The 70,416-nt window shown below is 50.8% G+C and overlaps 2 protein-coding genes across 3 annotated transcripts in view; both read right to left on the bottom strand.

Annotated features, from left to right (window-relative positions):
- The window catches only part of TESC (tescalcin), a 34,059-nt gene extending 21,780 nt beyond the window's left edge, over positions 1-12,279 (bottom strand). Inside the window, 3 exon segments of the mRNA XM_049788070.1 lie at positions 9,828-10,013; positions 11,442-11,522; positions 12,252-12,279. Of these exon segments, the coding sequence (XP_049644027.1) occupies positions 9,828-10,013; positions 11,442-11,522; positions 12,252-12,279 (295 nt within the window).
- Positions 12,280-31,887: 19,608 nt separating this feature from the next.
- FBXO21 (F-box protein 21) lies at positions 31,888-61,539 on the bottom strand. 2 transcript variants are annotated; one of them, XM_049788801.1, is made up of 12 exons: positions 61,292-61,539; positions 60,755-60,890; positions 57,736-57,830; positions 51,498-51,619; positions 48,736-48,882; positions 48,293-48,429; positions 47,155-47,291; positions 43,657-43,836; positions 41,529-41,661; positions 37,964-38,175; positions 35,943-36,100; positions 31,888-32,456 (listed from the first exon to the last, which is right to left on the bottom strand). In XM_049788801.1, exons 1-12 carry the CDS (start codon positions 61,525-61,527, stop codon positions 32,269-32,271), a joined length of 1,881 nt encoding a protein of 626 aa, XP_049644758.1. In that variant the 5' UTR covers positions 61,528-61,539; the 3' UTR covers positions 31,888-32,268. The 2 variants fall into 2 exon arrangements, with proteins under 2 accessions (XP_049644758.1, XP_049644759.1); XM_049788802.1 differs by having other exon boundaries at positions 37,964-38,154.
- Between the last annotated feature and the right edge of the window lie 8,877 nt (positions 61,540-70,416).

Genomic DNA, 70,416 nt, shown 5'->3' with positions numbered 1-70,416 from the left:
CAACGCAAACGCCGCTGTGCTATCTCTCCAGGCCCCCTGCAACTATTCCTAGTGTCACTAGACTTTGGTAACTTTCTTTTAGAAGATGGTAGGGAAGAGGGGACCTGGCAGCACTCAGGGATTACTCCTGGCTCTGCACTCAGGAATCATTGCTGGCATTGCTCTGGGAACCAAAAGAGATGCCAGGAATCGAACCCAGTTCAGCCGCATACAAGGAAGCACCCTCCCCACTGAGCTATCATTCTGGCCCTAAGCTGTGCTATCATTCTGGCCCTAGGCTAAGTCAATTTGTTTGATTGTTTTGGTTTTGGTGCCACACCTGGCATGCTCAGGTGTTACTCATGGCTCTACACTTAGAAATTGCTCCTGGCAGGTTCGGGGGACCTTCTGGGATGGGACCTTTTGAGATGCCGGGTATCAAACCCAGGCCTGTCCTGGGTCTGCATGCAAGGCAAACTGCTGTGCCATCACTCCGGTTCCTAGGTTTTCCATTCTAACAAGCTGCAGTATGGCCTTAGGCGAAGGAAGGCTCTCTAGCTCCAAAGAGTGTCACTTCACCCTTGGCACTTGGCCAGGTGGCAGGAGATGGGGGGGGGGCACTGTTTTGAGTGGGACCGGGATGTTCCTTCAGCAAGGATCCCGGGGTACCTCCGGCTCCCCAGCTGCTGCAAGACCTGAAAGGAGAGGCAGCCAGGGGCTGCCTGGGCTGCAGCCAAAGCAATGACTAATCTTGCAGACGGGAGGTGCCTGCCTCCTGCCTGCCTGCCCCCTTGCCCTGGACCTTACCAGCCTGGCCAGGATGGGGGGATGGGGCAGCAAGTGCCCACTGGGGTCTGTCTGCACTCAGAAATCACTCCTGGCAGGCTTGTGGGGAGAGGGGAGGGGAACCATATGGGATGCCCGGGGATTAAACCCAGGTCCATCCTGGGTTGGTTGTCTGCAAGGCAAATGCCCTACCACTGTGCTATCATTTCAGCCCCTGCCCAATTTATTTATTCATTATTTATTTAGGCTTTTGGGCCATACCTAGAGGCACTCAGGGGTTACTTCTGGCTCTGTGCTCAGAAATTGCTCCTGGCAGGTTCGGGGAGGGGGGGGGGAAACGACCAGATGGGATATCGGGGATTGATCGGGTTCAGCCACATACAAGGAAGCACCCTCCCCACTGTACTATCACTCTGGCCCTAAAATACACTTATAAATATAAAACTTATTTTATTTATAAAATAAATGCCGGTGATCGAACCTGGGCCCATCCCGAGTTGGCCGCATGCCAGGCTAACGCCCTGGCTCCATCTGGGTTTTGGAATTCACCCTGCATGCACCAGAATGCCCCTGGCTCTGGGGTGGAATAGTGGGAATAACTGGGGGTTGTTATCACAAACTTGTGTGCATGACGTGGGAGGGGACCCGCCCTGCCCCTCTCCCCCCCTGCTCTCTCCTAGACCTCAACCTTAACTGGCTTTCTGCAGCCACCCAGTTCCTCTGGGGGTTTTCTGAGCTCCCAAGGAGCGGCTGAATTCACCGCAGGGAGGGGAAGCTGGGAAAGGACTTTTGGGGGCCTAATTCTCTTCCCATGGGCAAGGGGACAACCTGGAAAGCTGTTGGGTGGCAGGGAAGGAGGGGGCGAGCTTTCCACTCACAAGTGTTTGCTCATCTCCTGGCAGCCTGGCTGTTCCCAACGCCCCCCGCATCCCCCACTTCACAGCCATAACAGAATGGCCACGTGCTGGCATTTATGTGGAACACAAGCAAATGCTTGGCATGTGCCCACCTCGGATTCACTGCCCACCCCACTGCCTCCCTCTTACAGTAATTTACCTTTTTTTTTTTTTTTTACATTTTTTAAATTTATTTAAAGGAAATATATCACATAATTGACACACTTGATCATAATACATTTGTTTCAGGAAGAACAAAGGCAAAGTTATTTTTTTTTTTTTTGGTTTTTCAGGCCACACCTGTTTGATGCTCAGGGGGTTCTGGCTAAGCGCTTAGAAATTGCCCCTGGCTTGGGGGGACCATATGGGACGCTGGGGGATCGAACCGCAGTCCTTCCTTGGCTAGTGCTTGCAAGGCACACACCTTACCTCTAACGCCACCTCGCCGGCCCCGAAAGGCAAAGTTATTTTTAAAAAATTTGAAAAATGAACGAGATGGAAGAGAAAGAAAAGGTTCAGTAGCAAGTATATTTTTGAAAATCATTGAATCACCAATTAACTCATTAAAGGCCTAGCAGAAGGTTCAATAAGCTTTTCTTCCATTTTTTTTTAAAGATAAGAGTTAAAGAAGTATAGCAAAAACAGTGTTACAGTGGCAATTGTTTGCATAGGCACAGCAAAATATGGGGGACATGGAAAGAAAAAGCCTTGCCCTAAACAGTAATTTATTTTTATTTTTTGTTTTTTTAGGCCACACTTAGTGGTGGTGTTCAGGTTTACTCCTGGTTCTGTGCTCAGAAGTTACTCCTGACAGGCTCAGGGGACCCTATGAGATGCCGAGGATCAAACCCAGGTCAGCTGCGTGCAAGGCAAATGCCCTTCCTGCTGTGCTATTGCTCTGCTCCTATTTTTATTTATTTTATTTTGTTTTTTGGACCACACCTGGTGACATTCATGGGTTACTCCTGGCCATGTGCTCAGAAAGCACTCCTGGCTTGGGGGACCATATGAGATTCCGGGGATCAAACCACGCTCGCTCTCCCTGTCCTCCTCACACCTGTTTTACATGAAGGAAGGAGCAGGAGGTGAAAACACAAAGGTCGCACACAGCTCAAGGAGGTTCCACGCCTCCAGAACCATCTGCCATGTTGACCGGAGGAGGTGCTGGGCCCATGACGGCTGGTGGCTTATGCAATGAAAGAAATGACATGACAGGCGCCTTGTCTCCATGCAAAGACGGAAGATGAACAGGAGGGGGGGAGGGAATGAGGCTAAGAATCAGGAGCACTGGAGCGTGGGTGGCAGCACAGAGGGACCCGGTGTTCAGCCCCCACCCTTCCGGGAGGGAGTTCAGGTTACTGCTGAAGGGAGCCGTCACAGGGTGCAGAGAGAGAAAGGATGGGGATGTTGGGGGGCTGCAGGGGGTATAAAGCGTGTGAGTAAAGGGCTCCAGTCCCTGCCAGCAGGTCCCACTGTAAATAGAGAGAACTGGGTCAAAGAAGAAGAATGTCATGGAGCTGGTGGGTGAGTCTCAGGGGCTGGGCCGCAGCTTCTGGGATACAGGTTTGGGCAGTTTTGGGGGTGTTACTGAGGATGGGCAGAGATGGGGGCAGACACTGGGATAATAAGCTTGCCTTCATAGGGGGCCTTTCTGCACCCCCATCCCGGGTTGCTGACGCTGGGTGTGTCTGCTATAAAGAGGGGGTTTCTCCTACTACTCCTCACCCAAGTGTGGATGCTGCATGCAGACAGTTGGGCAGGTGTACAGGTTCGAGCCCTGCCACTGCCTGGTTCTCAATGGCACCATGCCACCACCAGGAACTGTCCCCGAGTGCCACTGTCACAGGGTGTGGCCCCAAAGGAAAGACTTCAATAAAGAAAACACTGGAACACGATAAACAGACTTTCAGGTAGGGAGCGGGTCAGACACAGCAGAAGCCAGAGGTGGCGGTCACGGAAGGGGCTGGGGACACTCAGAATTGAGCCAGGCACAGGGGGGCTACAACCCTATATATAGGCACAGAGCCATGGAACTAGGTGTGCCTCGGTGGGTTTGGGGGTGTCCAGAAGGCACCTTTGGGACCCAGAGGGCGAGGCTGACTGCCTCTCCCACCCTCTCTACCTCCAGGGGGCTGAGCCCAGGCGGAAGGCTCACTTCTGACAACTGTCCCGTCCTCAAAGGTCACCCTGCTGGACCACAAAGGGCCTTTTGTCCCTGCTCTGAAGGTGGCCATGGCTACCTCCAGCGGAAATCCCCAGCTCGACCTTCTGGCTTCTTGAATTAGTAATAAGGTTTGAGTGGGTGGGCCCCCCCTCGTACCTCCTTCGGCTCACCTTGCCCGGACTCCAGGCCTTCCCAGAGCCCCAGGACTCTGACAGATGGGTGGGGGGGTGGTGGCATGCTGAGACCCACCAGGTGTCCTGTCTGTGAGGCAGGGCCAGGGGACAGCTGAAAGGAATTAAATTCTGAGAACTATTCACTGAGACACAATTTTGTGTGTGTGTGTGTGTGTGTGTGTGTGTGTGTGTGTGTGTGTGTGTGTGTGTGTGTGAGAGAGAGAGAGAGAGAGAGAGAGAGAGAGAGAGAGAGAGAGAGTGTACAGGATGGCAGGGAAAGAGGGAGATAGACACAGAAAGGACCTTGGGGCCGAGGTAACTGCACAGTGGGTAAGACACACTGAACCCAGGTTCGATTCCCCCAGCATCCCATATAGTTCCCTGAGCCCACCAGGAATGATTCCTAAGCACCACTGAGCATTGTGGGGTGTGGCACTTCGGGAGTGGTAGCACAGCTGTAGGGAACATTTGCCTTGCACACGGCTAACCCAGGATGGACGCTGGTTCGATCCCCGGTATCCCATATGGTCTCCGAGCCAGAAATGATTTCTGAGCGCAGAGCTAGGAGTAACCCCTGAGCATCACTGGGTGTGGCCAAAAAAAGTGGTACGTCCCAGAGAGTGATCTTTCCTCTGGGGAAAGGACTAACACCCCCCCCCAAGACCTCCGGCACCCCAAGGGTGAGGCCAAGCAGAGAGTAGGACCAGCCCAATTTCCACCTCCCAGGAGCCCTGACACAAAATAGGGCATTACTGAGCCTGCGTTTCCTCAAGTGTGTGCCTTAGTGCTCCCTGGAGGACTCCCAGAGAAAGGCGCAGGGCTCAGGCCGAGGCCAGGCCCCTCAGTATCCAGCGGCTATTTCTAGAACGAGGTCTGAACCCGCAATCTGGAAGATTGTTTTCTCTCCTTCTTCCTTCTGGCAGCTTCTTGGCATCTCTGCGCACACCCGGGGGAGCTGTGTGGAGTTGCAGAAAAAAATAGGCCCCTCCACCTTTCCCAGAATCCTCCATGGGCTGCTACTTACTCCCCACTCTTGGCTGCCATAAATGGGGACCCGGGAGGTGCAGAGGGCACTTTGGGGTGCTGGCTCCCTTTCTGCCCTGTAAGGTGGTCACACACCCACAGACCACCTGGGCTGCCAGCAAAGCTGGCCTTAAAGGCTGCTAGGACACGCGGGGCTTTGCAGCCAGTCAGGAGGTCAGCAAGTAGGTCTATGGGTGAACCAGAGCTCAGCCTGGCTATGGCAGGTCTGTTTGTGGCCCACAGCCTCCAGCAGGTCAAGGGTGGCAATCAGCGATGCCAGGCAGAAGGTGATGGGGTAAGCTGGGACCTGGAGCAGCCAGGGATTTTTTTTTTGGGGGGGGAAGCCCACAAAGAATAGAGATGGGGGCTCAGAATAATAGCACAGCAGGGAGTGTGTTTTCCTTGCACACGGCCGACCTGAGTTCGATCCCTGGCATCCCTTATGGTCCCCTGAGCCTGCCTGGAGTGATTTATGAGTAACTGAGTAATTTCTGAGTCAGGAGTGACTCCTGAGTACCACTAAGTAGGTGGGTCTGGCCCCAAAATCAAACAAAAGGATTTTTCAGCACACACACACACACACACACACACACACACACACACACACACACACACACACGTATTGAAAGTGTGGCCAATCCTACTTAAAGCTCATTTCCACTTAAGGCCTATAACTCACTGACTCCTTCCCACAAACCAGAAAGGAAGCGTGACTATCCTCACTTGACTGTCGAGGAAACCGAGGCACATTGAGCATAAGGAACTTTCCTGAGGTGATGCCCATGGCAAGAGTCCCTAAATCAGGCTCCCACCTTCTCCCAGAAGACCATCAGCACCACAATCCCTGCAATGTCCCCCTGACCCAGGTCCTTTACATGTGCTCTCTCCCCACTGCCCACCCAGCTCACCCCGCCTGTCTTCCCGTTGCTGACTCCTCCTTCTATGGAGGACTGACCCAGTTTGACCTCTTCAACCAGGTTTGATCCCTGGCATCCCATATGGTCCCTTGAGCCTGCCAGGAGCAATTTCCGAGTTGCAGAACCAGCAGTAACCCCTGAGCACTACTGGGTGTGGTCCAAAAAACAAAATTAATTAATTAAATTAAAAAAGTAAAAAATTAAAAATGGGCTCTGACCCTCCTCACCCTCACTCACCTGCCAGTTCCACTATAGCTCAAGGGGTTTTGAGCCCCAGGATCAGGACATGCACCTCTTAGTGGGCAGACGTGCCAACGCAACTAAAGAAGTGTTTGCAAGCACCCCAACTTCATGATGTGTGACCCCAAAAACACCCCTAAAAAGTGCAGACGTTCCAGCCAGTCTTGTGATCCGGTCATCACCACCAGAACTGGCACCACAGTGAGGAGAGGGCAGTGGGGTATAAAAATGTATATTAGGGGGCTAGAGTGATAGCAATATGGGGAGGTGCTTGCCTTGCACCACGGCCAACCTAGGTTGAATCCCTGGCATCCCATATGGTCCACCCCAACCCTGAGACAGGCCAGCCAGGAGTGATTCCTGAGCACGGAGCCAGGAGTAACCCCTGAGTGCTGCAAGGGGTGGCCTCCAAACAAAACAAAACAAAACAATTCCTGTTAACCTGCCCCTCCTTAGTGCATGTGTCCTCATTTTCTTTTCTTTTCTTTTTCTTTTTTTTTTCGGGCCACACCGGTTTGATGCTCAGGGGTTACTCCTGGCTAAGCGCTCAGCAATTGCCCCTGGCTTAGGGGGACCATATGGGACGCCGGGGGATTGAACCACGGTCTCGAGATCTTTCCTTGGCTAGCGCTAGCAAGGCAGACACCTTACCTCTAGCGCCACCTCGCCGGCCCCTTGTGTCCTCATTTTCAAGAGCTGTTTTTTTGGTTTTTGTTTTGTGTTGTTTTGTCTTGAGGCCACATCCAGTGGCATTCAGGGGTTCCGCCTGACTCTGCGCTCAGATATTGCTCCTGGCAGGCTCAAGGGACCATATGGGATGCGGGGGATCAAATCTGGCTCCATCCTAGGTCAGCCGCATGCAAGGCAAACACCCTACAGTTGTTCTATCACTCTGGCCCCACTAAGGCTGGTTTGTTCCTCCCATAATTCTCCCTGGCCTCAGCCTATCTGACCCCCTAAACCAGTCCTGGCCCCTCATGAATGGATGTCTGTATTCAGGGGTCCCTGCAGGCAGAACTTCACTATGCCTAGTTCAAATTCAGAGTGCTAGTGGCAGGCACTTGCCCTCACCCCTGATCTCTGAGCCCCTTCCCAGAAACCCCTTCTCTTTCCTTCTTGAATGCTGGGGTGTGAGACAAGAGGCCCCTTATATACCTGGGAATGCCGCAAGTCCTAAAAGAGGATTTGTTATGCCCAACGAGAGGCTGGACCTGGAAAAAAAAAAAACCCCAAACCCGAGTACCCTCTATCCCCTCACCATACATAACCAGATGGTAAGGACCCACCCACTGTCCTTTCCGAGTCCACACAGCCACAGAGACATCCAGCAAGTAGATGGCAGGCAGGGAACAGTAAAATTGGAGACAGGGAGCCAGCTCAAATGCTAGAGCACTTACCTAGTATTTATATGAGGCCCCAAGTTCAATTCCCCTTAGCCCCTAGCAGTGCTGGTCTGGCCCTGGTGGTGCCTGAACCCTGAAGATTCAGGCTGGCCCAGCACACCTCCCTCCAACAACATTATTATAAAAAACAATAATAAGGGGGGCTGGAGCGGTAACGCAGCGTGAGGGCATTTGCCTTGCATGCGGCTGACCCAGGATGGACCCATATTTGATCTCCGGCATCCCATATGGTTCCTCAAGCCAGGAGCGATTTCTCAGTGCAGAGTCAGGAGTAAACCCTGAGCATCACCGGGTGTGGCCCAAAAACCAAAAATAAATAAAAGGGGCCTGCTAAAATAGTAGGGGGTTTGTCTTGCATGGGGTTCAATTACCAGCATGACATCTGGTTTCACCAAACCTCAATAGGAGTGGTCCCTAAGTGCAGAGCCAGGAGAAAGGTTTGAGACCCCTGGGAGTAGCCACCAAACTATAATAGTAATAATTCATAATAATAATGATAAGAGAAGGGACCAAAGAAAGCAAGCGTACATTGCCATTTCCTCTCATTCTAGCCCAGGAAGCAAACTTCATAAATCTCTCTGAATGGGTTAAAACAGTCACACATGGCTCAGAGTGAGATATTTGAAAAATCTACAGTAAAAAGGTTGAGAGAAGCCAGCTAGTAGGACACGTGCCTTGCACACAACCAACTCAGGCTTGATCCCTGGCACCACATACGGCCCCCCACCCCGAACCCCACCAGGAGTTGATTCCTGAGCACAGTCCGGAGTCAGCCCCGAATATGCCGGGTGTGGTCTCCCCATCAAAGAAAAATCTTCTTTAAAAAGCTACTTTCAGGCGCCCGGAGAGATAGCACAGCGGCGTTTGCCTTGCAAGCAGCCGATCCAGGACCAAAGGTGGTTGGTTCGAATCCTGGTGTCCCATATGGGACTGTTCTTATTTCTCAATTTTCCCCGAGTCCTTGAGGGCCATTAAGCAATGACAGATAGATGATCATAACTTCCTCCCCCTCTTTCATGGAACTGGGGGTGGGGTCCCCACTGTATTTTGTGTCTCTAGCCAGAGATAGTCCTTACTGGAAAGAGAAACACATACGTGAAACTCTGCATCCCCTTTCTTTCTTTTTTTTTGGGGGGGGGGGCCACACCCGGCGGTGCTCAGGGGTCACTCCTGGCTGTCTGCTCAGAAACAGCTCCTGGCAGGCATGGGGGACCATATGGGACACCGGGATTCGAACCAACCACCTTAGGTCCTGGATCGGCAGTTTGCAAGGCAAATGCCGCTGTCTATCTCTCCGGGCCCGCACCCCCTTTCTTAAGGACTCCCTCAAATTTCCTTCCAATTCTGGAAATCTAGGATCAGAAGGGCCCCCTCTCCCTGGCAACCCCCATTTCCTGTGTGTATCATGAAGACAGACCTGGGATGCTAATACTGCACTAAATTCAATTCCCTCCCAAGAACCAGACCCAGCTCCTTCCTAGAAAGAACAGCTGTGCCCATCTTGCAGAGTTCCCCCTTGCCAGAGAGAAAAAAAATCAGAGAGGGACAGGGACCAGCCCAAGGTCACACAGCCGGACAGCGGTGCGGGGCAGCTGCCCACTAGGACCAGAAACTCTCTTTTTTGGGGGGTGGCTCAGTCCACACCTCTCCCCAGCACGTTTCCGCAGGCCAAACCTGGCCCCACCCCGGGTCAGGGCTGAGGGTCAGGTTCCCCTTTTTGCAGCCCAGAGAAGGCAAGGCGCCTTACTTCCCTGCCTGCATTGGCAGGACCAATGCAGGGTGCGCAGCCTCTGCAGAGTCCCGGGAAGGTCGTGGGGCACCGGCCAAGCGCTGTGCCCATGCCACCGGGCACCCCAGGGAACCCAGTCCGCCTGGACTCTCCTGCCTGCTGCCAACTCTCCTTGAAATCTCCAAACCGGGCAACACCGGTGCGCGCCCCTCTCCATCCCCCCAAGGCCAGGCACGGGTCTGGGGCGCACCTGGGTGGGTTCCCACACTTCCAAAGTTTGTGCCCAGACGGGGTGCGCGGATGGTGACTTCGGGGTGTGCGAGTACGGGGCTGCCCCTTTAGGGTGCTGAGTCCCAGGGCGCGCGTCCTCTGCGCAGTGTCCAGGGTGGGGAGGTGCGGGGCGCAGGTAACGGTTTTGGGGCGCGTCTCCAAACCTCGGGGCTTCCCCACAGTGGCCAGTAAGAACCCTTTTCTCAGGAGGAGGGGAAACTGAGGCCGGGGGTCCCCCAATACTCACAGCCCGTCTTGCCCACCAGCTCCCGCACCTCCTCGGACGCCGAGTGCGCTGCGCCCATGGTGTGCCAGGGCTGGGAGAGCGCGCGCGATCGGAGGGAACCCGGCCCCAGGGCCGTCCCGCTGGCTTTGGATGGGTCCAAACGGATCGGGGAGCCGGTTCCGCGTGGGGTTCTGGAGAGCCCGGCCTCTTAAAGTGGCAGCGGGCAGCGCCCTGCGGTCCTAGAGCGCGCCGGCTTAGAAAAAGGGGGGTTAGGAGAATAGGGGTGCCCCATCCCTGGGAAGGCTGGAAACTCGGGGAGGGGATGGGGACTCGAACCCCACCCCACTCCACCCCCCAAGACTCTACCCACTACTGCCACTCCGGGGCGCGGCTAGGTGGGACAGGCTTTGCAGGTTGGGTTTGGGAAGGAGGGAGGGAGAGAGAGAGAGAGAGAGAGAGACAGAGAGAGAGAGAGAGAGAGAGAGAGAGAGAGAGACAGAGAGAGAGAGACAGAGACAGAGACAGAGAGACAGAGACAGAGAGACAGAGACAGAGAGAGACAGAGACAGAGAGACAGACAGAGAGAGACAGAGAGAGAGACAGAGAGACAGAGACAGAGAGAGACAGACAGAGAGAGACAGAGAGAGAAAAACAGAGACAGAGAGACAGACAGAGAGACAGAGAGAGACAGAGACAGAGAGACAGAGACAGAGACAGAGGCAGAGACAGAGAGACAGAGAGACAGAGACAGAGAGAGAGACAGAGAGACAGAGACAAAGAGAGAGAAAGACAGACAGAGGCAGAGACAGACAGAGGGGCAGAGAGACAGACAGGTGCACCAGGCGGTGGAGTTTGGGTGCTGAAAAGGTGGGTCTCACTCCTCCCACCCCATCCCTGCCCTCCACCATCCCCAGAGGGAAACTCCCCCGGGATGAAGAGATGGCGAAGGGCAGAAGCCAGTGTTAATTGGCTCCACTGCAAAGGGAGCGCAGAATAGGAGCCAAAGCAAGCCAAGTCCCTCCCCCATCCCCAGAAAGAAAGCTGCACCCTTGTTCCGAGCATCCACCCCGAAGAAGGGCAAAGGGACACCCACCCACCCACCACCCACCCAGGGGTCGGTTCTCAAGTGAGGGAACTGGGTTACTCCAAGTGGAGGTGCAACCGGTGCTGGCATGGTGGGGGGAGGGTGCAGGGCTTCTCAAACTTTGGGGCTCCGCCTGCGCCTTCTGACTCAGACAAACTGGGGGTGAGATCGTGATGTGGGTGTGAGCTGGGAACCCCCCACACACACACAGCTCCTGGGAAGAGGGATGTGGGTTCCGTTGCCAGGCTGGGTGCCCCGGTGCCAGTCAGTGGGGCTTCAGAGGTGGTCGAGTCTGTTTCCCAGGGCAGGAAGGATTCTCAGGGTGTGGGGAGCTCCCTGATACCTTCAAGGTTCCCAGGCGAGAAGGGGTGGGGTGGGTGGGTAGGCAGGTAGAGAGAGTTGAGTGTGCTGATACAGGGAGGAGACAGAGTGACTCTGCTCACAGAGAAACCCCCCCCCCCATCCCACCAGCAGCTTCCCAAGCACTAGGAAAGGAGCACCCATACCCAGGACCCAGTTGAGGGGAGGAGCGGATTTTCACCCCAAATTGCCTCTCCCTGTAGCCTGCAATGCCTGGATGGGGTCCAGGGCAGCACAGGACACAGCTGCAGGCAGTAGTTTGAACCCCGAGACTTGAGGGGGTGGAGGATCACAGGGGCATGAGGGGGAGCCTGGGGTGGGGGAGATGAGGAGGAAGGAGCCCAGGAGCTGGGCAGCATTTCTGGGGCTGAGCATCCAAGCTCGGCTGGCCAGGAGGAATTTAGGGTGAAACGGTTCCCTAACTTTTGAGATCCCGAAGGGGTGGGGGCAGAGCACCCCCCAGGGAATCCCTCACCTCTGCTGGCAAACCTTTGATCCTGGCGGAAAACCCATCCACCTGCGGTTTGGGAAAGGACTCATTTGAAGAGATCAACTAACATGACAGGGCTTTCTGCTGAGGAGATGCTTTTTGTCCTTCCAACTGACTCGAAGCACCCCTGGGAGGCCTTCCTGGCTCTCAGATCCAGGGAAGAGCTGAGGGTGGGTGGGTGGGTAGGTGGGGGGCAACTGGGCAGTTGGTCTGGGCAGAGCCTGTCTACACTACACAACCCCTTCATCTCGGCCCTCTGACCTTAGCTACTCTGTGTCCCACCACCACCCGGTGCCTCTCTCTGCACCCCCAGAAGAGCCTCCATCAGCTCTGCAGGTGGCTCAGACTCCAGGAGGGAGCTGGGTGGAAAAGGGGACAAAGATGCCAGGGAGAGCTGATCTCAGACTTGGGGGACAGTAGGCACTCTTGGGGCAGCACAGCCAGGGCGTGTTTTGTGTTCATGTCGCCTGTACTCAGGTCACCAAGAATAGGACACTATCCCTGGGCTCACAGCTCATGCCCAGCCCTGACACCTCCATGATGGTGAGACACATACATACAGGCTGTTGCTCTGGCGGAGCCAAACAATGGCCAACAAGGGCCGGCCTGGACTCCCGCAGGGATCTGGAAGGTTCCAACAACAATGGCCCCCTGAGTCACTGCTGTCCCTTAACTGGGCTGTCAGGACTCTGATGACACCCTCCTGGGATTCTCCAAAGGCAAACCAGGGTGGACAGACTGTTGTGGGGGTGCTATGCCTGCAGTCCTTCCCCGCCCCAACTTGGGCTCTGTCCCCTCGTCCAAGGCCCTCACAGGGTCAAGGCTTTCCGAAACCAATCCCACCATGCTCAGGCTTTGCTGGGCTTTGCCAGCCATAGCCCGCTGATTTGCTCTTAGGTGGGGAGCCCTCCAGAAGGGCCCCCCAAGAAGTGAGCTCTCCCCTCTCACTTCCCTCCCAAGGGGAAGCACTTAGTCACCAGGCAACGGGTCTCTCCTCCCAGGGGGCTGATTAGCAGCCCAAGGAGATGCCAAGAAGCTGCTGGAGGAAGCTGAAGGTTTTCTTGGACCCCTCCCCCTTTTCCTGAGCCAGATGGCCAAGACAGGACCCTCCTGTGCCTTGGTTTCCCTGTCTGCTTGTGAGGGCTCCATGCAGATTCAGACAGGCAGCATTTTGCTTTTCCAGTAGGGGCCCAGACAGTGCTAGGGAGCTAAGACAGAGTCCCCCCCCTCTTGCTAAGCACGGGCTCTACCACTCAAGTCTTCTCCACCTGCTTAAGAGCTTTTCACAGCAGTGCTCCAGGCTGTCAGTGCTCCCTAGATATAGAGAACAGGGTCTGCAAAAGGGGAGGGAGGATCGTCAGTATCTGCCACTTTCGGGTGCACACAGACCAGAGAAGTACTACAGTATAGATAGTACAGCTCTTGCATATGGCGGACCCACCTTTGACCCCTGGCACCCCCATACTCTCCCCACAGCCTGCCAGGACTGATCCCTAAGTGCAGAGTTAGGAGTAAGCCCTGAGCACAGCTGGGTGTGGCCTCAAATAAACATAACAAAAAAGGCTGAAGAAATAGGAAGGGCGCTTGCCTCACACACAGTTGACCTGGGTTCCATCCCAGCCATCCCATATGATCCCTCAAGCATTGCCAGGAGTAATTTTTTTTTTTTGTTTTGTTTTCGGGTCACACCCAGAAGTGCTCAGGGGGTACTCCCAACTCTGCACTCAGGAATCACTCCTGGCAGGCTCTGGGGGAACTTATAAGATGGAACTTGGGTTGGCTGCATGCAAGGCAAGATGCCTTCCCCATTATGCTACAGCTCCGGTCTTCCAAGAGCAATTTCTGAGCACAGAGCCCGGAGTCACCCCCGAGCACAGCTTGGGAATGGCCCTCAAGAAACAAAAACAAACAAGCCAGTACTCCAGACCAGCTACTCCCGTCTTTTGCCGCACACTGACAAATCCCTGTCTTAATGCCACAGTTAGAAACAGCAGCAAACTATGGTTTTCAGTCTATCTAACCCTGCGGACTTGAACCTGATCCAAGGTGAAATTCAAGCTAAAGAGAACTGAGCACCAGGCTTGCAGAAGTCTGCATGGCTAATTCTCACCTTGCAAGCCTGTCAGAGGGCAGCCAGGAAAAGAACCCCGGGGACCCCAAATGGGGTATAGACCCAGTGTTAGTGTCCAGAGAGGAATGACGATAACTGAGATTCTCATTGTACCCCAGATCCATTTTCTTTATGGGAAAGCCAGGACTAGTAGCAGGGTCAAAAGAACCCACAGCTCTGTAGACACCAAGTTTTGGGGCTTCCTGCGTCTTGCCCATGCGCTGGGAGAAATACAGATTCTTTTCCTTCATGGGGATGGCTGAGTGGTAGCACAGTGGAGTGTACAGTTGCCTTGCATGTGGCTGACCCAAACAGGAGGGTCCCCAAACCTAAGTGCAGAGCCAGGAGTAACTCCTGAGCATCACCAGGTGTGATCCCTCCCCCACAAAACAAAACAAAAAGAAATACAGGAAGGAGGCTTGATTGATAGCATAGTAGAAAGGGGGTTTGCCTTACACATGGCAGACCTGGCTGGGTTTAATCTCCAGCATCCCCTATGGTCTCCTGAGCACTGCCAGGAATGACCCCTTGAGCACAAAGCCAGGAGTAATCCCTGAGCACTGCAGAGGGTGACCCAAAAAACAAACAAAAAGAAATGCGTGCAAATCCCAAATATTTCCCTTTCACCTCTGACCACACCAAAATCGTTTCCAAAAGAATAAGGGGAGTGAGCCCTGGTGACATCTCTTCACAGGGGGACCCCACAGGCAACTGTACCCCTGTTTCTGCAGGATCCTGCCATGCTTCTTGAAGGCTCATTCTGGCTCCTACAGCTTGGTTTAAGGCCAAAGAAACCGGAGAAGCGCACCCCATTTTCTGGGGTAGCGGATATGTTCCCTTGGCTTCTCTGAGACAGTCCCTATCACCCTTACCTTGCATCACTTCCTTGATAGGTCCCAGTCTGTTTTAGGAGCATAGAGGCCTGTCTCTGCAGCATCTATGAGGATGTGGCATCCGTGGGGGGGGGGGTGCATCCTCCTTCCCCCAGGCTGAACCCTCTTCCTGTTGGTTCTGTCCCCCAGTCCTGTTATCTCCAGTGAGACAGGCCTGAGACTAGAGTCACTTTAGCCTCAGCAGACTTCCCCTTGACTCCTGAGAGAGAGCCTGTAAGGTGTCAGTGAACTAGAAAACTGGACTAGCCTCTTGTTTATCTGGGTTGAGGGATTTGGAGAGTACCTGATTTCCCCCAGATCCTTATAAGTCCTCATGAAGTATGTTCCTCTAACCTTCCGGACTGTACACATTCCATGCCACAACCTTCCCTCCATCCATCTCCATTGGCCTGAGCCTCCTCTTTGGGGGCTCCAGCCTGAGCACAGAGGGAGGCCGCCTACTTAAAATAGATGGAGAGAGGGGGGCCTCTTTTCGGGGACAACAGCATGTTTTTCTATTATTTATATATTATAAATAGTGACCTATTACTGGAAATTGCAGGGGGTTGATGGAAGCTTCCAGCTCTGTATTGTTGTCCAAGAAGCCAGCGCACCAGAGGAGCAGAAAACGTGGCAGGGGCCCAAAATCTATTTTAACTTCACCATCACTGAGCCCTGGGTAAACTTGGCAGAAGGTGGGGGAGGAGGCAGAGAGGGTTTGAGGGGTCGAAGGTGGTGGGGGGGGGGTCGCTGGGTACATGAGCTGGAAGCTCGGAGGAAGAATACCCAAAATGGGGCCAGAGCAATAGGTCAGCAGTAGGGCATTTGCCTTGCAAGAGGCCGGGGGACCCAGGAAGGACCCAAGTTCAATCCCTGGCATCTCATAAGGTCCCCTGAGCCTGCCAGGAGTAATTTCTGAGCACAAAGCCAGAAGTAACCCCTGAATACTGCTGAGTGTGGTCCAAAAACTAAGGGAGGAAAAAAAAAAAAACCAAAGGGGCCATTGTAGGGGATTTACCTTGCACATGGCTGACCCTGGTTTGTTCCTGGCATCCATGTGTTTCCCCCCCCCCCCCAACCTGCCAGAAGTAATTTCCGAGCACAGAGCCGGGAATAACTCCTGAGTACCATTAGATGTGATCCAGAATAAAAAGAAAAAAGAACCTCAGAGAAGTTGGGTCTGCCTGGGTGAGATGGAGTGGGGGGAATGTAGGGAGCCCAGGTATCCTCAGAGGGAAGTGAGGGGTCCCAGGCGTGCTGGACCTATCACTGGGGCTTCTTGAATTCTACATCTCTCAGAGGCTGACCTCAGCATTCTGGGCTGTGCTGGAATGAGAAGGAGTGGCTCCTGCCTGTGTGGAGAATGGAGGGATGTGCTATATTAGGGTGTAACCATTCCTCAAAAAAGGCACAACTGGAGACATAGTGCAGGTTTGCCTTGCACGGAGCTAACCCAGGACGGACAGCGGTTCAATCCCCAGTGTCGCCCCCCAAGCCTGCCAGGAGTGATTTCTGAGCACATGGCCAGGAGTAACCCCTGAGCATCACTAGGTGTGGCCCAAAAACCAAAAGAGAGAGAGAAAGAGAGAGAAAAAGAAAGAAAGAAAGAGAGAGAGAGAAAGAGAGAGAAAGAGAAAGAAAGAAAGAAAGAAAGAAAGAAGGAAAGAAAGAAAGAAAGAAAGAAAGAAAGAAAGAAAGAAAGAAAGAAAGAAAGAAGGAAAGAAAGAGAAAGAAAGAGAGAGAGGAAGAGAGAGAGGAAGAAAGAGAGAAGAGGGGCTGGAGAGATAGCATGGAGGTAAGGCGTTTGCCTTTCATGCAGAAGGTCATCAGTTCGAATCCCGGCGTCCCATATGGTCCCCTGTGCCTGCCAGGAGCAATTTCTGAGCCTGGAGCCAGGAATAACCCCTGAGCACTGCCAGGTGTGACCCAAAAAAAAAACCAAAAAAAAGAAAAAAAAAAGAAAGAAAGAGAGAAGAAAGAAAGAAAGAAAGAAAGAAAGAAAGAAAGAAAGAAAGAAAGAAAGAAAGAAAGAAAGAAAGAAAGAAAGAAAGAAAGAGAGAAAGAAAGAGAGAAAGAAAGAGAAAGAAAGAGAGAAAGAAAGAGAGAGAAAGAAACAACTGACCCCTATGGGAGCCCCAGGACCGCGAAGTGTCCCCTGAGCACAGAGCCTGAAATCAGGCCTGAGCACAAAGTGAGGAAGAAGTCTCTGAAAACTGCTGGGTGTGGCCTCCCAAAAGAACCTGAACCTGAGCCACAGCAAACGTTGGCCTTGCTAGACCCCTGACACCTCACAGTGTCTTCCTCACCCAAGCTGGACTGGGAGAATATTCTTCCCTCTCACCAAGAGCCGTGGGGCTTGGGGGCAGACATAGCAGGGACACCCCCTTCTCTCACTGTCTTCGCCTTCCCAGTCCTCTGCCCTGAGCCCTCATTCCTGCTAAAACAGCAAGTCCCAGCAAGGCCCGGCTGAGTGCCTGGGAGGCAGGTGATAGATAAGTATATGCTGGGTGCGGTGGGTAATTTGGGGCTGCCTGGGAAGGGCAGACAGCAGCGCCCACCACCTGGGCAGCTGGAGCAGACAGTGGCCTGCAGTCAGACAGTGAAATGGAGCTGTGGGGAGGCCCTGGACAGGCTGAGTCGGGAGCAGTTGCTTGGCTGCTGGGGCCTTTTCCTGGTCATTTATCACTGAGATATGCCCTTAAGAACGTGGTTCTCAAATAGTGGGGCACGCCTCCTGGGGGGCTTGAGGCTCCGTAAAGGGGGGCGCGTTTGACCTCAGCAAACACTGTCCTAACAAGCTAAGCCCCATGTTTATGTCTCTGTATGTCTCTGGAGCTGAAAGCTGCTGTGTCCTGCTTCAAACCCCGCTTCAAAAAGCCATGCATTGAAAAACGTGCTCATTGTAGTCGTTAATCCAGACATTACCTCTGATTAAAAAATCAGCTCAAATTATTTGATATATTTTTGTTTTGCAGGTTAAAGTTTTTTTTAAATAAAGATACTATTTACAGTCATGCGTGGGGGGCGTGAAAAATATTTTATTCTTCCTGGGGGGGGCATGACAGAAAATAATTGAGAAACACTGCCTTAAGGGGACAGGAAGAGGTGCCTGGGGGGTAAAGGTGGGGTCCCAGCTGCTCTTTCAGGACCCAGAGCAGAGGAGGAAAAGCCAGTTCCCTCTATTAACACAGACATGCACATCTCCAGGTTTCGAGGGGAACAGAGGGAGAGGGAAATGATTTGGGGGCTGCAGGAGGAGGCAGTGAAAAGGCAAGCCAGGGGCCCTTTGGTTTCGTTTGGGGGTCACACCCAGCAGTACTCGGGGACCATGGGGTGCTGAGGATGGAACCCAGCCTGGAAGCAGCCTGATGCATATTTTCTCTCTCTCACCTGGTGTCCCAAAGGAATGCTCTCTGACCATGCACCCTTTGGGTGGAAGCCAAGTTGGGGGGCTCAAAGCAGGGTGGAAACTGACCAGTTCAACTTATTTTTCTTCACAGGGATGAGGAAGGTCAGACAGGAAAGCGAGTGGTTAACCCCAGAACAGGTTTGCAAACAAGGTGGGTTTCACCTCAGAAAAGTCATGGGTGCTTTTCAGGGATCCCTCCAAGTTAAGGGCCCCCTTACTGAGGTGATAAGTCTGGGGGTTCCTCTGCAAGATGTGAGATGAAGTGGAGGAAAGCAGTGCCCCCCACCATGGGACTGTGCTCAGAGGACCATCAGGATCACCCCAGCAGACAGGGACAGAGGCTTATGGTCCAGCCCCCATGCCATAGGGCAAAGAAAGGTTCTGGGCAGTGAGAGGGTGCAGACATTGGGGGTGTTATGGGGCCTGTGGTGGGGAGAGCAGTGGGAACTGGGAGCATACATGCTGCAGAGGGCCTGGGAACAGGGGTGCCAGGAGGCATTTTCCCAGAGAACCTCAGTGACCAGGGGAGCCTCAAGGCAGAATGTGATGGCAGGAGGAAGAAGGCCTGGGGCCACCCTCAAATTCATGGGGGACTTTGTGTGCTCAGATAAAGATCAGTTAGATCTTCTGGTGATGAGTGTGGAGACCTGGGGGCTGAAGGGGTTACAGTCCCGAGAGCCACTTGTGTGGAAAGTTTATTTCCTGTTCCGGGAGACACAGCAGCAGCTTTGCTGCTTTGTTGGTGACATTCAGAAGGCAGGAACAGAATGTTCTGGAGATGTCTACTCACCTACTGAGCGACAGCAGTTCAGCCCAAGAGGAGTTCGGGGTGCTCTGGTTGTTGAGGACCAGGGGACCCTGCCCAGGCATTAGGGGCTCTTCTGAAGCAGAGGCTGAAGCTTTCAGTCAAGGCTCAGACCGCGCCCCCCACCCCTGCCCCTGGCTGTCAGCCAGCATGGGGGTTCTTAGTGGGACTGGTCAGAGGGTATAGGGGCTTTCACCCCCCATATCAGGTCTGTACCCCTTTTTATTTTTTTTATTTTTTTTTTGGGCCACACCCGTTTGACGCTCAGGGGTTACTCCTGGCTATGTGCTCAGAAATCGCCCCTGGCTTGGGGGGACCATATGGGACGCCGGGGGATCGAACCGCGGTCCTTCCTTGGCTAGCGCTTGCAAGGCAGACACCTTACCTTCAGCGCCACCTACCCGGCCCCGTGTACCCCTTTTTAAATTACCCCACCCCTGAGGAGCTCTTGGGACAGTGGCCCCAGAGAGGGTAGTCCAGACAGAACTGGGTGAGAAGGTGACTTTGGGCAGGTCACATATCTTTCCTGGCTTTATTTTAGTATGTGCTTATAAACAAGAAAATCTCCTGGGTTTGGCTTTTAAAACACGGGTTTGAGGAGAGGGTTGGAGTGATAGTACAGCTGGTAAGGTACTTGCCTTGCAGGAGACCTGTGTGGGTTCGATCCCCAGCGCCCCATATGGTCAATCCTCAGGAGTCCCCAAGGAGTGAGCACAGAGTCAGGAGTAAGTCCTGAACAAAACAGATTTATCCTGGGCCAGAGTAATAGCACAGGGGTAGGGCATTTGCCTTGCATGCAGCCAACCCAGAACAGACCCCGGCTCTATTTCCGGCATCCCATATGGTCCCTGGAGCCTGCCAGGAGTGATTTTGAGGGCAGAGCCAGGAGTAACCCCTGAGCACAGCCGGGTGTGACCCAAAAACCAAAAAAAAAAAAGGGGGCTGGAGCAATGGCACGTCCAAGGGGATGGAGCTACAATGCTCAGAGGTGCAAAAGAACCCTAGATCCATAGGCCTGGGTTCAAGCCCAGTCTGTTGGATGTTCCCCAGAGTCAGGAAGGTGAGGGGAGCAGAATGCAGGGGCCTCTTCCTTCTCCCTGCTGGCAGAATTGGTCCCATCCCAGGGTCCTGAAGCAGCTCACCATCGGTGGTTCCTGCCCCTTTCCAGCACTTTTGTCAAGACCTGGGGGTTCAGCCCACTCTCCCCAGAGGCCCGAGCACTGGCAGCTGTTGCTAAGCTGGAGAAAACCCACATTGCCCCCAAAAGGCACAGAGGGGGCTGTACAGCTCCCAAGGCCGCAGAAAACAGCTCCGGCAGGCCCCGCCGCTATTCTTAGTCCCTCCCGGGAACACACCCCCGCCTGTTGGAGCCTCCAGACTTCAGGGGCTTTTATAAATAACCTAGCAAAGGTGGGGAGCGCTGCACACCCGCGTACCTCGAGGGCAGATGTTCAGAGTCTGTGCCATGGGTGCCACGGGTGCAAACTTCTGAAAACGTGCGCTATGCGCCCTGGTGAATGCGTCTCAGCTGAGCGCTGAGGTTTCTGGGGAGGCTGAGCACCGGGCAGGGGTTTAAATCCCAGCCCAACCCACCAGCTCCTCAGTGCCTCCTGGCATTGCAGCTTGCAACTTTGCGCAGCTAGGACGGTGGCACCAACCGAGCCATGTTGGGTGCATGAAGCCCTTGGGGACTGCAGATGGGAGGAAGAGGTGGAGGGGGTGGGAAGAGGAAGCTTGCTCGGTTGCTGAAGCTTTGCTGCTCCCTGAGGCTCCCTGGGGAAGTGGGGGACAGATGATCTGAAGCCTGAGCTGGGAAGTCTGTGTGGGCCAGCGCCTCCTGCTGGGAATTCCACCCTCTGGGGCCAGCTGTGTCTCACCCCTTCTTGAGACCTTGGGCAACTGCCACCTTAACTCCCCTTCTCCTTGAGTCTCAGTTTCCTGTAGATATAAAATGGGGTCAGTACAGTGGTGAATGCCTTTGCACCCCTCCAACCCCTTTGGAGAGCATTACCCCATCACCCCATCACTCCTAGTCGCCGATATTCCACCCCCTGGACAGCCTGGGGAGTGCAGGGATGGGCAGATGAGGAAGCTATCCTGGCAGGGCAGGGTGAAGCCAGCAGTGTGGATGCCACAAACCAAATCTATCAATACTATAACACTGGACCTCATATTCCCATAAATTGAGAAGTTACAAGTTATTGGTTAAAGCAGCTAGGCTATAGTATTTTTTCTTTTCCTTCCTTCCTTCCTTCCTTCCTTCCTTCCTTCCTTCCTTCCTTCCTTCCTTCCTTCCTTCCTTCCTTCCTTCCTTCCTTCCTTCCTTCCTTCCTTCCTTCCTTCCTCTTTCTTTCTTTCTTTTTGGTTTTTGGGTTACACTTGGCTGCACTCAGGGGTTACTCCTGGTTCCATGCTCAGAAATAGCTCCTGGCAGGCTTGGGGGACCATATGGGATGCCGGGATTAGACCAATGACCTTCTGCATGAAAGGCAAACGCTTTACCTCCAGGTTATCTCTCCAGTATTTTTTTTTCCTAATAGCCTAACTACTTTATTGAGGTAGCCACCAGGATTTTGCTACATTTTTGTCTTTTTAATAAAATATGGTCTTACTTAGCAGGGCTCAGTGTAGCCTCAGAAGCTACCAAATCTACACCCATACTGGGTTGAGAAGGGACAACATACAGTGACAGTTGAGCCAGGTTCCTTCCCTGACATCTCCCATGATTCCCCCCTTTTCTTTTCCCTTCACCAGGAATGATCCCTGAGCCAGGAGTAAGCCCTGAGCATCACCAGATGTGAGCTTACCACCCCAAAAAATAAAACTCACAAAGAAAATAGGCTCATTTAAACAGCATCCATCCAGCCCTAGTGACAGAAGTGCTTAGTTTATGGGGGCAGAGATGGGGACAAGCCATGGGTGTTGAGGACTACTCTGGGAGGTGCTAGGATACCCCACTACATCACGGGAGCGATCTCAGTCCCCCAAAGCATGTTCTCACTGTTTTGAACTCACTAGTCAGCCCCCCCCAGAAGGCGGCCACCCCTCCCAAGTGGTACCCAGACATTGGTACTGGCTGGTGCTGTGCTGGCTAGTTAGGGGCCAGGGTGAGAACTAGCTCCCTTATGCCACCCCCAGGCATTGAGGGTGAAGCCAACTTTGGGTTCCCACAAATGTCCACACTGCTGGCTCCATCCTGCTCTGCCAGGATGGCCGCCCCATCTCCCCATCCCTGCACACCATAGGCTGTCCAGGGGGTGGAATATCAGTGACTAGGAGTGATGGGGTGATGGGGTAATGCTCTCCAAAGGGGTTGGAGGGGTGCAAAGGCGTTCACCATTCATCTGCAAAGAGCCCCCCTCTCTGCACCCACCCCTCTTCCCACTATCTCCCAAGGCCAGTTTTAAACTCTTTCTGTTTTTGTTTTTTTTTTCTGGGGGGGGGGAAGGGTCATATTCGGCGATGCTCAGGGGTTACTCCTGGCTCAGCATTCAGAAATCCCTCCTGGAACCATATGGGATGCTGGGCATCGAACCACACCATCCGTCCTGGACCATTGGGGTGCAAGGCAAACCCTACTGCTGTGGTATCTCTCCGGCCCCTCCCCAAAGCCAGTTTTTGTTTGTTCGTTTGTTTTTAGGCCACACCCAGTGACACTCAGGTTACTCCTAGCTATGTGCTCAGAAATCGCTCCTGGCTTGGGGGACCAAATGGGACACCGGGGGATCGAACCACGGTCTGTCCTAGGCTAGCGTGCGCAAGGCCTTACGCCCTGTGCCACTGCTCCAGCTCCCCCAAAGACAGTTTTAAACTCCTTCTGGGTAATTGTCTTCAGTGCTGTTATAGAGGAAAGCGAAATGGGGTTGGGGCTGCAAAATCAGGTCGGAGATTTCAGGGGATACCTAAAGGCTAGATAACATTCATCAGTGGGAAGTGAACTGGGGACCAAGTACGACTTCAGATGCCAGGACCCCTGCTCCCGTGTGGAGTGGGATCTGACTCTTCCAGCATTCGTGGAAGATCCTGGGGGGACTGGGGGCAAACAAACAAATCCCTTTCTTTCTGGAAGGCCACAGAGCAGTTTGCAAGACTGCAGGGGTAGATCAGATGGAACACGAAAGAGATGAAGAAGAAATCAAGCGCAGGGATTGCTCTTTCAGACCCTGTGTTGTCGCAGAAAGTAACCGATGGAAATTTTGGATTCTAAGTGTTAGTAATGTTGGAATTTGGCATCTCCAGAGGCCTTGAGAATTTCATTTTAAGCTAATTGAATAATCCATTACAGCTGGACCTTTCCCCTCCCTATGGCAAACGACACATATCATAAAACTGTCCACTTTGGGGACCAGAATGATAGTACAGCTGTAGGGCATTTGCCTTGCATGTGGCTGACCCAGGATGGACTCGGGTTCGATTCTCAGCATCCCACATGGTTTACAAACCTGCCAGGAGCGATTTCTGAATGCAGAACCAGGAGTAATCCCTGAGCGCCGCTGAGTGTGACCCGAAAACCTAAAACAAACAAACAAGGGGGCCGGAGAGAGCATGGAGGTAAGGAGTTTGCCTTTCATGCAGAAGGATGGTGGTTCGAATCCCAGCATCCCATATGGTCCCTGTGCCTGCCAGGGGCGATTTCTGAGCATAGAGCCAGGAGTAACCCCTGAGCGCTGCCGGGTATGACCCAAAAGCCGAAAAACAAACAAACAAACAAAAAAACTGTCCACCTTGCCCTCTCTTATAAGTTCTCAGTTTCCTGCTTTTTCACCAACTTATTGGACAGGTGTTGAAGCTGAAGGTTTATGTGAGCACAGAGTTTTCAAACAGTTTTCTACTATTTTTTTGTTGTTGTTGTTGTTTTTTGGGCCACACCCGGCGTTGCTCAGGGGTTACTCCTGGCTGTCTGCTCAGAAATAGCTCCTGGCAGGCACGGGGGACCATATGGGACACCGGGATTTGAACCAACCACCTTTGGTCCTGGATCGGCTGCTTGCAAGGCAAATGCCGCTGTGCTATCTCTCCGGGCCCAGCTTTCTACTATTTTACTAACATTTAAGGATTACTACATATAAGGGTTTGACTTATTTGATGTTTTAGAGTCTTGGAAACACTTGGGAAGGTCGTAGAAAGTGCTTAGGCAGAAATGCAATTGAATGCACTTGAGATATTTGAGGTATCTTAAGCAGATTTTTAGAAACAGTTGTAAAACACAGATAACGTTAAGCAAACTATTGAGATTTACCCACACACAGACTTAGGGAGGGATTGGCATCCTGAAATTCTATTTGCAATAGTAAATACATGACTGCATTTATTTGGGGGGGGTCCACACCTAACTGTACTCAGGAGCTACTCTTTTTTTTTTTTTTTGGGTTTGGGGTCACACCCGGATGCTCAGGAGTTATACCTGGTTCGGCGCTCAGAAGTCACTCTTGGCAGGATCAGGGGACCATATGAAATGCCAGGTTTCAAACCAGTGTCTGTCCTGTGTTGCCTGCGTGCAAGGCAAACGTCTTACCACTGTGCTATCATTCCGACCCTCTCAGGAGCTACTTAACTCCTGGCTCTGCTCATGTCACTCACTACTGGCAAAGCTTTGGGAAGAATATATATGTAGGTTGGCAGGATGCAAGATAAGCACCTCATCTCCTGTACTATCTTTTTGTTTTTGTTTTTATTTTTGGGTCACACCTGGCAGCGCTCGGGGGTTTACTCCTGGCTCTCTGCTCAGAAATCGCTCCTGGCAGGCTCAGGGACCACATGGGATGCTAGGATTCGAATCATCGACCTTCTGCATGAAAGGCAAATGTCTCACCTCCATTCTATCTCTCTGGTCACTCCAGTACTATCTAATACCTGAGTTTGAGTTTAGTTTGGGAGCCATACCTGGCAGTCTTCAGGGCTTACTCCTGGCCCCACACTGAGGAATTACTCCTAGTGCCGCTCAGGGAACTATATGGAATGCTGGGGATTGAACCCGGATCAGCTGCTTGCAAGGTGTTTTTTTTTGGGGGGGGGGGCTCACACCCAGCAGCGCTCAGGGGTTACTCCTGGCTCCATGCTCAAAATTTGCTCCTGGCAGGCTCGGGGGACCATATGGGATGCCGGGATTTGAACCAATGGCCTTCTGCATGAAAGGCAAATGCCTTACCTTCATACTAACTCTCCAGCCCCAGCTGCATGCAAGGTAAATGCCCTCCATGCTGTACTATCTCTGTATCACCCCTTCTTGCCTCCCACAACTGAATTTCATTTATTTTTGGGGCCGGAGTGATAGCTCAGTGGTAGAGGATTTGCCTTACACGTGACCAACCCAGGATGGATCCAGTTCTATTCTCGGCATCCCATATGGTTCCCCGAGCTTGCCAGGAGCAATTTCTTTCTTTCTTTTCTTTTCTTTTTTTCTTTTTTTTTTTTTTTTTTTGGTTTTTCGGCCACACCTGCTTGATGCTCAGGGGTTATTCCTGGCTAAGCACTCAGAAATTGCCTCTGGCTTGGGGGGACCATATGGGACTCCGGGGGAGCGAACCTCGGTCCTTCCTTGGCTAGTGCTTGCAAGGCAAGCACTTACCTTACCTCTAGCGCCACCTCACCGGCCCCCAGGAGCAATTTCTGAGTGCAGAGTCAGGAGTAACCCCTGAGCACCACTGGCTATGGTGCCCAAAAAAGCAAACAAAAAAAGAATTTTATTTATTTATTTATTTATTTATTTATTTATTGTTTTGGGGCTGCACCAGGCAGTGCTCAGGGGTTATTCCTGGCTCTGCACTCAGAAATTACTCCTGAGAGTAATCCCCATAGGGTATGTCAGGGATTGAACTCCAGTAGTTCTTGTGCAAGGCAAATACCCTCCCAGTTGTGCTGCTGTGCTATTGACCTGGTCCGTGACTGAATATTAAAGAAAGTAGTTAATCTCTGAGCCATCTGTTAAAGTCTTTAAAACCATCATGTACTCTACTGAAAAATCAACACATCACAGCCTGGAACTCCTCCATGCCTGTGGCATTACCACACCCACACTTGGTTGGGGTTAGAAGCCAGCAGTGGGGGACAGAGTAGTCTTCAAATACAGTCCTCAGGGTCCAGCCTCTGTTCCTGGTGTCCTAGGCCTGCATTTCTACGAGGCACAGCCAGTTTGGGGTTTAAAGTCCCCCACTGCAGAGACCAACAGTGCCCTGGGGCCCCTAAGTGATGCTCCAGCCAGAGCAGCCCTTTCCCTGCAGGGTGCTGGAAGGGTGCCACCACAGCACAGGGGGACTGGACTGACTTGACTGTCCAGGGACAAGGAAACTTCACTGGGGTGACATCTGTGGCCTCCATCCCCAGCAGAGCCAGCCACTGAAGTTGAGGGTGCTGGCTGTCCAGACATAGTTTGAAGGGGACAGCACATGCCTTGCAGGTCTGAGGCGCTGGGGCTCACCCCCAGCCCTAGGGTATGGGCCCAGTGACTGTAGCACAGTGTGTGTGTGTGTGTGGCAGCTCTGAGCACTGCCAAGTGAGTTTGGTTCCCGTAAACCACAGCGAAGTCAGTGCCTGGCACTGTCCCCACTTCCTGGGCACAGCTCAGGTCTGGCTGCCAGCTGGATCCTGGATGGATTGCCCTGTGGCCTTGCTAAGAGTCCCAGGTCGTGCATGCATGCGCTCATTTGAGGAGGCGGGAGAGCTGAAGATGTCTCCAAGTTGTGCCTGAGAGGGAGGTGGGTGAAGAGATGTGATTACTAAGGTGGAGGAGGTGAGAGAGGGAAAGAGATCAGGAGGGGTGAGATGGCTAACAGCGGGAAGCCTGAAGCTTCCATATGGGATACTGGGGTATCCAGTAACCCAGGTCTGTCCCAGGTAGGCCTTTTGCAAGGCAAAAGCCCTCCCACTGTGCTATCTTTCCAGCCTCTCGCTCTACTTTATTTTAGATCAAAAGTCTGTTTGCAAAAATATACTAAGGTGGGGCCGGAGTGATAGCACAGCAGTAGGGTGTTTGCCTTGTACGAAGTTGACCTAGGGTTTGATCCCTGGCGTCCCATATGGTCCCCCAAGCCAGGAGTGATTTCTGAGTGCAGAGCCAGGAGTAACCCCTGAGCATCACTGGTGTGGCCCCAAAACCAATATATATATATATATATATAGCATATATATATGCTAAGGAGTCTGAATAATAGTACAGGTAGGGCATTTGCTTTCCTTGTAGCCCACCCCAGTTTGATCTCTGGCATCCCATATGGTTCCCAGAGCACCGCCAGGAGTAATTCCTAAGTGCAGAGCTAAGAGGAACCCCTGAGCATTGCCAGGTATGGCTCTAAAACAAAACAAACAACAAATAAAATACCTACACTTGGAAGATAACCAGTAAGCGATGGGTGAGGGGCTACTGGGATACCAAGTCCAAGTGGGAAAGAAGATGGACATGATGAGAGGAAGGTATTGGAGGCCCAGGCCATCAGATGCCCACCCAAGCTGTCAGCAGCTCAGCTGTGGAACAGTCCATGAAGAGGCTGAGAGCACCAAAGGCTGAGAGACCGGATGTTCAGACTCAACCCAGCCCACCATCTGCTTCTGTAAATAAAGTTTTATTGGCACATAGCTGCACAGATTCACTAAAGGCTGCCAAATCACATGTGGAGAAACCGGGGGTGCCAAGAACTGGGAGCATGGCACAGGACAGGGGGTACAGGTTGACAGGAAGCAACCATAAAGGCAAGGGACCATAGTGACCTGGACCAGGAAGGTTGTTGGGGGGGGGGTCCTGGTCATGGGGGCAGGATGGATGGGAGCTATGGTTTGCTCCTTTCTCCCCCACCCTGCCCTGAGTCTCTTGAGCACCACAGGCTGAGGCTGTGCTGGGAAATAAAAAGGGGGCAAAGCACTGGAGCCCCCCCACTGATGCAACTTCTAAGGGAGGGAGCTGCAGAGGTCAGGCCAGAGGGCGCATAACACCTGGGCTTGGCTCTGTGCCCCTGGGGGCCCACAAAAGGGAGGGGGTGCATGGCCTCAAAGTGTCACAGCTGGAAGGATACACAGGGCCTTCGGGGGACACCAAGCTATTCTTGGAGGTGACTTCTGGAGCTGTGCGAGGAGGCTCAAGCACATGTTCCAGGACTGCTATGGAAACGGGACTTTTGTAGAGGGGCCTGGAGCAACCCCACAACCCAGTGCCCTTCACCTCCTATAATGAGCAGCTCCAGGTTGACCTCAAAGGGAAGAACAGCATGTATTGGGATGCTGGAGCTCCTAGCAAGCTCCGACAGGAATGGGCACTCAGGACCAAGTGTGGGTGTGGGGGGCAAGAGCCAGAAATCCCTGACTTCTTGTGGAGGATGTCAGGAGGGGTCCAGGACCCCCAAGAGAGGGGGCTGAGCCTCAGGAGACAGCCAAGGTGGTTGGGGGAAATTAGGGTGCTATCACAATTAGTTGGGAGCGAGAGAGTGAGGGGGGACAAGGGTATTATCAGTTAGTGGGGAGGGAGAGAGACAGAGGCAGAGAGAAACGACAAAGGAGGAAACAGCAGTGGAAAGTTCTGGAAAAGAATGCTGAGTTCAAGTCTTGGCACAGAGGTGAGTGGCTAAGGAATCATTGCCAGTGCAATCAAGGGCTGATAAAAAACAAATACAAGCCTTGGACTGGCCCCCAAATCCTTTGGGAGCAGAAAGCAGAAGCCACACAGTACTCTGTAGCACCTCCTGAGCCCCTACACCCCAAAACTTGGAATGGACCAGGGCAGACTCAAGTTCATCTGGGGAACCCGCTCACTGCTCTGAACTCTCCAGCTTTTCCATTTCTGTCCAAATAGGTATGGTCTCTGCCCTCTGCCTGTGACTAGGGGAAGGTGAGTAAGTGCAGGGCTGTGGGTCTGGGGTGGGGGGGGCATATAAAGTAGCTCCCAATCCGTGCCCCCACTGTGGGGGTCCCCTTGACTTCTGGATGGGCTGGAGAGTGCTAAGCTGAGGTGCAGCGGATGGCAGGAATGATGTGACCCTGATGCCAGCTGTCCCAGCTAAATAGGGACAGCAGGCAGCAACAGGAGGGGGCAGCTTCCTCCTTTCCCTTCCCTCCTGTTAGGTGCCCTGCCAGGGGCAGAGCCTGGTCTCAACATGGCTGCTGAAAGGGGAGCAGCCGGTCCTCTCCCCATTACTGAGAAAGTTCCCCTCACCCTACTGCTCTGCCCTTTGGGAGGTCCCTTAGAGCCAGCGTCACCCTCTCAAAGGCTACAGGGCTTTTCCGTGCCAGCCGCACCCTTTCGCTCATGGAACAAACAGTTGCCAGCCTCAAATGCTGAGTTGGCAGGTCCAGGCCATGCCAGGTGGAAACTGGCTGCTGCTGGGCAAAGGAGAAGCTGGCTCGAGGCGACTGTGACCAAGTGGCACCAGTCAGCTCCTGGGGGTTCCTGGCCTGGTCTCCACTTTCATAAACATGGTGGGAGGCAAGGCAGACCCTGCAAACTTGACCTCACCGCTCTCAACAGCTCCATCAGCTTGCTTCGTTCTGCCATCACTCGTTTTATTTATTTTTTAGGCCACACCTAGAGGCGCTCAGAGATTACTGCTGGCTCTGCACTTAAAAGTCACTCCTGGCAGGTTCAGGGGAGCCATATGGGATGCTGGGGATTGAAGCCAGGTCCATTCCGGGTTGGCAGTGTGCAAGGCAAATGCCCTACTGCTGTACTATCACTCTGGCTCCTATCTTAATTTTTTAGTGAAGCAAAATAGTTTTAGTAATAAATCTCACTAAAAATTTAAGGGATGAGAGAAATGTTTGTTCAAGAGAGAACATGGGCTTCTCCAGAGGGGCTGTGCCTGTTTGATTATTCAATAAAAAACCAGGAATACCCGAGATACGCTTCTCCCCCAGCTTTTTGGCTCCATGGTCAGGCTTATGGACAAGGTGGTCATTGTGAGGACCAGGAGCAGCGGCACCCAAGAGTTAGTAGCCACTGAGAACTCAGACAAGGGCCAGTGGGTCCTGCCTCAGGCCACATAGCCATAGCCAAGCCCTGCATTTCTTTTGGGGGGCTGCCCCCCAAAAGAGACTGGCCACCACGGAAGATCCTGCTCTGCAGGGCTCAGCTGACGCCTGCACATGGAACAGCGGTTGATCCCCTGGCCAGCTGCTCATTTAGACTCTCACGCTGGCTCTAATGAGCCAAGGATTGTCGCTATCTGTGGCCTAACTGGTCTGACACGGCTGACAATCTCTCGACAAGACAGAATGGAGGTCTCACCTGCTGTGGCTCTTGGACTGTCTACCAGGGAGGGACAGACAGTGGCCATCTACTCTATTGTCTGCTCAGAGAGGCTTGGCAGCAGTGACAAGAACCAAGGACGCAGGCGCAGGACCAGCTTGTGGCACCTGACTGCCAACCTACCCCAGCCGAGCTGTGACATCTTGCTCTATGGGTCTCCCCAAAACCTCTACGCTCTCAGAAGCTCTGGAAGGGAAGATGGGAAGAAAAAAGGCGACGGGTTACGAAGAGGGATCCTCAGCAGCGCAATGCTGGACTGAGCATCCTGGCTTGGGAAGGAACTGGGGCGGGCCCTTTGCGGGATTTCTCTGGGTAAAGTTCCATTTATTAATCATTGTACAAAAGAACTGTGCCATTCAGAGAAAAGAAGTCACTATATCCAAATCATTCTGTATTTTAACATTGCGAAAGTTCTAGTTTTGTAACAGGGATCCTTATTTTTTTTGAAATGGAGAAAAATTTTTGAAAAAAAAAAAACTTTTAAAAAGAAACTTATGATTTTATTAGAGTACAGGATCCAAAACACATTTTTAGAAAAATATAAAGTGCCCAAATACCGACGTACACAGGTGACACCAGCTTCGCAGAGCTAGATGAAGCATTCATGGAGAAAACACGTTAAAAACAGGCTAGGTACATATGTACATGGGGCGGGAAGGGGCAAACCACCCATTCTCAGCTTCAATGTTAGTCTAAGAGAAAAAGGAATTAAACCATAAAACCAATGATCGTGACGCTCAGCATGCTCCAGTTTCTTGGGAATGTACCTCACCCCAGTCCCCAATCCTCTTCCTTTAAAGAGCTGCGTGGCACCCTTGGGCTCCAGCTGGTGTGAGTAGTTGGGTCCCAAGTGCAACCATCTGAACCATCTGCCAATGAGGAGAAGACTGTTTCAGGACTGCCCCTCCCCGCCCCCCAGAGTTCCAAGGGCAGGAGCAGAGGATTGTGGAAAGGGAGTGAGGGGACAGGTAGAGACCAGCTGGCTGGCAGGGGTGAAGGAGAGGGAAAGCAGGGAAGGCTCTGAGCCTACAGGATAGCTCTACCCCAGCACTCCCCAGCCTCCTGGTCTCCTCTCTGTGCCCAACTGTCACCCCAGGAGAGGCAGCCCAGCCTCCCGCCCATGACCAAGAAAAAGCAGACCAGGAAACTCCTTTGCCCTCATGCTGGCTCTGTAGATTTTTCTGCTTCCAAAAGCGAGATTTGGGTCTTCGGAGACCATGTGATGTGGCTTCTAAACACATACATTTCAACATCAGGTTGTACTTCTCACTATGCGACATAACCCGCCATCGATGTAACATCTACGCATGATACTGCAGTCAAATTTTTTTGAAAAAGTCATTCTTAAGGGAGAAAAAGCAGATGAATGTGGAAAGAAAGGTCCATTGCCAGGGCCATCAACAGGCTTTGTTTTTCTCAGAGACGGCTATGTACTAAAACGGAAAAGGAAGGGCTTGGAGCGCTATTCCAAAAGCGAGAGAGAGACCGCAACCTTCCCACACTCCCCACGAAGAGAGGCCCTGGCCCCGACACTGTCAGCTGCCAGAGAGACGCCGTGGAGTAGGACCAACAAGATTCACTAACCTCTCTGGCAGAGAGGCTGCCAGGGCCACAGACAGCTCCACTCCTCAACAAGCAACAAGACTGGGGTTGAAGGGGACGGTTATCCAGCCTGGGAAGTGGATGCGTTGTCCCCCAGGAGTCAGGAGGAAGTGGCCACCGGCACAAGAGCCCCTCTGACCAGCACACAGAATGCACCGGATGTGTGTGGAAAGATGGATGGATGGACAGAGAGAAGAGGAGGAGTCTACAGCGTCAGCTGGGAGGCCTCAGGAGGACAGAATGTCACAAACTGTCACCACAGGACAAGCGTACAAGCCATGCCACTGAACACAGGGCCTCTCGGGGGCAGGCTCACTAGTGTAGGCGGAGGACCCCGTCTCTGTGGCTGGAGGAGAGCGCACGTGTTCTGGAAACATCAGGGGTCGCTGCCAGTGAGCGCTGGCAGGACAGCTGCGCGGTGGTCCTGGTGGTGCAGGCAAGCGCTGAGGGAGCTTCGGGACAGCTCCGAACCCCGGTGTCTTGGGGCTGCCAGTGAACGCTAGCTACTCGGCACTGTCCTTCTTGGTGATGTAGATGTTTTGTACCGTCTCGTACACGGACTCCAGGTCCTCGGGGTAGCGGATCTCGAGCTCGGCGTTGGGGACGTAGTGCGTGCCGGTGAACTCAGAGAAGTAGCGGCCCACGTCGGGGTGGGAGATCTCTTGAGGTTCCACGTTGTACTCCAGGTTTTCTGTAAGGGGAGAGGCACAGGGAGAGTCTGTGAGGGGCCCTGGGCGCTGGGTCATGGGGATAGTCCCACAGGACTCGCCACCATCATCCTCTAGGACTCTGGGCAGAAAGGAGGAGCCGTGCCCAGTCAGTCAGCCCTGAGGCCGTGGGCTGAAGCCTGGAGCAGCGGAGGGAACGAGAGCCCCTCACCTCTGCGGCAGGGGGAGGACCCCCTCCCGGGACCACAAGAAGTGTTTCTGTTGCCCTTGAATCTGGAGGCTTCCTCACAGCCCTTCTGAGGCCTTTCCTAGGCCAGAGGAAAGAAGTCTCTGTAGTTCCTTTCAGGAATCCCGAGGTGGAACCAGGAAAAAGGGCAGCGGGGACTAATGCGAAGGAAACCTCTGGCTCCATTAAAAGTACAACAGTTCGGGGCCGGGCGGTGGCGCTAAAGGTAAGGTGCCTGACTTGCTTGCGCTAGCCTTGGACGGACCGCGGTTCGATCCCCCGGTGTCCCATATGGTCCCCCAAGCCAGGAGCAACTTCTGAGCACATAGCCAGGAGTATACCGGGTGTGGCCCAAAAACCAAAAAAAAAAAAAAAAAAAAAAAAAGTACAACAGTTCAGGGCCGGAGCGATGGCGCAATGGTGGGGCATTTGCCTTGCACGCAGCTGACCCAGGACAAGCCTGAGTTCAATCCCCAGCATCCCATATGGTCCCCCGAGCTTGCCAGGAGCAATTTCTGAGCAAATAGCCAGGAATGACCCCTGAGCGACACTGGGTGTGGCACAAAAACCAAAAAAAAAAAAAAAAAAAAAAGTACAATAGTTCTCGAGGGCCTTCTTCTGAGGGAGTTTGGGGGGCAGTGTCCAAGTTGTGCTCAGTGGCTTGAGGGCCCCTCCCTGAGATTCTCAACCAACAGGCTCATGTTTCAGTGCAAGGGTCGCAGTATCGATGCTGCTGGGTGCCAGACACATGCGTGGCTGCATGCAAATCGAGCACTCGGCCCCAAAGGCCCCACAGACCAGGCTCATCCACTTGGGGACTAGGAGCCATGTTATTCTGAGCAACTCCTCAAAGCTAGTCTTGCACCTCATGACTGAACTCCACATCTTCCAACCCGGCATCTGACTTGGGTCCTGAACTGTTAAGTATCTGCATGCCATATCCCTGGAGAAATGGGTCTGTAAGCAGGGGTTGCTATGGGAAATGATCCAAAGCAGGCTGAGAGGGTTAATTACAACAAAGAGGAGATAGAGGGTGAAGAGGGAGAGGGAGAGGGAGAGAGGGAGAGGGAGGAGGAAAAGAGAGAGAGAGAGAGAGAGAGAGAGAGAGAGAGAGAGAGAGAGAGAGGAGAGAGAGAGAGAGGAGAGAGAGAGAGAGAGAGAGAGAGAGAGAGAGAGAGGAGAGAGAGAGAGAGAGAGTGTGAGAGAGAGAGAGAGAGAGAGAGAGTGTTGCCTGCCAGACCTGCAGTCTAGTTTTTATTGAGTACAGAGCAGGAGAGAAAGGACAAAAAGCCTATCCTGAGCTGGTCCGGCCCAAGAATGTCTGAGACAAGTAAGAAGAGATATTAAGTCGGAAAATCTGTTTTGGGTGAAACCTAGTTGTAAACAAACAGACACAAAAAACCACAAAGAAACCGGAGATGATTTTTGCTTTGGGTGAAATCAAGTTCTAGACTGAACCAACACCGAGCCATCTGGCGGGCCAGCAGCACTCTCCACAGGGCACAGGACTGAGAAACGGCGGTGATGTGATACCAGCATGCACCAGAACAGTGACAGATCTGCCCCCTGGTGGCAGGAAGCGGCCATAAACCAGAGGGGATGCGGCTGCATCCAGAGGGGCTCATCCAGAGGGGTGAGGCGGGACCAGGAAGGAAAAGGCTTTTCTTCTTTTCTTGGGGGGTGGGGGTGGGGTGGGGGGGGCATGCAGGCTGGAGCAGCCCAGAGCACTCACAGGCTTGCAGCTTGCACAGGCACTCAGTGGGCAGCCACAAGGCTCGACCTGGCTTACGGAAGTAAACAGCTGACAATTCGGGCCAAAATGTTTTAAAAGGTCACTTCATGCAAATATAAATCAACCCATCAATGTTCAAAAATATATTTAAGCTGTAAATGAAGATCTAGTCTCTTTGAAGGCCCCTCCCCACCCTGGGGAAAAAGGCTTAAATGGAGAATAAAACTGCCCCAATTTGGGGAGACAGCATGGAGGTAAGGCGTTTGCCTTTCATGCAGAAGGTCATCGGTTCTAATCCCGGTGTACCATATGGTCCCCTGAGCTTGCCAGGAGCAATTTCTGAGCATGGATCCAGGAGTAACCCCTGAGCACTGCCGGGTGAGACCCAAAAACGAAAAAAAACAAAAAACAAACAAACGAAAAAAAACTGCCCCAATTTATAAAAACTTAGAACAGATAGGAGGGGACAGAGGTAGAAGAAAGGAGGGAGAGGGACAGAGCACAGAGATGGAGGAAAAGCACCACTTTGCAATTCTTACAGTGACTTATTTGGGCAGCAAGGAGGGGCCACAGGTGTGAAGTCAAACCCCTGGGCTAAAAGCGCAGGAGGGTCAGAGAGCCCAAAGGGGCTGCTACCCTCTTGTGTAGCTGCAAAGGGCAACTGGTCCAACCTACCACAGCACGACCCTGACCTCAGAAGCAGTGCCCGAACCATGGAATTCCCTGTGTACAGATAACAAAAGGCAAGGAAGCAGTAAGATAGATCTAGAATGTTCCACCTTACTTGTCAGAGCCAGTCATGTGAAAAGGGGGGGGGGGGGGAAACACAGGAAGAGAAACTGGTCCTTTTTTCATGAGACACAAGCAAACATAGATAGGGGGTCTGGTTCTAGAAGGACTCAAACCACTGGTGAATCTGAATACAGATCCAATGTGGGGTGTCGAGGGCTGACTTCTATGATGGCGGATCACTCAGTGTGGAGAAGCAGCCTTACTCTGTGGAGATGTAGGACTTAAGTGTTCATGTCTCGCTAGCCCGACCAGCACTGACCAACATCTGGTGCTCTTGTCACTGCTGTCTGCACGCCTGCCATGAGATGGATGGAGCCAGGCCACCGAGCAGGACGCAGTGCAGGGCAAGACACCAGCCTCGAAGCACACAAGGAACAGTCACAGTTGACAATCAATTGGAGTTAGAGGTGAGGGGAGTCGTAGCCCACTGAGCCAGCGGGCCCCAGATCATGTCAGGGCCAGAGGGGGGAATCTGTACTGCCCAAACACCCTTTGGCCAGGCTGGGAATGTGGAGATGCCACCGGTATGGAGCCTGCTGGAAAGAACCTCCAGCTGAAGTGGAGGAACATGCCTGATGGCAGGATACTGTATGGCTGGACATAAGGAGACTTGGCAGGTACAACAGGGGTCCACGGTGAGCAGGCATTAGGCCCAGGGAAGGGTGCACTCCAGCTCAGGGCCCAGGGGCTGACCCAGAGGCAGGCACAGAGACCTGAGAAGGTAGAGAGAAACACAGAAGAATCAAGGAGCTAACTTACCCTGGGCTGCGTATCTGCAAGAACCATCCTCCACAAGGACGTTGTAGAAAGGCTGGTGGTGGCCGTGCGGCAGGCTGTGAACATTCATGTTCCGGATCCACTCATGCCCCATCATGCAGGTGGGGTCCCAGCCGTAGATGACGCAGTTGTAGCCGTACCTGGGCAGCAGGGAAGCAGCACTGAATCAGTGCCCGGGCACTGCCAGGCTGCTGAGGAGCGGAGATGGGCCCAGCTTCTCCTGTGAGCGCACTTGCTGGCTCACTCATGGCCCGCCCATTCCCTGTGCAGGCCCCACGGCATAAAGGCCTTGGAGCCAAGCAACACCTTGAGGGTTCAGAGAAAGCAAATGCTTTCCACAGAGCAAAGGGAGAACCCTGACCCTGGTTATCTGGGGTAGAAAAGCAGCAGGCCCAAGTCTGATGGTAACACTACACAGTCAGCTCTTAGTGGAACTAGGACAAAGACATAAAACGCAGAACTTATAAAATAACTGTGTGTGACTCAGAATTGGGAAGATATTTTTAAACAAGGCACTAGCCTGGCAAGTCCTAAAGGGGAAAAAGACTGATCAATATGACAACAGGGAAGGGCCCTGATCCAGAATAAAAATATAGGGGACAAATGGAGAAACCTGGGTTCTTACAGGGCTCCAGAACTCCTTTTGGGTATGAATTTCGTTCTTCCAAAGCAAGAAGGGAGCCCTCACCTCCAGAGCCATACCGAGGGGACTGCAGCTGGAGGGACAATGATGATGGGGAAGGACCGTGATGATGACTTGGGGGAACTGTGATGACTGGCCCTGTTGTTTGAATGGCTAAAGTCAATTTCCCATGGGAAGGAATGTCAACTGTGCCACTGTGCCTCTCTATATTGTGACATATTTTAAGGTTCACAATTTAAAAATATAAACAAGGGCTGGACAGGCAGGACTTGCATGCTGGCAACTTGGGCTTCATCCTCAGCGCCCCACACAATCTATCACCTGAATCTGGTCAGGAATGACCCTGAGCACCTCTACTGGGTATGGCCCCCAAAAAATAAAGAAAAAAAAAAAAAGGAAAGAAAAATGGATGTAGGTAATGGGAATGTTGCACTGATGACGGGGGGTGTTCTTTATATGACTGAAACCCAACTACAATCATGTCTGTAATCAAGGTGCTTAAATATTTAAAAAAATGACAAACAAACAAACAAAAAAACACTGACCACAAACTGGGAATAAATAGTTGCAACTGCATTAAAGGGCTGGGGTTCTATTTCAGGGTAAGGTGTTGGCCTTGCATGAGTTTCACCTGGTCTGGTTTCATCTCTGGCATCAATATGGTCCCCTGAACAGGTAATCCTGGAGTACCCAAACTGGGGGTGACTCAAACTAAAAAAGAAAGCCGTAAGTAGCCGTTCACCTGAGCAGAACCCGTAAAGGCAGCCAGGGAAAGGCTCATAAAGCCCACTTACCACCAGGTTCCCTTTGGAGGGTCCGGAGAGATAGTAAAGTGGTAGGGCATTTGCCTTGCATGTGGCTGACTCGGGAGAGACCCGGCTCAATTCCAGGCATCCATATAATCCCCCAACCTGCCAGGGGTGATTTTTAAATGCAGAGACAGGAGTGACCCCTGAGTGCTACTGAGTGTGGCCCCAAAACCAACCAACAGACCAATCAAGTTAAAAAAAAAACCCTAAGTTCCCTTTAGAAACCACCTAGGCTAAGTAGAAACAGCAAGCCAGACTCCTTCGTCACAGAACCACTTTGTAACGGCTTCCTAGAGCCCAGTGAACTTAACGTGGGCCTAGACAGCACTCAACGGATCCCCATCTATCATAGGGCTGTGGAGACGGCAGAGAGCATGTGCAGAACTGAGACCAAGTGCTACTAGCCACTGCCATGCTTGCACAGAAAAGGGCCAACAAGCTACCAGTCACTAATAGCCCCAGCTGGCCTGCAGTCTTCCATGTCCGGGTGGGCAGGTGGCGGACGCTGCTTCTTCAGGACGATGGCCCAAAGGCCGGGGCTGGACACTCACCTCTTGTGCTTCATTATGAGCCCAATGGAGTAGAAGACATCCCTGTGCTTCTCATGCGAACGGAGCTTCACCTCCACCCCCACCTCCTCCTTCTTGCGCTCGATGTGCTCGAGCGTGTGCTGCACCAGGTAGCCCACCGCCCCGTGCTGCCCGGGGTCCAGGGTCTGGATGTGCTGCAGGATGTCCAGCACCTTCAACACAAGGCAGAAAGACTAGGAGATAATATTTTCATTTAGGCCTTTTCTGGCTCGCGCCACGGGTCTTCGAGCTAGCTAACCTGAGAGGGGGCAGCACTGTGGGCCCTGGCAGAGGGAGGGTCTGGACGGTGTTTCTCTGCCCAGACACCTTGACACCACCAGAGTGAATGCAAAGCCTCACTTGGAAATGTGTGTGTGTGTGTGTGTGTGTGTGTGTGTGTGTGTGTGTGTGTGTGTATGTGTGTATGTGTGTGTTCGTTCCAGTTGGGTTTACTCAGTACAAAGTGGGGAGACTGTCCCCCAGCCCTAATGTGGGGATGCAGATACAGCTTGGGTGGGAATAGCCGCTGGAAACACACTGTTCGCTTCCAGAAGGGGCACCACATTCTTTTCTTTCTTGGGGGCTTGGAAACCTTGGAGCAGGAGTTCCATGTCCTAAGCCCCAAGTGCACCGCACTGGCTGTCCACTCAGGAATAGGAACAAAGGCTGAGAAGCAGCTTCCATGCAGCTACTCACTCACTCACTCGGATAGCTGCAAAGTTTCTACAGGTAACCCCAAAGAACAGCTACTCTGTCACGGGATAGCCTGGGTTCTAGCCCCAACAATGGGAAGCCTGCTGTTTCTACCCAAGTCCATCAGGGATGACTAAGAGCTGCTCTATTTTGTGAGACCCCTGAGTTTATGGGGAAAAGAAAGAAAGAAAGAGAGAGAGAAGGAAGGAAGGAAGGAAGGAAGGAAGGAAGGAAGGAAGGAAGGAAGGAAGGAAGGAAGGAAGGAAGGAAGGAAGGAAGGAAGGAAGGAAGGAAGGAAGGAAGGAAGGAAGGAAGGAAGGAAGAAAGAAAGAAAGAAAGAAAGAAAGTCTATATTTATGAAGTCTAGGCCTCCGGTTTAGAAGCCCAACCTTATCCTCCAGATTGAGAAGTTCAGAATGACTGGATGTGGTTCTAAGCCACATCCGAGGAACTGCACATCTCTCTCGATCCTCCCCACCACAAGGTCAGCCCCACAATCCCCACCAGAGTCCTTCGAGAATTAGGCTTCATGAGGTGAATGAGGATACGAATCCTGAACCTCAACTGCCCTCATCCCCAAAGACTAGGAATCTCAACGACATAGAAAGGGCAGAATAGCCCCCTCCAAGGACCCCACACTTTGCTTCAACCTTCCAGCTTCTAGTCTTCTTCCGTGGCCATATATGTGCAGTCTTGGAGACACTAACAACGAAGGCTTCAGAGCTCCCAGTGCCAACTTGGAGAAGCCACTTTCCTTTCTCATTCTTTTTTATGGGGGGAAAATCTGGGCCTCTTTGGCAGTGCTCAGGATCATTCCTGACAGGACTCAAGAACCACAGAATGCCAGGGATCGGGCCCAGGCCAGTCACATGCCAGGCAAATGCCCTGCCTGTTGTGTTATCTGTTGGGTCCCAAACCCCACACTCATGCCTGCACAGCCCTGAGCTGCTCCTACATGCTTCAACATGGCTGCACCTGCTTGTGGCCACCTGCCCCACTACTAGGAGGGAGAAAACCAGGAGTCTGAAGAGCACAGTCTCTCTTGTTGGAACTGTCAAAGGAGATAGGGTTCAGGGACCATTATTGAGTGGGCAGGGACAGATGGGGCGGGCAGGACCGTGATCTGGGGACACAAGCCCATTGCCTTCCTGCAGACCTAGTTGACACGGGACCAGGAAGCAAGCCTCTGGTTGCATGTCCAGGCCTAACGCATCACAGTGACTTTGGGGACAGAGACCTCAGGAGACCACTTGTCAGTAGGTACACTTTTCCCTGTAACAAGCTCGAGTGAATTCTTCAGACTTAGAGGATCCTGGGAGGCTAAAGGGCTGCTAGAGACAGTGAGAGCACACAGGGGCAAGTGGGCGAAGCCATGTGTGATACAGGGGTACAGTCAGGACCCTTGCCCTGCTGCCCTCTCTCTGGTGCACGCTGTCCTAGCTCCCTCCTTGAAGGCTCCAGGCTTGGGGTCCTACTTGTTTTGGGGGCTCCTCTACTCTAGGATCAGATCAGGCATGTAGGTGGAGATGTTGACCTAGGCCCAGGGCACAGCAAATCTAGTCCATGCCCCACTGAGGCCTTTCCTGCCCACACAGGCCTCTTCATTCAGCATATGTCCACTTCACCAGTGGCCAAGGGCCTGTCTTAGCAAACACTGGAGCTTTCTCTCCGGGTCCCCTCTCCTCCTACCAATGAAGTCCTGCCACATTTTAGTCTCTCATTCTACCACATGGGTTGGGGAGAAGGCGTGAAACATTGGAGTGCATGAGCGGCATGGGGAGGCACCACAGTCAGAGGCAGCCTCAGTGGCCCAGCATCACAGGGAATGGTCCCCTGAGCCTGTCTGGGATATGCCCATGCCCTAATATCCCTGCATAAAGTACCCACTAGCTGGCAGGCCTCCCCAGGCTCCCCCTCCTTTCTGGATCTGTGTATGGAAGGCCTGAGAACCAAGAAAGCAGAGCCTGGGCAGAGGTGCAGGGGGAAGCGTGTGTCCGACAGCTTCAGGAGAGTGGCCTGGGCTGTCCTGGGAGCCTCGTCAATGTAGGGCTGACAGAGTCTACAGCTCTCGCAGATCCCCCCTAAAGGGGGCCTCTAACCACACACCTTCCTAAGGCTGATGCAGTTTAAGCAGAATTTACTTAGAGGGCCAGAGTGGTGGCATGGAGCAGTAAGGCGTCTGCCTTGCTGGCACTAGCCTAGGACAGACCACGGTTTGATCCCCGACATTCCATATGGTCCTCCAAGCCAGGAGTGATTTCTGAGCGCATAGCCAGGAGTAACAACTGAGTGTCACTGGGTTTGGCCTCCCCCAAAATAAGAATTTACTTAGAGAGAAACATAGTGGCGTGTGTGTGTGACAACCTTGAGAAGCACAAGTGCACCAGCCAGCAGCAGGCTGGCACATCCACAGGGTCCCGCTTTCTCTCATGGAACATGCTCGTCTCCTGCGAGCTCACTGTGACTAGAGGCAGGCAATCCTGCTCAGCTTTCCCCTACAAAGGGTGGAAGGAGTCTTGGAGGCACCAGAGGGCGGGTGACAGGGCAGAGGTTTGTGGTGCTGGCAGCAGAACCAGCTTGTGCTGAGGCGAGATGAGAGCCAAGGGCTGGGATGGGGGCAGCATTGTTTGCATGGGGCAGGGTAGAGGGGATTCATCCTGTGTTTGGTCCCTGGCACCAAAAATAAGATCTGAAAGGAGTTCCAATTTGCTGCTTGGTCAACACGGGGCAAATGTGAATGAGTGGGTCAGTAGGTACTTAGCCCCATGTTCATTCAAGGACGTTGCCAGTGCCACTTCGGAGCTAGGGGAGCCCTCTCTAAGGAAAGTGCAGGTCAACAGAGTCAAATAATTACCTTCTCTGGCCAGATTCCCAAGTGGAAGTAGAGCCGGGCTTGGAGGAGCAACAGCTGCACCTGGTCCGGGTACATGGCCAGGTATAGATCCAGCGAGTCTCTCAGGAGCTGGTATGACTGGTCGATGCCCTCCCTGGCAGGGGAAAAAAAGACTTCTGTTAAGCTCTGCTTCTAAGCTCAGAGCCTCTCCAGGCCCGGGGTGGCAAAATACTGGATGCCAATGCTATGGTTTTGGATTGTGAAGTGTCCTCTCTGTTCAGCACATGAGCATAATCCTCTCATTTAGAAACAGTACAGACAGTACAGGTTAAGGCACCTGCCTGGCACACAGCCAGCTCTGGGTAGCATCCCCGGCACCACCTCTGGTCCCCCACGTGCCACCCGGGATCACTGTTGAGCATAGTCAAGAATGTTCTCAGCACGATTGAGTGTGCACCCCAGCCCACCTTATAAGGTGAAATAAGCACAAAAGCAAGCAAAAAAGAACAGAACTGGGGCCCGGAGAGATAGCACAGCGGCGTTTGCCTTGCAAGCAGCCGATCCAGGACCAAAGGTGGTTGGTTCGAATCCCGGTGTCCCATATGGTCCCCCGTGCCTGCCAGGAGCTATTTCTGAGCAGAGAGCCAGGAGTAACCCCTGAGCAACGCCGGGTGAGGCCCAAAAACCAAAAAAAAAAAAAAAAAAAAAAAGAACAGAACTGAGGCACAAAGTGAAAATCCTCTTTTTCTCACTGGATCACCCACCACTCAACAAGGCACAGAAGGAAACCGACCAACTCCACAGGGCAGCACGGAGGCGACTGGCTGCTCCCAGCACAGACTGTGTGTCCCTGAGTCTAAACGAACATTGGAGAAGGAACAAGTGCCTTTTCGGTGCCCTGATTATAACCGAAACACCACTTGGTGGGGGTGCCAGTAGGGAAGGCTGTGGGCAGAGCGCATGTGGGAAATATCTACTTTCTGCTCAGTTATGCTTTGAATCTAAAACTGTTCTTAAAATGAAAAAGATTCTGCCATTAAGTAAAAAACTTTTTTTTTTTTGGGCCATACTTGGTGACGCTCAGGGGTTCCTCCTGGCTCTATGCTCAGAAATCGCTCCTGGCAGGCTTGGGGGACCATATGGGACTCCGGGGAACAAACCAAGGTCCATCCTGAGTCAGCCATGTGCAAGGTAAATGCCCTACCACTGTGCTATTGCTCTGGCACAATTGGTAATTTTTCTTTTCTTTTCTATTTTTGTTTTGGGCCACACCTTAAAGATGCTTTCTTATCCTCCACAGGGGAGGGGGGCCCTCCTGCATCAGGTTCCCCTCCCCCCGCCTCCTCCTTCTTCAGTGGCTCCAACATCCATTTCTTCTTCTTCTTTTTTTGTTTTTGCTTTTGGGCCACACCTGCTGACACTAAGGGGTTACTCCTGGCTACGTGCTCAGAAATCATTCCTGGCTCAGGGTCCATATGGGACACTAAGGGATTGAACTGCGGTCCATCCTGGGTGAACTGCATGCAAGGCAAAAGCCCTACTACGGCGCCACTGCTCTGGCCCCAAGTAGAAAACTCTTTTTTTTGGGTTTTGGGCCACACCCAGTGACGCTCAGGGGTTACTCCTGGCTCTGCACTCAGAAGTCGCTCCTGGCTTGGGGGACCATATGGGACACCGGGGGATCGAACCGCGGTCCGTCCTAGGCTAGCGCAGGCAAGGCAGGCACCTTACCTCGAGCGCCACCGCCCGGCCCCAGAAAACTCTTTTAATACTGTATAACCATCTATTTTCCTCTGTCTTATTCCTGGAACTCAGAAGAGAGCTACTTGTGCTTTCTTCCAGCGAGGTGTAAACCCAGAGGAGAGAAGGCTCTTAGACCCACCACAACATTCTGAAAACAAGCCTTCGTTCCTCTGAAATATACGTGTTACTAAGGAATGTACGTAAGAGGGCTAGAAAATCACTGACAGGCAGCAAGGCCCAGGCCCACTTCTAGATGGTACAGATGGATGCAGGCGCTATTTCTCCGCACTGGGGAGACATCAACCACACACCGCCCCCCCCCCCCCCCCCGGGCCTCTCCATAAGGCGGCTGGGGCCTCCACAAGCAAGCTGAGGGTGAAGGTTCCAGACCTCCCAGCATACTTACCGCTTCCCCAGGCTCAGGAGGTTGCCCACCATTCGCTGCAGCACCTTCTTGACGTTGACCACCCCGTAAAGGGCCGCGGTCACGTGCTGGCCGATCAAATATTCGCATTCTTTCACTGTCAGCTGCTTGCCTTTCCCGAAAGCGTCTATGTAGATGTAGTCGAAGATGTCCAGGGTCGCCCTGTGCCAAGAGCACATGAGAAAGCCATGTCAGAGACTTTCAGCGTCCTCAGCATTTCTACCTACTCAATGTTATCGCTCGAGATCTTGGCTCTAGTTGGTTAAAAAAAAAAATTCCCAACTCAAAGACCAGAGAGATAGCAGGGAGGTAGCGCGTTTGCCTTGTATGCAGAAGGACGGTGGTTCGAATCCCGGCATCCCATATGGTCCCCTGAGCCTGCCAAGAGTGATTTCTGAGTGTAGAGCCAGGAGTAACACCTGAGCGCAGCTGGATGTGACCCAAAACCCAAGAAACAAAAACAAACAAACAAAAACCCAAAAAACCCCGAAAAAAATCCCGACTCAGAGGTGTCACACGGGGCTGCGTGCAGACCTCAGGGTACAAGAGAATTTGGGATGAAAAGAACTGATGGCACAATGCATGGCAGCAGAGAGGGTCTCTTCAGGAAGAAGAGTCTGAAAACCCACACCAAGAGATCTAGTACTAGAATGGAGAAACAAAGCTGGAATGCGTGGGATAATCTTTGATTTCCGTCGATGGTTACTTTAGCAATAAGGAAAAGCTCTGTGTCCCGTGAAGCTGAGGAGAGTGCTGGGGTCTCCACATTAGAGCGCAGACCTCAGCTTTTAGACACGCTTGCCCACCATCTCTCTCCCTGAAGGCTGAGCCTTATGGGGTCTGAAGGTTAGTTTTCACCAGGTGCCCCTGTAGAGACCAGACAAATACTTTCACTATCCATTTACATCCGTCTGTTCGTTATAATCAAAGATGGGAAAAAATGGCATAGCTACCATACCAGAATGTACTCTGCATTATACTCTTATGGTAAATATTATGATAATTGGTGTTTTAAATGCTTTCTAGTAGGCAAAAATTCCTTGATGGATTATTACACAGGCATTTCCGAACATTTTAGAGATGTCTGAGGAAATCTGTTGGATTATTTAGGGAGAAGTGGGTGTACATCATTTTCTCACTTGGAAAAAAAAAAGAAAAACGAATGTCTGCTATCCAAAACCCTAAATCATCCCATTCATTTTTAGGAACAAATTATATGTAGAAAACAAGGAAAGCCTGTATGTACTATTTAAGGAAAGAGCCATATGCAATAAGCCATAAACTCTACATGGAAACGTTAAATACTTGAAAACTAACAGTGAGAGAGGAGGAATAAAAGGGGTAAGAGAGAGAAGGCTCTAACTATGCATGTCTTCTATTTCATAAACTGGGAGGAAGTGACTCAGATCAGTTATCCTTTATTTCCTATGCCTGCATTAGAAATTCTACCTGGGGGGGCCGGAGAGATAGCATGGAGGTAAGGCGTTTGCCTCTCATGCAGGAGGTCATCGGTTCGAATCCCGGCGTCCCATATATGGTCCTCCCGTGCCTGCCAGGAGCAATTTCTGAGCCTGGAGCCAGGAATAACCCCTGAGCACTGCCGGGTGTGACCCAAAAACCACAAAAAAAAAAAAAAAAAAAAAAAAAAAAAAGAAATTCTACCTGGGTATTCTATTCTCATTTGAGTTTCGGGTCACACCTGCCAATGCTCAGAGCACTGAGCCCGACTGAGTTCAGGGATTATTTATAGTAGGCTGTGGGATGCTGGGGATCAAACCCAGGTTAAACCAATTTTTTTTGTTTGTTTGTTTTTTGGGCCACGCCCGTTTGACGCCCAGGGGTTACTCCTGGCTATGCGCTCAGAAATCGCCCCTGGCTTGGGGGAACCATATGGGACGCTGGGGGATCGAACCGCGGTCCGTCCTACGCTAGCGCTTGCAAGGCAGACACCTTACCTCTAGCGCCACCTTCCTGGCCCCTGGTTAAACCAATTTTAAGGCAAGCACCCCATCTGCCATACTATCACTCCAGCCTCTACAACACAATTTTTTATGTTAAAGAAAAACACTGCTCTCATTTCACAGAGAGAGAAGTTGAGGGTCAGCAGAAGCTGTGATGAAAATCCAAGACTGATTTCTAAGCTCATTCCACCCCAGGGGAGCCTATAGAGCTTCAAAGACAATGAGATCATGGGTTAACTTTTGTTTCTTTTCCCTCTAAGTCAGTGGTTCTCAAATAGTGGGGGGGTGCTTGAGGCTCCGTAAAGGGGGGGGCACATGTGACCTCGGCAAACACTGTCATAACAAGCTAAGCACTGTGTTTATGTCTCTGTATGTCTCTGTAGCTGAGAGTTGCTGTGTCCTGCTTCAAACCCCACTTCGAAAAGCTATGCATCGCAAAACTTGTTCATTGGAGCCATTAATCCAGACACACCTCTGATTAAACAATCAGCTTTAATTATTTTATATATTTTTGTTTTGCATGTTAAAGTTTTTTTTTTTAAGATACTATTTACAGTCGCATGGGGGGGCACGATAAATGTTTTCTTCTTCCTAGGGGGGCATGACTGAAAATAATTGAGAAGCACTGCTCTAAGTGGTACAGCCAATAAAATTAAGATTTCTATTCGATGAACTTGTTTTGGGTTTTGGGCCACACCCAGTGACGCTCAGGGGTTACTCCTGGCTCTGCGCTCAGAAATCAGTCCTGGCTTGGGGGACCATATAGGACGCTGGGAGATTGAACTGGTCAGCCATATGCAAGGCAAACGCCCTACCGCTTTGCCACCGCTCTGGCCCCTTGATGAACTTGCAGATAAAAGTTCAAGAGCAGTTTAAAAAAGCACTTCATGGCCAGCAGAAAATCAGATTCAGGAGGACAAAACAGAACTCACTGAATTGAGCTGCAAAGTACACTCTGCTCACCACCCACGCTGCAAAGAACGATCGCAGATAACTCCCTACCACCTCTATGCACCAAGACCTTGGTGGCCCCGTCCCCCTTATGGCCTCCCTTCTCCTCCCTTTCCGGCCTCTGTGGGAAAGGAGGGGGCAGTTTCTGGAGGAAGATGGGAGAAAAGTCAGAGGTTCTCGAAGAACAAGGACTCTTTAATCTGATGTGCTAAGGAACAGTGACTTTACAATTCGCCCCAGACCTTGAAGTCCTCGCTCATATCTTTTCTTTTCTTTCTTTTTTTTTTGATCACACCCAGCAGCGCTCAGAGGTTATTCCTGGCTCTACACTTAGAAATTGCTCCTGGAAGGCTCGGGAGACCATATGGGATGCCGGGATTTGAACCACCATCCTTCTGCATGCAAGGCAAATGCCCTACCTCCATGCTATCTCTCCAGCCCAGCTCACATCTTTTCTAAGTGATGCCTCTTACTCTTCGATAACCTGTTGAGTCACAGGCAGCTGTTAAGGAAATGGCCACCGGCAGTGTGATCTGCCACCACCCCAAACTCTTCCTGGACAGCTCACCCTTCTGCACCCTGGCACCACCGCAGTAAGAAGTGGCTCGGGAAGTTGACTGGCTCCAGCGGGACCCCCAACTGCCGGGCAATCGTCAGGTACAGCAGAGACATGCTGATTGGGATGCCTGTCCTGCGGATCAACACCTAGAGGAGAAAAAGAACCCTTGAATGCCACAGAGAGGATGCCTACCTTGCCAGGGTTTCGATTCACTTTGCCCTTAGCCACCTGCCCTGCTGTGTGTCATGCCCCATGCTGGGTTCTGAGGAATGCTGGCTGGATATTTTATTTAATTAGAGCAGAAAACCGTCAGCTCTAGTTCCTGAACCAAATCCGCCCACTACCTTTTCCTTTATGTTTTGGAGAGCTTGCATTTTTTTTTTTGTTTTTTGTTTTTGTTTTTGTTTTTTGGGGTCACACCTGTTTGATGCTTAGGGGTTACTCCTGGCTAAGCACTCAGAAATTGCCCCTGGCTTGGGGGGATCATATGGGATGCCGGGGGATCAAACCTCATCCTTCCTTGGCTAGCGCTTGCAAGGTAGACACCTCACCTCTAGTGCCACCTCGCCGGCCCTAAGCTTGCTTTTAATGTATTAAAAAAAATGGAAGGAGTGCTAGCTCCTGACAAATGAAAATTACATGAAGTATAAACATCTACACAGCCAGTAGCAAGAGAGCATGGCCACACTCACCAATTACTATGTTATATGAGGGAGAGAGGAGGAGAGAGAGGAAAAGAAGGGGAGAGAGAGGGAGAGAGAGAAAAAGAGAGAGAGACAGAGAGAGAGAGAGACAGACAGAGAGAGAGAGAGAGAGAGAGAGAGAGAGAGAGAGAGAAAGAGAGAGAGACCTGGCTTCCAAGAGGCCAAACTGAACACCCATGAAATACAAACTAACTCAACCAAACCCAAAAAATAAACTATTTCTAGCCTGGAATTTATCTTTAGGGTTTTCCTAACAGATCACTCTCTGTGAAGAAACTGATAAAACCCCCAATAATATTCAAACAGCAGAAGCAAAAAAAATTAAAAATTATTTTTTTTTGATGGGGAGCATGGGAATTTTAAAGCCTGCTTGTCCTCGAAATCTCTCGTCTGGGATGGGGATGGCAGTTCCAGAAACTTGTCTGAACGTGCCCATGTGTCACCTGGTGCATGTAGAGGTTCAGGGCATTGTAATAGTCCATTCGATTCCCCTTGAACTTCAGCTGGTCGTAGAGGACGTAGTTCATGGCGTCTAGCACCTGACTCTGGAGTTCGATTTCCATGATCATGGAAGATTCACCTGGAACACAGAGATCTCCTCTGAGGACAGAAGCACAGACAAGGCTGTGACGAGACGGGAGATCTCCCCGGGATCTAGAGCCTGTGGAACCTGGCAGTGTGCAAGCAACACTCCCATGGGCTCACGAGGCAGAATGAAAAGGGAGGGAAAAGGGAGGCTCTCGAGTCCTTCCCACGGTCCCAGTTACCCTGGGCCTGGGCTCAGTTTGGGGTGGGGTGGGGTCGTATATTGCAAAATCACACAAGTGACCCAATCCCTCCAGGTCTCCTGTTGCAAAAAAGTTGGATCCACAAAGCAAGTCCACACCTGCCTTGAAGGCCAGGCTGGGGTGGCGAGCGTTGATGCCCCGGAGAGTCTTGCAAACGAGCTCCACGATGCCGTCGATCTGGGCCTGGATGTCCTTAAGGCTGATGTTGGCGAGAGGGTTGCAGTACTGGTCAATGTACACCGCACCTGGAAGGGACACGAGGCACAAAATCAGCCCCAGTCCGCTCCCCGCTCAGAACAGTTTGCCCTTTGCCCAGGACACAGTGCTTCTCAGCTTGAGTGCCAGGCCTTCACGTAGCAGGACAAACTTGTGTAATACAATTCACATTATTACAAATTACACACACGCGCCAAACTATGGAATCAGACAACATGGTACATCCCCTTATTCTATTATGAAGAGAAATAAAAGTATAAACGAATTCTTTGCTAGTTACTTTTCTCTCCCTTTCCACTGCTCTGAGGGTTCAAAATTTAACAACTTGAAATCCGGAGGCAAAAGACAGCTTCTTTACAGAAAACAGCTGGAAGCCCTCAATGGCAGAGGGTGTTTTAAGAACTTATACCTCTCTTAAATTGAGCTTGTTGGTGAAAGGTCTTCGGAGCTAACTGTACTGGCAGTTCTCAGGGGACAGTTCCTGGCTGACTCTGGCTCACAAAAGGACTCCTGGCAGTGCTCAGGGAACTCTAGGTGGTGCTGGAGATTTGAACCTGTAGTCCTGAGGAAGGTGAACCAGTGCCTTAACCCCCACACCATCTCTCCAGCTTTAACTGTACTTTAGAACTAAAACAACACTTGGGAAGAAGCTGCAGCCAAACAGCTGCACAAGGCAGATGTTACTTAAAACAACTACTCTGGGACCAGAGAGACAGTATGGAGCTGCATGTTTGTCTTACATGTGGTGTCTCAGGTGTGTTCCCCACACTGCACATGGTTCCCTGAGCAGAGCCGAGAGGATCAATGGGTGTGGCCCCAAACAAAACAACTCCCCTAATCAAAAGAAATGACCACCACCCTTCACTGTCCTGGGCAAGTGTTTGAACAGAGACAGAAGGGCTCTGTTGATCATCTGCTGATGGGTCCAGTTCCCATGGGAGGCTCCAGTGCCATTTTAAATCTCAGGCTCTGACATCAGCTTAGGACACTCGTTCCCTGCACAGGGCAGGAGCGGGAGGAAGGGGAATTAAGAGACCTTCGCCCGCATAGCCTCAGCTCCTCCACATGTGGCCACTTCTCTTATCCCGCTGACTTCATCAGGTTCCCTCGAGTTAAGGACACCCTGCCTCGGAACGGGCTTTCATTCCCTCAACTACTTACAAACAGCTGGTGATTTCCCAATGCCCTTACATAGCACTGACTTAGGTTATTTGGAAAGGAGAATAATAATTCGAAAGATGACAAAGATGCATGTTTTCATAAACAAGCCACAGAAAACACACCAAATCAAATGGTTGTGAATAGTGGAATGAACTTAAGATAGATAGGATTCTATCTGACTCTGGTAAACCTGAGAGGGAGGATTCCAAAGTGGGGAAGAGACATATTGGTTGGTTTGGGTTTTTTTCCAAAGTGAATCAAACCAGATTTTTTTTTTTTTTTGCATCTGTTTGCGTGTTATGAGCCTTTCAGATAGTTAAGAATCTGCACAGGCATTTTGGAGCACACACAGATGCTAACAAGAGACCACAAGCAACACAATGATTCGTGGGAGGAAGGACCCCCCCCTACATACACACAAGACAAGCCAGGAGACCAGTTTTGGTATTAAAGTGGTGACAGTAAAAGCTGCAGGCCTTGCACTAGCAACAAGCACTTTACCTCCTGGAAGGGACACCCAATGGAACTGTGCAGAATGAGGGGAACAAAGGCAGAATTCACAGGCCACGAGAGACCAGGAATGAGCAGGGGAAGCAGCTTGCAGCCCGACTAGTGGTACAAACAAGACATTTTGGAGGTGCAAGGGGAATAAAGGGGCAGTGTGGAGATGATCAGGTTATGGGGAGTAGCGAACAACTGGCAGAGACCGGAAGATGGCCACATGCAGTTTTCAGAAAGAAGGGGGTGGCAAGTGTAGGTTTTGCACAGGTGGGCCCACACCGGTTGCTGGCAAGGAGAAAGGAGACTCATTCTGAGAAACAGTGGAAAGAGGGGGAAAATAGCAGTAAATTGAACACAATAGTTTGGATGTTGGGCATGGCAGTGAATGACAAACAAAAAAAGAAAAGAAAAGAAAGTGAACAACAGTCATATGTTTAATTAACTGCTATAATTTATGGCAGTGTTTGTACAAGGGGAAATTAAAAAAAATTTTTTAAATCAAGTCACATTTTGTTCTTCCACCTGGCAGGAAGACAGAGTTATTCCCATCATGTTGCCTATTCACCTGACTTCTGCTCTCCCGCCCGCTTCTCACGAGGGACAAGCATACTCACTGACGTGCAAGAACATTCTGTCCTCATTAAACTTCAACCAGAATGGGTAAGGGATGCGCCCCAGAGCACAGGGCGCCGAAGCTAGACATATTTATTTATTCCTGACGTGGAGATGCTGCCTTGAGGCTGAGAAACAGGGAATGGAGCTCACCAGCTAAATGTTTCAAACTAAATGAGTATCCTGTTCTGAATAGGGGGTGCAGCTCTAGGAAAGACAAACAGCAAGCCTTCCAAAGCCATCGAATACGAAAGAAGGGCCCCGATCTCAGGAGCTCAGGAGTAACTGACTGTCCACCACCTTTGATCAAGAAAAGGCTCCTTGGGACAACTCACTCAGTGGCCTGCTGGATTATCCTCGTTAGTCTTACCTTCCAGGTATGACTCATAGTCATCCGGCTGCTGAAGAAAAGCCTTAAGATTATTTAAGATTTTCTGCTGTCGTAAGTAGTAGAGGATTTTTTTGGCATAGTATTTCCAGGTCAAGGCTTTTCTGGAAGAAAACAACGTCGACACAGAATTACGATCCTAAAACTTGTAATGATTTTTTTTTTACACTTCACACAAATCACACCATGGGAGAGTCTACTTATGCAGAAAAATGCAAGTGATTTAGGACCACACAATCCTTATAATCAGAGAAGCAAACAGCACAGTTAGGACTCTATCTTGGTACTAAGACATTAAATATGTTGGGCTGAAATTAAGACATAATATCTGCTGAGTTTCAGACTTGCAGAAGGGAACTAAAAAAGAACCTAAAAAGCCTGGGATGCTAAGTAAGTCTTGGGAGGTAAGAGGCCTTTGAAGGTCAGAGCCAGACTTTGGCAAAGCCATCCAGGGAACTTGGGCCTTGGACAGTCGTTCTCACCTGCACTCATGGCTTTACTGATCTCAGACACTCACGAGTCACAGAGGGACTCCTAGTTTCGTATGTTAGTCATTCCAGAAACCCCCAATTCTTTCTGCAGAATAGACTTCTACCCAACCTCCAGGTCCATATGTCTCACCACCACCCCCAACTTGACTCAAGGGTTCCCTGCTTCCTGTCCCAGTCACCCTGTCTCAATGTCACCGTTCCAAGGACACCTTGACTATAACTCCTTAACTCCTTGCTTTTTCTCAGAGCCACATAACACCCAACAATGTGTGCAACTGCTTCTAACAGCAAAACCTACCCGAAGTGGGGGAGGCACTGCTCCCTGACTCCCAAAGCCACTGTCATCTGGAGCACAGCAGACTCTTGAGGCTCCATTGTAAACCTGGGCCCTCAGCCACCAGAGCATGGTCTTCAGAATGAAGCCATAGCACATGAGACCTCTGGCTCAGAATCGGACAGTTTTTCCCTTTGTTCTATTATTGGGCCATACCTAGCAGCACTTAGGACAGGGGTCTCAAACTCAATTTACCTGGGGGCCGCAGGAGGCAAAGTCGGAGTGAGGCAGGGCCGCATAAGGGATTTCGCTTACCGAATATTCGCAATAAAAAAATCCCATTAGTAAGAAAAATAATCGCAAAAAATCGCATTAAACATTTGCATACCCCGAACAGAACTGCTTGGGGTATGCGAATGTTTAATGCGATTTTTTCCTTACTAATGCGATTTTTATTGCGATTATTCAGTAAGCGAATAATCGCGAATACTGCAATATTTGAAGGCCAGCCACGGGCCGCGAGTTTGAGAACCCTGAGTTAGGGCTTATGCCTGGCAGGTTTTGGGGGAACCATATGGGGTGCCAAGGACCACACCTGGCTCAGCCTCAGGCAAGGCAAATGCCTTTCCTGCTTTACTGTCCTGCGGTCTGAATGCCAGACCTTCTTCCTTAGGGTAGAAGCTCAAGTCTCACTGATTTAAGTTGAATCTCAGGCCAGAGATGATGGCTCACTGGGTGAGCATGTGCTTTGTACGCAGGAGGCCTGAATTTGAGCCCCAGTATTGTATATATACACCAAGGAACACCACCAGGAATGACCCCAAGCACCTCCAGGTATGACCCAAAAACAAAACAAAAAGAAACAAGCCATGGTCCTTTAGCCTCTTGTCTGCCATGCCCTTTCTGAATCTCCATTCCTATCCCCCTGGCCTCCTTCAATATCATAATAAAAATATTCTTTTGAGTGTTTCCTAGCCTCCCATCCTTATCAGCCAGTTGCTGCTATTATGCACTCAGATAGTCAAACATGATCTCATGTGTTTGATCATCCACATAAATGCACAAATCATCAGCTAATATTTCTATCAGTTTCTTCTATTGCTCTACGGCCAATAGAAGCCTCTTCCTGTGGGTCCCTGCTTCTTTCCTACAAAAAGTATCATTACTTTTCGTGCTGTCTGAGTCCACGTTTTTCAAGATAACCTAGGCTCACCTTTCATATTTCCCACTAGGCCTAGAGCCAGTGAGTTCTTTCTCCAAAATCTCTGGTTTAACCAGGCAAAAGATGAAACATTAACACTGCAATCTGGGTAACAGGGACTGTCATCTCTTCTGGGTGGTAGAAGGTGGGAAGAGGAAGTTCAATCTATTTTGTACGTCCACTCCCACTCTACACACGCCGAAATACCTCCTGAGTTTCATGCTGATATATCTAATGAGTTATTTCTGCCATTTTACATCAACTTCTATTTTCTAGAATTTTGTTTTTCACTTAAATATGCATAGGCTCTGTTCCACATCTCTTTTTACACCTAAAACACACTGGGGCAGAGAGATAATAAGAGCAGTTAGGGTCCTTGCCTTTTTCTTAAATTATACTTTAAATTTTTTATGGGGGGGGGCATACCCAGAGGTGCTCAGGGCTTAATCCTGGCTCTGCATGCAGGGATCCTTCCTGGCGAATTCGGGGGATCTTTTGTAGTGCTAGGGAACAGAGCCAGACCAGCCACTCTCTCCATGTTCTATTGCTCCAGCTCTCTCTGGCACTTTTAATAGTACCGCCAGGATTCGTAGACGGCACCCAAGCCTTTCCTCCCTTCCTGGCTGATCTCATTCACTGAGCCAAAACTCCTTTCCTGGGCACCCTTGTCCTATGTCAGTATCTTGGTGATTATTTGGGGTTGCTTGAAATTCATCTGCGAGACACTTCTCAGGAATGAGTCAAGGATTATGTGTCTCTGCACTTTGCAGCCTTTGTATTGAAGGCTGGATATAAAAATCCTTGGCTGACATTTCTAATCTTCGAGTATCTTAAACATAACCCTGCCCCCTCCATGTAGAGCACTCCTGTTAAAGTTTTCTATTATTCTTTTTGTTTTTGTTTTTTGGGTCACACCTGATGGTGCTCAGGGGTTCCTCCTGGCTCTACGCTCAGAAATGGCTCCTTGAAGGCTCAGGGAACCATATGGGATGCTCGGATTCGAACCACTGTCCTTCTGCATGCAAGGCAAACTCCCTACCTCCATGCTATCTCTCCGGCCCCCATAAAGTTTTCTAATATTCTGACTCTCTTTCTCTAAGTTCCCCAAATCTTTTGCCTTTTTTTTTTTTGTCTTTGGGCCACACCCAGACAGTGCTCAGGGATCACTCCTGGCTCAGGAAATCATAAGGGATGCCAGGGATCCAACTTGGTCAGCTGCGTGCAAGGCAAGTGCCCTATCTGTTGTATTATCTCTGGCCCCTACAAGTCCCTCATATCCTTTCTGATTAAATGTCCCAAAGATGTCATCTTTACTACCCAGAGATTATACAAAAGAAAAAAGAAAAAAAGAAAAAATCTAAGTCAGATTCTTCAGGCACAGCACATGCCCTTTTACGACGTGATTTCTCACCATCACCAAGAGGCCATTCTCTTGAATTGGGTCTATACCCGCCTGGCACTACTTGGCTCCTCAAGCCCCACTGGAGTGGTCCACAACACTCAGAAATAAAGGCGATGGAAGAGCTATTCAAAAAACGAAAGCAAGAATACTTCTTGTTGGGCTGGGGAGACAGCACAGCAGGTAGGGCGCCTGTCTTGCACGCAGCTGACCAGGGTTCAATCCCCGTCACCCCAGATGGTCTCCTGAACCCTCTGCCAGCAGTACATTCCTGAGTAGCCAGGAGTAATCGAGGAGCACTGCCAGGTGTGCACCGACCCCCCCCCCCCAAAAAAAAAAAACCTGCTCTAGGTTCACTATAGCAGGCCAATGGTTACATATAAACAACATTTACCCTAAAATGAAACTAATAATCTGTGCACATTCTTTCACTTTAATAAATAAAAAGGCAATAGTCGTTGCTAACTGCTATTTCACTTTTTTTTTGGTTTCATCACCAGGGATTAAACCCAAGTCCTCACACATGGGAGGTCTGAACTCTACCACTCAGCCACATCCCTGGTACTTTAGCATTTCCCTGAAAGGTGTGATTCTGGGGGTGAAGTGGGGCCACACCCAGCGGCACTCAAAAATCACTCTTGGCAGGCTGGCGGGGACCGTATGGGATGACTGTGTGCAAGGCAAACGCCCAACCCACTGTGCTATTGCTCTGGTTTCTGAAGGGTGTGATTTAAAGGCCCCTAAAATGGATCTAAGCCACTTGGATTTGCTCTTTATGTGAATGGACCCCTTTAATCCTTTTTACATGATTTAACCTCTTCTTAGAAATAAAAAAATTCTATTGATTATGATTTCTTTGGCCAAAAAAAGAAATCCGTCTATATCCTTTGCCGCTTTTGCACAACAGGTCTTGGGGTAATAAATAAGGTTCACCCTAAACCAGTTTCCCACAAATTATAATATTCCCTCTTTTCCCCAGCCAGAGAGGTACTAGAAAATGGGAGAGGGGCAGCAGTAGCCTCTAGGGCAACTGGGGTCACATTCGTGTTCTTTCGTTTGTTTTGGACCTTACCCAGCTGCTCCTGGAGGAGCTCGGTCACCTGGTGCTGGGATCAAACCCAGGCCTTTAGCCGCAGGGCCTGTGTCCCAATTCTGTGCTTTCTCCAGCCCTGGGACACTTTGACAGCTAAAGGAAAGAATACAGATCTCAGGGGCCGGAGGGATAGCACAGTGGGCAGGCAGCTTGGCCTGCACACAGCCAACCTGGGTTAGATCCCTGGCATCCATATAGTGTCTCCCCAGTGAGCCTGCCAGGAGTGATTCCTGAGCATTGCAAAAGACGAAAACCAAACAAAAACAGATTTCTGAGGGCTGAGTGGGTTCTTTTTGCTCAGGGATTATTCCTGGTGGTGCTCTGGGGACCACATGGGATGCCAGAGATCAAATCCGGGTCATCTGCAAGGCAATTCTGCTACGGGCTCTACAATCACTCTACTATTGCTCAAAGATTAATTGAATGGCATTTTTTTCAGAAAAGGCTTTCAGAAAGGGGACAGCAGGTCCAATGTTTGGGAACTTGCCCCTAGACTAAAGCTTTATAATTTGTTCTTGCTTCATATAAGTAAGCTTTTTTTCCGGGCAACTTGCTCAGGGGACTATATGGGATGGCAGGGATCGAACCTGGATCCTTACTGCGCCTGTCGTGTGAAGTCAAACGCCTACTGCTGCGCTATCGCTCTAGCCCCAGGCCAACCTTAAAAATAATATAATCTTCCTTTATCCCCACATATATGAGCATTTTAGCATAGATGGATAGAAGCTAATTCCAGGGGTGGGTCAAGGAAAGCCAAGATGAATGGAAAAGTTGGGAGAAATAGTAAAACCAAGTCTGTACTAATCAAATCAAAACCAATAAATGCCATAGACTTAGAATATGTTCAAGTATAAAAGATAGGTCGGTTTTTATTTTTAAAGCTACACAGTACTGATGATTAAATCATACTTCATTTCATTTATAGATAAACCAAAATAGAAACGGGAAAATGACCTGTCTCCATCTGAATTCGTCCAAGTCCTAGAATAAGATACATCTTACTTCTCCCTATGGTGGAGGTTTCACCGATAAATGCCTTTCTCTTAAAGCCCCTTTAAAAATGAAAAAAATCTTAAGTCTTGTTTGTGAGGAATTTCACAATAATCCCTCCTCAGTATCCAGTGAACTAACATCTTGAATTTGTCTTCAAGGTTCCAGAACTTTAAGAGCAGAAAATCTTTCCATGGGTCAGTTAAGCTGGAAGTCATCTTTGGATAAAGGAAAAATTATCTTTCCCAACAAAAGATAATGAGACATAAAAGTTTTAAGCATACAACAAAGTGATAATGGATTTTTCTGGATTAGGAGAAATAAAGATTCAGCCGAACATGTATCAATGTTCATAAAATATGATTTTCCTGGTACCTAAACTGAGAAATAGTATAACCTTACCCATTAAGACATACTTAAGAACATGCTAGAGGCTTAATTCCTGACAGGCAAGTCTGGTGATGGTGGGAAGGAAGGTAACAATAAAGGATCATATATATTATCCATGACATACAGGCACATCAAGCACAGATTTGATCCACAGCACAAAGACTAATTCTCTTTTCTTCCCAAAACAATTTTTTGCAAGTCTTCTTCAGGTATCACCTATCTTTCTGGGCTTATTTCCCTCATGCACACAGCGTTTTTCAAGGGACAAAGTATTTGGAAACACGTTGGGAGAATTCAGCCACACATGAATGATAGCAATTAATTCTGGAGCAATGATTAAAAGAAACAAACAAAACAATCTGCTAAGCTATGACTTACTTACCTTCCTTCCATATTTAGGATACACACCAGTTCATCCTCAAAAAATATCTCTGGTCCCTCAAGATTTTCAATGTCACTAAAACCGTTACAGGGGACCTAAGGAGAAGACACAGACACACACGCCTGAGTAACAAGGATGGAAGAAGGCTGTTGGCCCTCTTACAAAAGTCCAGGGGCAAGGATGCCCACCACTGCCCATCACACCGATGTGTGGCTGCGGTCCCCATGGCCTTATCACTCCCACCACAGAGAGCGGGCAGCAGGCAGAACAACAAACAACTCACCCAGATTGTGGTGACATTTGAGAATAAATCACATTTCCCAAACACACTTTCTCCAGAGCAGGCCAATCTCTCTGAAGTGGAGCTTAGTGGTACTGGCCTTCCTAATCTTAGTTCACAGCAAGGATTTCAATGTTGTCTCATGTTGGATGCGAGGACCAGAGGCAAGGGCCAGGGGACCAGCAGAGGGCTCAGGGCAACTCAGCCGTTGGGCATGTTTCCGCCTCCGCTAATGGCTGTGGTACCACTGAATGCCTCAATTTCAAATTCTATTACTTCTTCCATTTTTCTTTCCAAGCAGACAGGAAAATCGGTGCCAACTTGTGAGCGTGCCGAAGCCAGAGGAACACAAGGCAATGACCCATGCATAGATCAACCTTCTGTAGACATTCCCGGAGGTCAACAGGGAGGGCGCTTGCCTTGCACATGGCTGACTTGGTTAAATTCCCAATACCCCTTCCATGTGGACACCCAGGACTTATGCCAAAGTATCTTCGGATGTGACCTCCCCCCATCCACTCAACCAAACCAAACCAACAAACCAAAAAAGTATATATTCCTGCTATGTTCAAATCTTTGATATACTTCAAATTAAAGCAGTGGCACAAAATGAAAGAAACCAAGGAAAAAAAGCACCATTCACCATTATCTGGAAGGATATCAGATGGCACACAAAGCCTGTGGGACTACAAAGAAGTTGTGAAATTAGGAGCCTCACAGCCCCAAACTCAAGAACAACTCAGCAAGCACAACTCCAACTGAAATACATGCATGTAAAGATGTTTAAAAGTCTCGTGACTCTAAGTGCTTTTAGCCAGATTACAGTTCAGTCCATCCAGACTCAAACATAATGTTAGTTTATTCTTATATTAAAAATTTATTTATAGGGGGCCGGAGAGATAGCATGGAGGTAAGGTGTTTGCCTTTCATGCAGAAGGTGGTTCAAACCCCGGCATCCCATATGGTCCCCTGTGCCTGCCAGGGGCGATTTCTGAGCATGGAGCCAAGAGTAACCCCTGAGCGCTGCCAGGTATGACCCAAAAACCAAAAAAAAAAAGTATTTATAGGGCTGCAGCTATAGGACAGCAGCTAGGGTACTTTCCTCACATATGGGCACTTGTATTTGATCCCTGGTCCCCCATAGAGTCCCTAGAGCCCACCGATAGTGATCCCTAAGCGAAGAGCCAGAGATAAGCCCCAGGCACTGCCGAGTATGGACCCTCTCTAAAAATAATTTTTGTAGAAACGAATTATTCAAAGGGATATCAAGTTTTAGTCTCTATAGAGGAATAGGCTTTTATTATTTTCAGAGTTCAGATTATCCCCTTTAAAATTGGAAAAGCCTCCTAAACATTACAGATGGTCGACTCTATTAGCTAACTGTGGTTAAAAGTATAAAAACAGAAGGGTCAAACGGACTATTTTCTCTATTTAGAAAAAAAAAATTTAACTTAAAGGGCTGAGGACAGAGCTTGGCAGCAGGGTATGCAATTTCCACGTAGAAAGCTATTGTTTTATGTTCTTTGGGCTCCATCACCAAGAAGGACTTAAAAACATCAGCGTGAGGCCCGAGAGATCTCAATGAGCTGAAGGCAGGTTTTTACACATAAAAGGCTCAGTTCTATGCCTAGCACAAGACTTTCCCCCAGCAGCCTGCTGGAGGGGGTGGCCCCCATAACAGAAAGCAAACAAGCACCAATAACTAGTAATTCTTTTTTTTCTTCCAGAGTCAGCAAGCTATTAAGCATCACACGACATGATACAGAAAACTCCAGAACCTTCTTCTGGATTGGAAAGCCACTCGGCTAAACACACAACCATCCAAGGCAGACCACCATAAACGGAAACAACAACAAGCAGCCAACCCCATCCCCCATCGGGGAGGGAGAGCAAACACAGACCAATTATTGGGGAGCCTTAAAAGAATGCTGCCTTGCGGGAGGCCAGAGCCATAGATAGACAGCACAGCGAGGAGTAAGGATCGGACTGGCCCAGCCAGTGGCAATGCAGGATGCAATGACCTGCCAGGGTTTTATCCCAACATCCACCCATAGTGTCCCCCATGCCCCTTCACTCCCCATAAGCACCAAGCCAGGAGGAAGCCCCCCACCAGCCCAGCTGGGTGTGGCCCACAAAAACACAATAACCACCACCACCACAAACAAAACAGGATGCCTTACAGAGGGCGCCCCAATCCTCTTTTAAGTTACCCTAACAAATAAAGTGGTTCACTGGGGGTGGGGGGCTAGAGAGATGGCGCAAAGCCAGAAAGAAAAATGCAGGGTGGGGAATTGGGGTGTGTGTGTGTGGGGGGGGGGAGTATTGGCAACAAATTCGGGAGGCAGTGGCAGTGGGCACCAACTCATCCCAGGGGTCTTGGGTGAGGGTGGCAGCGCTGATATGTACCCCGAGGAGGAGGAGGAAGAGGAGGAGGCTGGGCTGATTGCTGTGCGCCCCCCTTCCCTTCCCCTCTGCTTGCTGGGAAGTAAACTAGCTGGCACAAATGGCTTCATTCTGCCGTGGTGGAGAGGAGGGTGGGTGGAGTGGGATGGGGGGGAGGGACACAATGACTCTTGCGTCCATCGTGGAGAGGAGAGCGAGCAGAGAGAAGAGGGGAGAGACAGAGAGACAGAGAGAGAGATAGAGACAGCCATCCAGAGAGCCAAGCAGCAGCAGCTTGGCTTGTGCTTATGTTGATGCTCCCATGATGGTGCTCCCTTCCGATCCATCCATCCTTACGTGCTCGGAGAAGAAGCGCTTGGAGAAGGAGGCGACGATCTTGCGGGCCTCGAGGCCGGCCTTCTGGCGCACCTTGTACTCCTCCAGCCAGTTGACGTAGTCGGTGGGGCTGTAGTGCTTCATCAGGGAGGGCCACCTGCGAGGCGGGGTGGGGTGGGGACCCCCGGGTGACCTTGGAGCCCCCCAACTCCCATGCCTGAGCCCACCCCCACGCCCACCCGAGGCCCAGGCCCGGCCCCCCAAAAGGGCCCAGAGGCAGGGCCTGCAACAAAGGGAGGGAGGCGGGGCCCCGGCAGCATCCTTCCTTTTCTTTTCCCCGGAGCGATCTGGGTCCACCCCGGGCTCAGGTGCAAACCCTCCAAGGTCACGGGTTCGAGTCCCGGGCCCGGCACAAAGCAGCGACGGCGTGCATTCCCTCCGACGGCGTGCATTCCCTCCGGCTCACGGGCTCGGGGCCCGGGCCGGGCCGGGGGCCCCAGGGCCGCCTCTGCCACCCCGGCCGGGCGTGCACGCAGGGGTCTGGGCGCGCGGGCTCACCTGGCGCGGAACTGCTCCTTCCACACCTTGCCGCTGCTCTGGCACAGCTCGCGCAGCCGCCGGCAGGTGCTGGACACGCGGCCGATGTCGCCGGCCGACAGCGCGCCGCTGCACAGGATGTACTCCAGCACCTCGCCGGGCAGTGTCACCAGGCAGCTCAGCCCCGCCGCCGCCGCCGCCTCCTCGCCCGCCGCCACCTCCATAGCGCTCTCAACCGCCAGAGCCGCCGCCGCCATCTTGTGCGCCGACCTGACGGAGGGGAGGACGCCGCGCGCACGCGCAACGCCGCGCGCACGCGCATACGCGGCGCGCTCGCTCGAGGTTCCCCCCCCGTCCGCCAGAAGGGGTGTGGCTGGGGAAGGACACGCCCACCACCACCCCGGGCGCCCGAGAAAAGGTGTGGCCACACGAAGACACGCCCATCGACAGAGGGTATGGTCAGGCGAGGCCACGCCCACCAGCTGGGGGAAATCCCTGCTAGATAGATGCGCATCGGATGAGCCTGCAAGATGGGGGCGTGGCCGGACGGGGACACGCCCACAGATGAAGTGAGGGTGTGGCTGCGTGAGGACACGCCCACAAGCGGAGGATGTGGCTGGATGAGGGAACGCCCAACAGCTGAGATTCTCTATGGCTATGGCTAGAGGCGGACGCCCTGCAGAGTGGGGGTGTGGCCGGATGAGGGCACGCCCACCAGCAGCTGAGGGTGTGACTAGATGCGGATACACCCACAAGGTGAGGGTGTGGCCGGATGTGGACACGCCCACCACCAGCTGAAGGATGCTAAATGATGAGGCGGGGTGTGGCGAAGAGAGGGCGTGGCTAGACGAGGACACGCCTATCAGATGGGGCTGTGGCTTTGCTAGAACACGCCCATCTGCCGGGATGTGGCTACACGAAGACACACCCACCAAGCGAGGGTTGGCTAGAGGCAGATGACCCTTTAGGATGGGGTGTGGCTATGTTAGGCCACACCTCCCACCATCTGAGGGCGTGGCTACACGAAGACACGCCCACCGGCCGGGGTGTGACTAGGTGAGGTCACACCCACCAGCGGCTAGGTGTGGATAGGATGGGTGTCGCTAGATGAGACCACGCCCACAGATGGGGTGTGTCCAGAAGAGAACACGCCCACACCTCGTGGCCACACCCCTGCATAGCCTCTTTTTTCCCCCCTTTCCCATCTAACCCAGCTCCTGCTGGTGCAAAGGGTTGCAAGGCCTCTTCCTGGGGAAGTTGTTAATACCGGTGGGAAAAAAATCACTGCCATAGCAATCACTTCCACCCAATAGTGGGAAATTATGGCAGCTGCCTGGGACCAGCTGGGAGGGAGGTTGCTCAGCTTGCATGAGGCTGACCACTGGTTCAATCCTCAGCATCCCATCCCTTATTATTCGCCAGGAGTGAGTCCTTGAGCTCAGAGGCTGGAGTAAGCAAGCCCTGAGCATTGCTGGGTGTGGCTCCCCAAAACAACAAGCATCAAACAAAACCAGAATTTTGGTAGCTTCCATTTTTTCCTCCCCCCAGGGATTTCTAGTGAAGGCAGTGTGTGCTCTCATTGCAACCCTCCCAAAGATTCTAGGAACTCTTCTATAGTTAGAGGTGAGGAAAATGAGGATCAGGGAGATAAGGGGACTTGGTTAGAGTCTCTAGTCCTAGAGTCTCATCTAGATCCGACAGGTTGCTCAAAATCTGTATGCTGTTGTAATACTAAACTGTCATATTGTTATTTTTAAATTTGTATTTATTTATTTATTTATTTATTGTTCTTTTCGGACCACACCCGTTTGATGCTCAGGGGTTACTCCTGGCTAAGCGCTCAGAAATTACCCCTGGCTTGGGGGGACCATATGGGACGCCGGGGGAGGGGGGGGTCGAACCGCTTCCTTGGCTGGAGCTTGCAAGGCAGACACCTTACTTCTAGCACCACCTCGCCGGCCCCAAATTTGTATTTATTTATTTATTTATTTTAGTTTTGGGGCCACACCCAGAAGTGCTCAGGGGTTACTCCTAACTCCGCATTCAGAAATCGCTTCTGACAGGCTCTGGGGACCATATGGGATGCCGAGGATCAAACCCGAGTTCACCCCGGTTTGGCAGCGTTCAAGGAAAACGCCCTACTGCTATGCCATCATTCTGTCTGTGCCCTGTTGTTGTTGTTGTTGTTGTTATTATTATTATTATTTAATATTTATTGTCCTTCAGTTTTCTAGAGCAAGATGGCACTCAGTTTGATTTCATTAAATGTATGCTGTTTTCTGAGTGGGAGCAGAGCCAAAATCTTCAACATTCATTTGTTAAAAATCAGAATCAAACTGGAGACAAACATGAACAATTCTGAGTGGACACAATCAGTTTAGTTTACTTAGTTTAATTTATTTCCAAGAATACCCTGACCTGGGTCATTTCTTGTTTATACCTCTGGAAATGAGAAGCAAGCTTGCAAATGGTTTCCCAGGGTTGCTATGATGTAAGCCCAGATGGATTGCCTAACATTTAAGAAAATGCTGGTTGTCCAGGCCCAAAGCTACTGTCCAGGGCACAGAGGCTAGGGCACTTGCCTTGCATGAAGCCCACCTGGGTTCAATTCTCCATATGGTCCCCAAGGGGCCGAAGCGCTAACACAGCGGTGGGGCATTTGCCTTGCATGGGGCTGACCTAGGACTACAGACCTTGGTTCGATCCCCTGGCATCCCATATGACCCCCCAAGCCAGGAGCAATTTCTGAGCATATAGTCAGGAGTAATTCCTGAGCGTCACCGGATGTGGCCCGAAAACAAACAAACACCCACCCAAATCCATATGGTTCCCCAAGCCCATCAGAAGTGATCCCAGAATAAGATAAACAGGAGTAAGCCCTGTGCACAGCCAGGTGTGTCCCACCCCCCAAAAAAAATCCCAATCATTTGATCAATTGCCTGGCATTTAAGATAATTCTAGAGGATCCCACCTCTGGCATGAAGAATATATAGTCCCTGATTTCACTCTAACTTAAACAACTTCCTAATGGCACAGGATTCTCAGGATTGTTCCACAGAGAGAGCTGAGTGATCTAGGCTTGCAAACAGCTTTGTTTTAGGGGGACAGGTAGGTGTAGGGGTGTATACATACTTGAGTTGTGACTTCACTAGCTTTAAAACTCTATCTTGACTTTGGCTGCTAGACACACAGACTTCCCTGCAAGGTCTCCTACCTCTGAACCTGGCTACAAAATACTAGAATTTTACCCATTCTAAAGTAGAGGGTGGCCTGGCTCTGCATGCCAGGTTCACATGTGCAGGGTCACAAAGTCCAAATCCAGGGAAAACCTAGCTTTAAGCCTTTATGGAGGAGCACCTTTTTGGTCACCTACATTAAAACAAAGTCAATTTGGGGCTGGAGAGAGCTCAATGGAGTGAGCATTTGCCTGGCATGTGGTCGATCCAGGTTTGATCCCTGGCATCCCATAAGGTCCCTTGAGCACCTCCAGGAGTGATTCCTGAGTGCAGAGCCAGGAACCCTGAGCATCACTGGTTGTGACCCCAAAATCAAATCAAATCAACAAATTCAGTTTGGAGGGGAGTCAGACAATGGCCTGGATTCCCAGGAACTCAGAATCCATTTGGATTCAGGGTTCAGAGTGTGTGTGTGTGTGTGTGTGTGTGTGTGTGTGTGTGTGTGTGTGTGTGTGTGTGCCACAAGTGTGGCAAAATAACAGGTAAAAACGAACCTATTGTCAGTACCTGGAGCTCCATCAAGTGTCCCCCCTATAATATGACAATCAAAATGCCCAGAGCTAGCTAAATTGCTCTCAGTGGGTGTAGCTAACCCTCCTTATTCTCCCTAGGAACAAACCTGGGCTCCCCAAGATTATTGCAGAGGGACTGAGCCCTTTCGAGGGCTCCTGGCTGTAGGCAGCCTCACTTCATATAGTCCAAATTTTAACACTGCCCTGAGGGAGGGAGCCTTTGCCCTTTTAGGGCTCCCCCAGCCTGTGTTTGTCTCATTCCTGCTTTGAGCTGCTCCTACACTTCCTCTTCCCAGGCTTAACCTCTCCAGATGGCCTCACTCCCCCTGCAAGGTCCCCCAAAAGGCTCTTTCCTGGGATCTAATCTCATTTCTGACCAGTTGTGGTGCCTGTGTTCGGTCTGTGAACCCAGAATCAGTTTCCGAGGTGGTGGTGGGGGGCTGTGTTCGTGACTCCTCTGCACTCCAAGCAGATTCTCACCATCTGCTGGTTGCAAGAGTCTCCCCAGCAGTTTTAGCTGGAGCAAGTTTCTTTGCATTGGGAACACCCAGCTCCTCATCTTGAATGGGGGTACTAGTCACCATTATGTGGGGATGTTGGGGGCGTGCAGGGAGCCTGCTCCTACCTGGTGCATGAGACAGCACCATGCTCAGGACAATGTGCCAAATGCCCTGAGAGAATTTCAGGCTTGCTCTGGGGTGATAGAATGTTCTAGAACTGAGTTAATGCCATTTAGACTCTCAGGCCCAGTTCAAGACATTGACCAAATGGCTAATGGGTTTGTGGCTTTGGCTAGTAGAGCCCCTCCCTGAGGTGTCCCAGGGCTTTTTCTGTGATGCTTTGCACTAATCTTTTCCTCTTCCCCTTCTCTTCCTTCCCTTTCTCTTCCATCTTCTCCTCCTCTTTCCCCTTCTCCTCCTTCATCCCTTTTTCTTTTTCTCCTTCTCCTTTCCATCACCTCCTCCTTCCTTCTCTCCTCCTTCCCCTTCTCCTCCTTCTTCATCTCTTCCTTCTGTTTCTCTCCCCCTTTACTTTTTCCTTCCCCTTCTATTTCTTCCCCTTCTCCTCTTTGTCCTTCTCCTGCTACACTCAGTGGTGCTTCAGGAATGCTTCCAGCTAAGCTCTCTCTCTCTTTCTCTCTCTCTCTCTCTCTCTCTCTCTCTCTCTCTCTCTCTCTCTCTCTCTCTCTCTCCTTTTAGAACTAAACATAGTGGTGTTCAGAGCTTATTTCTGGCTCTGTGCTCAGGAGAGACTCTTTGGTTCATTTGTTTTATTTTTTAGGCCATACCCTGTTATACTCAGGGGCTACTCCTGGCTCTGCACTCAGAAATCACTCCTGGCAGGCTCAGGGGATCATATGGGATGCTGGGGACTGAACCCAGGTCAGCCATATGCCCTACCCACTGTGCTATTGCTACAGCCCCTCAGAGGAGATTTCTGGAGATGCTCAAGGGACCACTCTTTTAACCTCTTTTTACCTTCATATCCTTTTTAAAGACTCTGTTTCTGGGGCCCAGGGAAATTCTCTAAGGGATAGTGCACTTGCTTTGTATGCTGGAGCCTTGGGTTCTATCCTCAACACTATATGATACTAGGAGCACTATTGTGGGAGTAATCTTTGAGCACTGTGAAGTCTAGTCCCCAAACCAAACAGAAGCAAAGTTATAACTAGGTACCCCTGAGGTACTGCAGGCAGGGCCTCCACATCAGGAATTTTTTGGTGGGAGGGCATTGCCACTGTCCTCTCTGCTACTCCATTGATTGTTAAAACAGAAGCTTGCATTGCCCTGACTTTATCAGGCCTGTGTAGTCTGAACCTTCACATCTCCAACTTGAGTGGAAGTTTCTAGAACTGACTTTTGTGGCTCATCCCAATTTCTGTTTCTTTCCATTGGCAAATCTGCCTCAGTTTGACTGTCCTGGCCTCCTCCTGTGTCCAGAGCTGCTTTCTTCTCTGCCTCACATGTGAGGCATGTTGAGGTACCTTGGGGCTCAGGCCTTTCTTCTTTCACTTTCTCCCCAACTCCATCTATAGCGGGAAGGAGCTCTCTGCATACCTCACCCAGGGACAACACACCTGTCTGGTCCCTCCTGCCCAGCCATGCTGCTGCCATCTTCCTCTCTGAGCCAGAGCCACATGCCCAGTGGCTCTTAGCTTAGCTCTGTGACGTGTTCTGCATTCTCTCATCTACCAAACAGGTTGGATAAAACAGCTCTCTCTTGGGTTTGTTTTGGGGCCACGATGTAGTTCAGAGGCTACTTTCAGCTTGGTCCTTGGTGGAGGAGGGTTGGGGTCTCTCTCTCCTGGTGGTACTTGGAGATCCCTGTGGTACTGGTGCTCACACCCAGAGTTTTCTACACATGGGACAACTGGTTGGTTTACCACTGAGCCATGTCCCCAGCTCAGAGATCTTAGTGAAGAAAATTGTTGGTGTGAGACTGTTACTGAGGAACAAATGAGCCCAAATGCAGCAACTTCAACCTTGTTTTTTGGTGCTTTTCAGGTGAGGGAAAGGAGTGTTTTGTGTGTGTGTGTGTGTGTGTGTGTGTGTGTGTGTGTGTGTGTGTGTATATGTATGGGTGGGTGGGGGATGGGGGGGAGGGGGAGCATTTCTGAATTGGAACTGGATGGGGAGCTCCTAATTCTGTGCCTTTGCTCCTGACACATTCTTCTGTCCATCCTGTGAGGCCCAGGAAAAGTTTGAAGTGTCCCTGAGGTTTGGGGGACACACTCTCCATGCTAGTCTCAGGCTGCTTCTTCAGGGAAATTTTTGGGTGGAGGGGAAGAGAGAGGCAGTTTTTCTCTCTCCTCCTTCCCCCTAGATCCCCTTTTTTCTGCTTCTTTGGGCTAATGTCTGTCCATGTCCCCCATGGTGGCTTGTGAAGGCCACCTGCTTCCACTCCAACCCTGATCACATGACAACCATGATACTCAGAACTTATAAAAGTCTCTAAGTCAGAAGATGGAAAATGGGGAAGGATCTCCTCACTGGAGACATCAGGGCACACCCAGTGGTGCTCAGGAAACCATCCATATGGTGCCAGGGATTGAACCCAAGTCCTTGGGCATGCCAGGCACATATTTTAAACACTCCAATTTGCTTCTCCCCGCTTTCTCATTATTAGCAACAGACCCTCCTTTCTTCCTTCTTGTCATGGAATCAAAGATGTTCTAGATATTGTGAGGGAGAAATGAGGAACTTGCCGATTCAAGAATTGCTTTCTATTACCTTTGCTGGGCAAGGATCCAGGGTCACCACCAAACATGTCACCAACCACCTACTGTGGAGGAACACAAAGTTTCAAGAAAAAAAAAGTTTCAAATTATTGCCATACTCCCTGATTCCAAGGCCTGGAGACTTGTCCTTAGTGAAGCAAATCTTGCCTCCTCCTCCATGCAGGCCTGATCCCAGGAACACTTTGTGCTCTGTGCTCGCTAATCTCTGCCCGAGTCAAGGTTCTCAGGGCAGCTTATTAGCAGGTGGCTCCACCTTGTTGCACCCTCTCCCACCCCAAGCAGAAAATATCCCCGGGCTGCATCCTGGAACAAAAGCTTATTTCACTTTTGAAGAGACATTTCCTGCCAACTGTCATACAGTGGAATTTTTTTTTTTTTTTTGTTCTTTCCTGAGAAGGATGAAGCGTTGACCCTTGTGAGGAGCTCAGGACACTCACAAAAGGCGTCACACGCAAAAGACAAAGACCCACTAAGCTGAATCCTCTGGGATTGGAGGCAGGCAGAAAGTGAGGCTGAGGCATTTGTGCTTTGTGGGGACAGAATTTTTTTTTTTGCTTTTTTTTTTTTTTATTTTAATTATGACAACAAAGATGCAAAGAAAGAGGACAGGGTAAAGTTACAGTGGAAGCCCAATCACCCATAAACAAAATTCACGGTATTCCCATCGATGATATCCCAGCCTTGAACTTTCAGCCAAAGAACATTAAGAAAAACAAAACTAAACCCATGTACAATACAATTACTTTGTCCCTCAAATCCCCAATTGTAGTACATACTATTTCTTAGCAGCACACAATATAATCTAAAGACATTAGACTTATGTAACTGCTTAAACATTGAGGGCAAAGTACATTTCTCTAGTTCCATGCACATGCTTACTAGTTTAAGTTAACCTCAAAAGTTTTAGTGGGTTGTTTTTCTTAAGGATTGGCGTCAAGGGAACTTAGTAAAAAACGGTATTAAAGTGGCATTTGTTTGCATAGGCCCACCAAAATATAAGGGACATGGAAAGACAAATTATGGTCTAAATACAAGGAGACCCTACCCCTGAAGTTTCCTGGCACAGGACTGACTCTAGGCTCCAGGCAAACTAGTTTGTCCAATTCAAGTCATCATCTGTAGTGGCAATACACCTCCATTCCTCACATAGTCTCTGTTGTTGGTATCATGCTTCTGTATTAAAGATCCTGGAGTCTGCATATCCCATATTGCAGTCAGGATGGTGCAGAGCATGCTCTCGTTTCACCTCACACTTAAGGGGCACTAGAGAGAACCATGTCCTGTAGAGCAGGTCATTGTTGTTGTCAAGTCTTCTCAGTGTAAACGGAAGTCTCTTTTTAGGGGGTTGATGTCAGACCCTTGGTAGTGTCTTTCCTGGTAGAGGACTGCTTCCAGCTGTTGCTATAAAAGACCTTGGATGTTTCGTAGACAGCTTGCCTGGTTCCGGCGTGAATGGAGGATGCCCATTCTTCTGAGGCCTGTGCCAGGTCATTATATCAATGTTCAGGGTGTAAGGTACATTGTACTGAGATATATTAGATAAGAACTTATCTATATGTATGGTGTTTTCCCATTTTAATGTGTCTATGCAAACAAGGATCAATGCCATGAAGCGTTATTGGTGCATCTGGAGGCAATAGGAACAAGACCAGCAATTTCCATGACATAGTTCAATCATAGGCATCAAACTGAGGGACAGTTCCAACAACAATCCTTACTATACAGCTTACAAAGAAAAGACAAGATGAAAAGTGGATAGAAACATCATGGTAGAAAAATATATAGAAAGTTACATCAGGGGCCGGAGAGATAGCATGGAGGTAAGGCGTTTACCTTTCATGCAGAAGGTCATCGGTTCGAATCCCGGCGTCCCATATGGTCCCCCGTGCCTGCCAGGAGCAATTTCTGAGCACGGAGCCAGGAATAACCCCTGAGCACTGCCGGGTGTGACCCAAAAACCACACAAAAAAAAAAAAAAAAGAAAGTTACATCAGTTAAAGAAAATACCCATAAAATATTCAAAAGATATATGTGTTCAATATGTGTTCAATTTGTGTCCTTCTAAATAGTTCTGGGATTTGTTAGAACTCCTGTATGTCTTAGGTCAGAGATTAAAACTATGTGTTACTAAAGTTAAGAAGGGTAAATCTGGGGTACTGA

This window comes from Suncus etruscus, chromosome 15 (assembly GCF_024139225.1).
Source record: "Suncus etruscus isolate mSunEtr1 chromosome 15, mSunEtr1.pri.cur, whole genome shotgun sequence".
Classification (NCBI taxonomy): Eukaryota; Metazoa; Chordata; class Mammalia; order Eulipotyphla; family Soricidae; genus Suncus; species Suncus etruscus.
This window is presented reverse-complemented; position numbering and strand designations above follow the sequence as displayed.

Bases quoted from the DNA above. Each gene is read 5' to 3' on its own strand.
- FBXO21 (XM_049788801.1), bottom strand. From the start codon at position 61,527: ATGGCGGCGGCGGCTCTGGCGGTTGAGAGCGCTATGGAGGTGGCGGCG. The intron at 60,891-61,291 runs GTGAGCCCGCGC...CCCGCCTCGCAG, and splicing joins AAGGAGCAGTTCCGCGCCAG to GTGGCCCTCCCTGATGAAGC. The intron at 47,292-48,292 runs GTGACACATGGG...TTTCTCCTCTAG, and splicing joins TGAACCTCTACATGCACCAG to GTGTTGATCCGCAGGACAGG.